This window comes from Nicotiana tabacum, chromosome 18 (assembly GCF_000715075.1).
Source record: "Nicotiana tabacum cultivar K326 chromosome 18, ASM71507v2, whole genome shotgun sequence".
Lineage (NCBI taxonomy): Eukaryota > Viridiplantae > Streptophyta > Magnoliopsida > Solanales > Solanaceae > Nicotiana > Nicotiana tabacum.
In genome coordinates this window covers 1198602-1259549 of record NC_134097.1, presented here as the reverse complement: position 1 = coordinate 1259549, position 60948 = coordinate 1198602, and the positions used below count along the sequence as shown (strand labels likewise).

The 60948-nt window shown below is 36.9% G+C and overlaps 7 protein-coding genes and 1 pseudogene across 7 annotated transcripts; 5 read left to right on the top strand and 3 right to left on the bottom strand.

The window, feature by feature from the left end:
* The first annotated feature begins 6426 nt into the window (after positions 1 to 6426).
* LOC107823155 (kaempferol 3-O-beta-D-galactosyltransferase-like) lies at positions 6427 to 9374 on the top strand. The gene is made up of 2 exons (XM_016649752.2): positions 6427 to 7469; positions 8404 to 9374. Exons 1-2 carry the CDS (start codon positions 6989 to 6991, stop codon positions 9279 to 9281), a joined length of 1359 nt encoding a protein of 452 aa, XP_016505238.2. The 5' UTR covers positions 6427 to 6988; the 3' UTR covers positions 9282 to 9374.
* Positions 9375 to 11595: 2221 nt separating this feature from the next.
* Positions 11596 to 16008, top strand: LOC107823157 (protein DETOXIFICATION 16). The gene is given in 9 exon segments (XM_016649753.2): positions 11596 to 12299; positions 13439 to 13466; positions 13469 to 13979; positions 14195 to 14281; positions 14361 to 14417; positions 14509 to 14747; positions 15202 to 15320; positions 15399 to 15485; positions 15679 to 16008. Coding segments are annotated over 9 exon segments (1428 nt in total). The 5' UTR covers positions 11596 to 12041; the 3' UTR covers positions 15721 to 16008.
* Positions 16009 to 18424: 2416 nt separating this feature from the next.
* LOC107823158 (protein DETOXIFICATION 16-like) lies at positions 18425 to 20116 on the top strand. The gene is made up of 2 exons (XM_075237601.1): positions 18425 to 18538; positions 19709 to 20116. The coding sequence occupies exons 1-2, from the start codon at positions 18425 to 18427 to the stop codon at positions 20114 to 20116; spliced, it is 522 nt and encodes a 173-aa protein (XP_075093702.1).
* Positions 20117 to 20365: 249 nt separating this feature from the next.
* On the top strand, positions 20366 to 22006 carry LOC142173019 (protein DETOXIFICATION 16-like). The gene is made up of 6 exons (XM_075237600.1): positions 20366 to 20427; positions 20512 to 20568; positions 20656 to 20867; positions 21340 to 21488; positions 21566 to 21652; positions 21863 to 22006. Exons 1-6 carry the CDS (start codon positions 20366 to 20368, stop codon positions 21923 to 21925), a joined length of 630 nt encoding a protein of 209 aa, XP_075093701.1. The 3' UTR covers positions 21926 to 22006.
* A 1477-nt stretch (positions 22007 to 23483) lies between these two features.
* On the top strand, positions 23484 to 26723 carry LOC107827024 (protein DETOXIFICATION 16-like). Its single transcript, XM_016654080.2, has 8 exons — positions 23484 to 23887; positions 24581 to 25125; positions 25223 to 25309; positions 25401 to 25457; positions 25549 to 25787; positions 25884 to 26002; positions 26094 to 26180; positions 26463 to 26723. The coding sequence occupies exons 1-8, from the start codon at positions 23618 to 23620 to the stop codon at positions 26502 to 26504; spliced, it is 1446 nt and encodes a 481-aa protein (XP_016509566.1). The 5' UTR covers positions 23484 to 23617; the 3' UTR covers positions 26505 to 26723.
* A 1651-nt stretch (positions 26724 to 28374) lies between these two features.
* LOC107827023 (uncharacterized) lies at positions 28375 to 30616 on the bottom strand. The gene is made up of 4 exons (XM_075237599.1): positions 29640 to 30616; positions 28804 to 29517; positions 28512 to 28611; positions 28375 to 28437 (listed from the first exon to the last, which is right to left on the bottom strand). The coding sequence occupies exons 1-4, from the start codon at positions 30614 to 30616 to the stop codon at positions 28375 to 28377; spliced, it is 1854 nt and encodes a 617-aa protein (XP_075093700.1).
* Positions 30617 to 35449: 4833 nt separating this feature from the next.
* On the bottom strand, positions 35450 to 48889 carry LOC142173018 (protein DETOXIFICATION 16-like; annotated as a pseudogene).
* Positions 48890 to 57554: 8665 nt separating this feature from the next.
* Positions 57555 to 59537, bottom strand: LOC107817098 (protein DETOXIFICATION 15-like). The gene is made up of 4 exons (XM_016642874.2): positions 59279 to 59537; positions 58154 to 58473; positions 57929 to 58047; positions 57555 to 57678 (listed from the first exon to the last, which is right to left on the bottom strand). The coding sequence occupies exons 2-4, from the start codon at positions 58428 to 58430 to the stop codon at positions 57637 to 57639; spliced, it is 438 nt and encodes a 145-aa protein (XP_016498360.1). The 5' UTR covers positions 58431 to 58473; positions 59279 to 59537; the 3' UTR covers positions 57555 to 57636.
* Positions 59538 to 60948: the final 1411 nt, after the last annotated feature.

Below are 60948 nucleotides of genomic sequence, written 5' to 3'. Positions count from 1 at the left end.
CCTTGGCGAGGTCATTTTCTTTCACGGCGGTGACGTAGTGGGTTACACGATCTTTGGGGTCAGTTGTACCATCGTATATTTCAGATATGGCGGCATTTCAAAGATCTTTGGTATGGCATGTGGGGCAGCACTATCAGTGTACGACTGCTCGATGAACCGACCGACATCTCTCTTCGGCAATAGCTTAGGAGCGCCCGGTATTTTATCGACCCTTTCTTGGTGTTATCTTATTTGGTCCCGAAGTGCCTTGTTCTCATTTTCAATTTCTTCCATCCTTTTCAGAATGGTCGTGAAAGCGTTGTCACCTGCATTGTTAACAACATTGTGAGTAATACATGTCGTCGTGGGAGGAGGAGGAAGTTGATTATGTTGCTCGTCTACTGGTGGCATAATACAGGTTCTCACGTTTTATGTGGCCGCAACCCGAACGGGCTTTTGGAGAACACTGATCAGTGTATTAGTTAGCCATGCATCAAGGAACTTCTTTATCGTCGGTGGTGCCTCCTCTCCCACGGATGTGGAGGCTATCTTACCAAGAGATTTTATGATGCTGCAGTGGGGAGAGGGTGATCCACCTTGCCTAGGAGAGGCATTGGGCGTCGTGTACTCGTCCACTATTTTAGAGCTTTCGTGGATAATGTTTATGAGGTTGGTTAGGAGGTCACTCATTATTCTTGTTCTTTCTTCTCTGTTACCTGCCATATTAGATCTATGCATGCAGAGAGAAAAAGGATCTTGTTTTTGTATATTTATTGTTTTTACGTTAGTAACCAGTGTCGATTGTAGATCTAGAAGAAACTAAAAGACTTAACTAGAAAATCCCCACATACGGCGCCAAATTGTTTGACCAAAAAGTTTGACTTTTCGGTTAAACCATTATATTTATGTAATAATGAGTTAAATTTAGTTAAAGATAATAACTCTAGATGCAAATCTTAAAAACGTGCGTGTGATGGGACTGATCTGGTGAAACATTGACAATGATAAGCACAAAACTTTCATAAAGAATGAACAACAATAGTGGTGTAACTAGCAGTAAATAATAATAAATGACATTTATGTAAATAATAGGAATGATTCACCCAATAAATTATGGATTGGACGAATGTTCCTCTTGACAATGATGAATGACAAATAAATCCAAGGTTTGCTTGAATAATCCTCGAATCTGGTGGAAAGATGTGGAATAATATGGGCAAGAATCTTGATAAAAAGGTAATCTTTGTATCTTTACAAGAGAGAGAGAATATTCTTCTAAAAAGTGTTCTCATCAAATGAACATTACATGCCCTTTTTCCTCCATTTCTTTTCCTATTTATTTGAGACATATCTCTAACAAACTCTAATAGTACAAGTATAGAGAATATTCACTAGAATATTCTCTTTGATATCCTATTTCAAAAACTAGCCGTTGTTGTCCCGTCAAGGATGCTCGACCTCGGCCATTACTGCCTTCTTTACCATGAACCTCGCTATCCCCTAGCCGACCTCGACTGATTCTATCCTTAATGATGTATTACCCTAAATATTTTAGGGCGGAATTTGGCCTATACAATAACCAAGTGCAATATTTCATCAAGTTTTTCGCATTTATTTTCACCTTGTCAATTATAGGAGTACTACATTTCTAATATTTTGTTTTGTCCTTTCATTTGCGACATTGATGCTAACTTCCCTTGTTTATGATGCAAAGAAAATGGTATTTTTGCGAGTGAAAAAGGGATCGGGCCGGGTATAGCTAGCTCAACTCCTAAGAGGTGGCCCACCTATCGGATAAAATTAGAGGTGACAGTTTGAGTCCAAACTTATTTGATCCGTCCAAGCTTATTTGTAGTGAAATGCATTCCATTTTCTCTGGTTATAGTAGGGGATGTGCATTGAATTGGGGTTATTCGACGCAAGTCCAATATTCCATCAAGTTTTTCGCATTCTTTTTTACCTTGTCAATTATAGAGTATTTTGTTAGTTTGTCCTTTCATTTGCGGTGCTAACTTCCCTTGTGTATGATGCGAAGAAAATGGTATTTTTGTGAGTGAAAAAAGGGTCAGGTCGGTACAGCTCAGTTCCCATGGGTGGTCACCTAGCGGATAAAATTCACAAATAGCCATTTTGAATTTCAAATTTTCTATAATTGAAAAATAGCTATAGTCATGAAGTTTCAAATTTTGCAGTTAAAACTCTAGAATATTGTCATGAAATTTCACTTGTGAAATTTAGACTTGGAACTCCACTTATAGTTGTTATTTTTCAATTAGACTAAAATATGGCTAGCTCGCGCTATTAGTACACCTAGTCTGCCTCCTTCAGGCGGGCGGGTTATGGGTTGGTCTTTTATGAAAAAAATTGAACCTAACTAGCCTAACCCCTTGCCTCTTGAGGAGGATGAAGTATACAAACAATTCTCAAAGTGGGCGATCTTGAATTTTGTTCTCGCTTGCTCCATGGGCAGAACTTTAAGTTTAAAAAGTGTTGGCCCTTGCTTGGCCCATGGACAACACGTTTAACTTTTAACCTTGAAATTCTGACCATCAAGCAAACGGGGATCAAATGTTAAAGACGCCCCAAAAAGTATCATATTACTGCAATTTTTTGTTGAGGATGTGGGTTGGGGACTGGTCAAAGTGGGCTTGAAAGGGAGTGAAAAGAACAAAAGCTAATAAAGAGACTGAACATAGGCCAGCCCAAATAATACCCATTAACCCGTCAACAAATATAACCCAACCATAGCTGCCCGATCCAATCTGATTAACTCGGCTCGATTTCACGCGGGGTATTATCACTTTTAGTCCGCATAAAAAATTATTTATATTCGATAGCCGAAAAAGTGTTTAAAATTTATATAATTTTTGTATAACATACATAATGTAAATATATATTTTTTCCAACTATTATTTTGAGAGCGGCTATACAATGTCATTTTCGTATTTCACTCCTGCATCAAAGTGAACAACGAAAATAGGAAGGGGGAATAGTTACCTATGATATATGCAAACTTAGTAGATGAGGTAATTGTTTTTTGGTTAAGCTAAATAATGTTCCCCTTTCATTTTATATGAATCAATTTAATTGCACACGGAGTTTAACTAAAAAAAAAGACACTTATAACTTGTTGTCTTAAATATGCCATGACATTTGTGTTGCTACAAAATCATGTCATTAAGTATAAAATAAAAAGTTTAAAAATATATTTTTAAATAAAAAACATGTCATTCTTTTTTATACACACTAAAAGAAGGTTGTTACATAAATTAGGTGTTTGTTCATCATCCGGGAAAAAATAATAATATCCTTTTATTAATTAGCTCACAACAGTCCGTTTTCGATAACAAAAATTATCTTTCATTAATTAGCTCATAAATTAACTTAGATAAATCCATAAACCCCATTAGATTATTCCTTTGTCACCGATGAATATGAATAGAAGATTCTTCATCTGTCTAAACTTGAAAGGGTAAGAATAATGTGATTAAAAAATCGGCAAACGGCTAAATATACTTCTCTACTTTCGAAAATGGTCTAATAATACCCCTCGTTATACTATTGGGTTATCTATACGCCCGCAGTCATACTTTGGGTTCAAATATACTCCTCATTTAAACGGAGGGACACGTGTCACCGTCTTGTTGGTCAATTATAAATATCTCATAATTAATTAAAAAGACCCATTACCCATACCCGAAAAATATATATATTTTTTTGTAAAAACTGAAAAAAACTAAAAAAACTTTTTACTAAAAACTGAAAAAACGAAAATATTATTTTTTCCAGTTTTTTGTGTAAAAACTAAAAAGCAATTTTCTAAAGCAATTAAAAACTGAAATATTTTTAACTAAAAACTGTAAAAAAAGAAAATATTTGTTTTTTCAGTTTTTACAAAAACATTGCTTTAGAAAATTACTTTTTAGTTTTTTTTTTTCAGTTTTTACAAAAATATTATTTTAGAAAATATTTTTCAGTTTTTTTTCAAGAAGTTTTTTTTGTAAAGACTGGAAAAAAAAATATTTTAGTTTTTTTCAGTTTTTAGTAAAAAATATTTCAGTTTTTTCCAGTTTTTACAAAAAATATTACTTTAGAAAATTGATTTTCAGCTTTTGTTTTTCTAGTTTTTTCAAAAACATTGTTTTAGAGAGTAGTTTTCAGTTTTTTCTAAGGCAGTTTTTTTGTAAAAACTGAATTTTTTTTATTTTTTATTTTTTTCAATTTTTAGTAAAAATAATTTCAGTTTTTTTCAGTTTTTACAAAAAAAAAAATTATGTTTCGTGTATGGGTAATGAATCTTTTTAATTAATTAGAAGATATTTATAATTGACCAACAAGACGATGACACATGTCCCTCCATTTAAATGAGAGGTATATTTGAACCCAAATTATGACGGCAGGGGTGTAGATAACCCAATAGTATAACGAATGGTATTCTTAGACCATTTTCGAAAGTAGAGGGGTATATTTGGCCCTTTACCGTTAAAAAATAGCTTAAGATTTTTTTTTATTAAAAATAAGTTCTCAAATCGAGCAATTGAAATCATCAATTAGTTAATATCGGATTGTGACGAACTTGAAAGGCAAAATCATATTTTTGAAGTTTGAATTTCTAGGCTATCAAGATTGTCTAAAATTGCTCGACAAATTAGATTTTGTATACCACTGGTCAAATTTATAGCCTGTTTGACCAAGTTTTCTTTTTGGCCAAAATTACTTTTTTTGTTATTGCCGACAATTTTTTTTATTTTTTTTTTAAAAGTTAATGTGTTTGACCAAGTTTTTAGAAGAAAAAAAAAGTGTTTTTGAGTAGAGGCAAAAATATTTTTTTAAAAGCAGAAAAAATAGTTTATTCCTAAAAGTATTTTTTTAAAAGCATTTTTGATAAAAATATATTTAAACTCACTTTTAAATGTTTGACCAAATACTAATTACTGCTCTAAAATACTTTTCCAATTAAGTTTGTGTTTGACTAATTAAATTAAAAAGCATTTTTAAGTATCAATTAGTGTTTGGCCTTAAAAAGTGTTTTTAAAAAAGTACTTTTGTAAAGAAGCTATTTTTTTCTCCTTAAAAACTGTTTCTGCTTCTACTCAAAAGCACTTTTTTCCTTCTAAAAACTTGGCCAAATATCATATAATTAGTCAAGCACAAACTGCTTTTCAATAAATGTACTTTTTTAAAAAGTACTTTTCAAAATAAGCTGATTTTAAAAGTTTGGTCAAACATGGTAGTAGTTTAATGGGAAAATGTTCATGTATATATGTTGTCCTATTTTTCTGTGTAGTAGTAAATATTTGGTAGGTGTTTGTGAAAAATTATGGTAGTTGGCTGACAAAGATGCATATTGAATGCTGTTATCTTTATTTTATGTTTTGGTTTGTTTTGGGGTATCCTGTGACAAAGAGTTAACTAAAAGTTGGAAGTTTATGGGCGTGAAATTCTAAATTTTCTAAATTATTGAATTTTAAATTAATAATTTATAAATATTAAATAATTTTAAAAAATAAATAAATATAGAATTTGAACAATGTCTTTATTGCCTTAAGAGAAAGAAGCTTGGTGTAGTTGTACCCATATTTTTAATCCACAATGATGAGTTATGGCTCATCTCTCGTTACCATCTAATCCATTAGCTGTTCTATTTAATTTTGTTTGATTGTATATTTTAGTTTATGGAGCTCAGAATTAAGGTAAGTGGTGTGGGGTTGCAGAATTTGTTACGAAAAAGATGATTTACTCAGCCATGATGATTAGTGGAGATGATATACCACATGTAAAAATATTTTTTTCTTAAATATACATAATTTATATATGTCTTTTATATTTTTAGAATATATATAATGTACAAATAAATATATAAGTGGTATAATTTATCCTACATATATAAATAAATATACTTGAAGCAGAAAATAAGTCAATATATAGAGTATTACAAATAACATACCTAATTTATTCTAAAATTATACGTTATTGTTAATTATACATATGATATCCCTAAGATTTTTTATTATACCATAAGTGGTTTATGGTAGATTTTACCATATATAAGTGAATAAGCATGCATGATTTATAATGTACATATACCACATATATAACCTTACATTTCCTGTGTGTATATACATGATGTATAAGGGAAACAAATAAATAAATAGTTTGTATAATATAGACAAAGTTGTAGATTTTATACCGAAAAGTATTATTTTTGCTAGGTTTTAAATTGGAATAAATCATTTGGGCCAAAAGAGGAGAATAATTTTTATTAGCTATAAAATAGGAAAGGATTGGTACAAGCGTGATTCATGGTCTATAATTCCGTTATGGATTGGAATGTAAATCTTTTGCTGCTACTTTTGTTAATTCATTAATGCTATTAAGATTTTGTAATATTTTATTAAATACTGGACAGTTATGAAACTTCCTCATTCTTTTTCTCTCTTAACAAGATAGTTAAGAGAGAAAAAGACTCAGAGAGAGTTCTGAAATATTTTTCCTATATCGTTGTTATTATACGACGTGCCATTTGTTTCCATTTTCATATTATCTTTTTGTTACTATTATTTTCTTATTGTTTCTTTTTCACTTTTTTTGAACCGAGGGTTTATCAGAAATAATTTCTCTATCTTTATAAGATAGAAGTAAGATCTGCGTACATATTATCCTCTTAAGACCTCACTTGTGAGCTTTTACTAAGTTTGTTGTTGTTATTCTTTTTAACGTGTTGAACTCGTGAAAAATAGGGGAGAGAAAGATAGAAAAGGAGAAACTTTTTTCAATAGAATGAAAATATAAATCTAAATATTACTATAGTAAGACAAAATTGCAACCACTAAAATAAACGATAAAGGCTCCGGTTTGAAAGCATCTTTTATATCATCAATTATAGAAGTCACTAGGCTATGATTATTCCACATGTTACCTATATAACTAAACAAATTTCTTTTACAACAAAAAAGAACTTACATTCAAATCTTCACTCGCTCCATATTTTCATTCTTTCTCCAAAAAAATGTCCAATTATCATGTTGCTGTTCTAGCATTCCCTTTTGCAACACATGCTGGCCTTTTACTTGGACTTGTCCAAAGGCTAGCAAATGCATTACCTAATGTGACATTCACATTTTTCAACACTTCTAAATCAAATTCTTCAATTTTCTCCGACCAAACCAATCCACATTGTACCAACCTTAAGCCCTTTGATATTTCCGATGGCGTACCCGAGGGGTACGCGATCGGAGGAGGGGGAATTGAGGAGCTTATAGGGTTGTTTTTTAAATCCGCGAAAAATAATTTTCAGAATGCTATAACAGCTGCTGAGGATGAAACGGGGAAAAAAATTACGTGCGTTATCGCGGATGCGTTTATATGGTTTTCCGGTGAGGTTGCGGAGGAATTAGGCGTTGATTGGATTCCTGTTTGGACTTCTGCGGCAGGATCACTGTCCGTTCATATTTACACTGACTTTATTAGAGAAAATGTTGGGGTTCAAGGTATATTTTCTTTTGTTGTTGTTGTTGTAGTAAATATACGAATATATAAATAAAAAGTAATTAATAATCAATAATGGAGAAAATATAGAAACATGAAGTTATCTTCTTGTGATTTATGGGTTCGAGCCATGGCATCAATTACTGATGTAGGTTGCTTACATCATATCCTTGGAATGCGGCTCTTTCTCGAATCCTGCATAAATGTGAGATGTTTCGTACAGCATTTTTTTGAGTCTTTTCATGTTGACGACTAAACTTGGGGTAAGAGAAAAACAAATTTAGGTGAAGAAAATACTTAACTAGGATAGATTTACTTTCTCCGTTCTTTATAGTATGACTTTTCCTATAGATTTTAATAGTGAGTAGTTTCATTATTTTAAGAATTTTGATATAGTTACACTATATTTGCTTGAAGAATGGTGAACATCTGATCAGAGACGGAATCAAGATTTAAACTTTATGAGTTCCGAATTTTAGAAAGACTATTTCAAGTATATATATTTATTGAATTTTTTTAACACAAACACACTGTTTAAGCAAAAGTTACTGGGTTCGCCGAACCCGTAGCTCAACTTTCTTCTCTGCCTTTGCATTCATAGGCGGAGCCAGGATTTAAAACTTATGGGTTCAGGATTCTAATTATTTTTAAGTTACTGATTTTAAATTAATAATTTATACATGTTTAATAAATTTTATTAAACAAATATAGTGTTGGAACTAAAATTACTGAGTTCGGCCGAACCCGTAACTCGCTCTCTAGCTCCGCCCCTGCTTGCATCTAATGTATGGATTAGATCGGGGCAAAAATTATTACATGATGATTATTGCATGAGAAACTTATTTGAAATTGAAACGTAGTTATTGTTGTTATATTCCGTTTATTTATTATGAAGTATTATATTTACGTATAACCAAAAGATTAATTTCTTCACAGGAATTGCTGGACGTGAAGATGAAATTCTGAAATTCATTCCTGGATTTTCTGAATTAAGGCTTGGTGATTTGCCTAGTGGAGTTATATTTGGAGATTTAGAATCATCATTTTCTCAAATGCTTCACAAAATGGGCAAAACCATAACAAAAGCCAATGCCTTACCAATAAATTCCTTTGAAGAATTAGACCCTCCAATTGTTGAAAATCTCAAGTCCAAATTCAAGAATTTTCTCAATGTTGGTCCTTTTAACTTAACCTCCCCACCACCCTCAGCAAATATTATAGACAAAAATGGTTGTATTAAATGGCTAGATAATCAAGAACCAAATTCTGTGGCTTATATTGGATTTGGCACAGTTGCAACACCACCACCTATTGAGTTAAAATCTATGGCTGAAGCACTTGAAGAAAGCAAAACACCTTTTCTTTGGTCAATTAAAGATGATTTTATAACACATTTTCCAAAAGGGTTTTTGGAAAATACAAGTGAATATGGTAAAATTGTACCATGGGCCCCACAAGTACAAGTTCTTGAACATAGTTCAATTGGGGTTTTTATAAATCATAGTGGTTGGAATTCTGTTTTGGAAAGTATAGCTTCTGGTGTGCCAATAATTTGTAGGCCATTTTTTGGAGATCATCACTTGAATTCTTGGATGGTTGAGAAAGTGTGGAAAATTGGAGTGAAAATTGAAGGTGGGTTTTTTACTAAAAGCGGTACAATGGTTGCACTTGACTTGGTTTTATCAAAAAATAGAGAAGAATTGAAGCAACAAATTGGTATGTATAAAGATCTTGCTCTTAAGGCTGTTGGACCAAGTGGGAGTTCAACTGAAAATTTCAAGAAATTGGTTGAGATTATCACCTCTAGCAATTGAAATTATCCCCTTGAAAGGAAATTCAATGATTTATTACTATGTGTTTGTAATAAATTAATCCCATTTTAATTTATCATTATTTCTCTTGATTCATCAATGCTTATCGATCTTAATTGATCAGGCATTATATTGAAAAGCGTGATACAACAACTCACTCATATGTCCATTTCATTCTGGCACAAAACATGCCCCCCCCCCCCCACAAACGTCCTCCTTGTCCGGGAACTATCAATAGCGATTGTTGCTCACCTACCATTTCTTCTCACAAAAGACTTTTCATCCCGTCTCTGCAATGTTTTGCAGTACACACGACAGAGAAAGCTGTTTGGGTGCACCCAAGTGCCGGCAATCGGAATCAAATGAAAGTTGAAGGACCCATTCGATTCAGGCTTCTAGCCTTGAAAATGAGTTCTTAAAATCCCTTACCTGCATTTGCGGTCTTAGCACTTTACCGCTGTATCAAGACTCTCCTTCATCGCCTTGCCTCATTGCTTCAAATACTTGTGTACAAAGCTATGCTTGATTTCCATGAATTTTCTTACTTTTGTTTGTAAACAACATATATAGACTAACTATTGCCAAGATTTTTTTTCCTTTTTCTTTACAAATGTAGGTCTTGAAAAGGAGTCTTTAATCAATAGGAGGTTGAACTTGCATATGAGTGATGAGGCCTTTAACTCGTTTGGTCAGTGGACTTAGTTGCTAATATAATTAAAAGCTACTTACAAAGAAGAAGATAATACCCTTGGAAAGTAAATTAACAATATTTATGGGATGGGTCGTAAGAGGAATTTGGGGAGAAAATAATGAGATAAAGCGGAGAAGGTGGCCTAGCCACTGCCTAAACCTTTTTGGTTAAAATAAATTAATATAAAGTATACATTTATGATATTTTGGGCCAACCATATTTGATTCCAAAACTTTAAATTATGCTCTTATTTGAGCCACACTCACAAGGTTCAAGTTGATATAAGATATGTCTCCAAATCTTTGCATAGATTATACAAATTTTCCTCTCCAGTTGTGGAATCCATAAGGAATACAATGCACTTAAAAGTTCCCCAAGCTATTTTAATATTTATGTTGAAAAGAAGAATATGTTAGTAATAAGTGACCCGACTTATTTTTGTGTTACTAACCATAGTTATTATAGGCGGTTATATGTATTTATCTTGTAGTGTATCTGATAAGTTTGTAGACGATAAATTTGCGTCGAGAAAATAAAATCAAGATCGAAAAATATTGTAACAATCGTAGTATTTTATTTTAAATATTTGAGTGCTACAATCTCTATGAATCTTCTGATTCTTCTTTCCAATAGTAAATAAATTCAAGGGCCTTTGAGCTTGATCTTGAATCTATATTTGTTGCCACGAACGATGATCTTGGATTCAACTAGCACAGACTTTGATTTGAACTCGTACTCCTTAAATCTTGATTTGTTCTTCGTTCTTGAGCTTGAACTTGATTTTTTGAACTTGAACTTGATTGTTTGAAGCTTGAAACTTGTGGAAAAATTTGTGGCGTTTGATCCGCGAGCTCTCTCTTGCTTCTTGTTATAACTTCTGGTGTCTTTTATGGGTTATGAAGACCCCTATTTATAGTTGTGGAAAGGAAGAGTTACGATAAGAATAAACTCTTTCCGACCAATCAAATTGAAGTGTGACAATGACGCATTTGATTAGTCAGAACATGTCACTTGCACACGTGGCGCAATTTCATTGCCTTTTTTAATTTGGCTTGGCATGCCTTGTCATTTTGACACGTGGCACGATCCTATTAGCTCTTTCGTTTGACTTGGCGTGCCACACTATTTGACACGTGGCACCAAACTGGGACCTCTAGAAAAATGACATTTTGGGCTTCATCACTTTAACCCAATTAAATGAGCTAGCCCAATAAATTTAGACCTATTTATTTAATCCATATGTATTGGACTTATAATTAATCCAATTATATTAGCCCAATAAATTTATTTGAACTAATATATCTTGAATTTAAGATATAGTCCCAATTATTTTACGGATTTAATTTCAATAAAATTTATATGCCTACAAAATTAAACTAGGATATGAACTGCCAATTAAAAAGATTTTAACATTTATATATACTAACGGTGTAGAAGGATGTTTTACTATCAGGTCACCCAAAAACGGCTACACCTATTGTCTATAATACGTGGAAATAGTACGTGAAAAATAAGGCATACAACTTATCACAACAAGTTAAATTACAAGATAATGTAGCACTCCTATACAGCCACACAAATGTCTATGCCTTCTTTACATAAATTTCAGAAGTTTTTAATTTATTTTTTTTGTAATCAATCAAATAAGTTGCGAGAGAGAGTAATTCTTCTCATTGTTAGAGGTCATTTGGTACAATGGGGATCCCATGATATGCCATGTCCCATATGATCCGTTATCCCAACTTTTATGTTATAGCTAATCCCACAATTTTAGCGTAAAAATTATTCCGGGATTAACTAATATACCAAAACAAACAAATCGGATAAAGTTAATCCCTTATTCTTATTCTATGTGCCAAACGACCCCTTAGTGTATAAAGTTAACTGATCCAATAAAAAGTGTGTAAATTAAGGCTAACCCTTGGGTTGTTTCATTTAATATCTTTTTAAAATCTTCATGTTCCAAGACATGCACAGTGGACAAGATGATTCTTTGCTTTTTGATACCCCTTTCCATTTTGTATATTTTTAGCCAATATTTGCTTTGTGGAGGGAAATTTTGAGAGAGGAAAATGGATACACAAAATCTTGAGTGGCCATTGATTGTAGAAACTGAAAAAGAAGAGTGTAAGAAAAGGAGAAGAAGTGATGAGATTTTTGCAGAAGTGAAGAAGCTGTTGGTATTAGCAGGGCCACTTATGTCAGTCAATTTTTCACTATTTGCCTTACAAGTTATATCTGTAATGTTTGTGGGACATCTTGGAGAATTAGCTCTTTCTGGTGCTTCTATGGCTACTTCCTTTGCCTCTGTCACTGGTCTCAGCTTGTTGGTTAGTCTTGATTTTTCAAGTTTATAGTGTTTCTTACTTTCATTTTCCATAAATTTCTTGGATACTATGGCAGTGTAAATGAATTTTTATCTTATTAGTATAATTTAACTTGTTGTAAAAGGTTACTAGCCTAACTTTACATTTAATTACCTTTACCATGACATGATATTGTAAATATCTTTTTCACTGTTAGCGATGGTGGAACCAAGAATTTATATAAGGGAATTAAAAAAAAAATACTAGAATGTCATAGCCGGCAAGGGCGGATGCAGCACAGGGTCCAACTGAAACTGGAACTTTCGACGTAGAGCACAAATTTATGTGTAAATAATTACTAAAATTGCAAGAAATAGTAGATATGAACCCATAACTTTAAATGCTGAACCCATAGAACTAAAATCCTACGTCCGCCTCTGATAGCCGACATTTGAACTTGTGTTCTAAGTAACTTTTGAACCCCCTTTACTTCTATACTAAAAATTTTCCTTATATTAACAAGATTCGGCAGTTTATATATAACCAAAGAATTCTATCTTTTACTCTATTTGCATCGTATCATTTTTGATGAAGGGGATTCAATTGAACCCCCTTCCCTCTTACTAGCTTCGCCCCTATTTGCTAGTGTGTAGAAGTTAAACCCTTTTGTGTACTCAAATAAACTTCTGCAATAGTTCCTGAGTTTTGATTCTATAGCATGAGACAAGTAGATAACTAGGAAAAACACAAAGGTCAAGAAATACCTGTTTCACTAGTTTAAGCTCATGATTAAATGGTTGGTTGATAAATGCTACATGAACTGTTCATTTACCTTAATGCGCTGTGTCGAAGAGCGTTAGTAAGAGCACCATGTAGATCCTTCAAAATACACTAAGAAAATTGAACGTGCTTGTACTAGATGCCTTCTTTTCCTTAATAACAGTTGTGTCTAGGCCAATTTGCACGCACCTCGACTAATAAACAGAGCAGCCTTCTACAGTCCACAAACACGTGTTATGTAATCCTGAGCCATCCCCTTGGAGACATGTAGGGAGGTTTTGGTTTGTTACTGGAGTTCATAAAACTTACCTCTTTAGTTATTTGATACCAACTTAAAGGGTGGTTTTATCATTTGTACATTTTGAACTGTGTCTTGCTGGCAGATGGGAATGGCAAATGCATTGGACACCTTTGTGGTCAATCATATGGAGCTTTGCACCATTACATGCTTGGCATTCATATGCAAAGGGCAATGTTTGTTAGTCTTTTAGTCAGTATACCTACAACAACAACAACAACGACCCAGTATAATCCCACAAGTGGGGTCTGGGGAGGGTAATATGTACGCAGACTTTACCCCTACCCGCGCTTTATGATTCCAACTATCTTCGCGTACGGGCTTCTCCAGTGTCAAATTAGATTTCTACAAGCCCAAAACATTGTGCTACCTATGATGCTCAGTACCGGAATAACTACTTTGCTGCATTTATTCAGTTGTTGGATTCTGGTATTTAAATCTGGCCTAGGCAACAAAGGTGCTGCTTTGGCTAACGCGATATCCTACTGGATTAATTTCTTGTTGTTAGCTGTATATGTCAGAATATCGCCTTCCTGCAAAAGCACTTGGACCGGATTTTCAAACGAGGCATTTCAAGATACTTGGAAATATATAAGACTTGCCATTCCTTCAGCTGCTATGTTCTGGTAGTGTTCTTAGTCTATATATACACATATTCAATAGACGTGGATGTAATATATAACCAACGGGTTCAACTGAAAGCAGTATTTTTGCAAGAATAGATATATATGAAAAAAATCACAAAAATTTCAACATGAAGGTTAAATTCATCAAATTTATATCTTCGATTCGTCTTTACATAATGATCAAATGAATCATACCATTTTACTTTTAATGACAGCTTAGAGATTTGGTCTTACGAAATAATGGTTCTGTTGTCTGGACTTCTTCCAAATCCAAAGCTAGAGACCTCAGTTCTTTCTATCAGGTTGGACTTCTCAAACATGCTAATATCAACCTGAATATGTTATTTCATCAATAAGTTAATAATGTTTGAAATATTTCAGTCTTAATACATGTTGGATGGTGTATATGATACCTCTAGGACTAAGTGGTGCCACGAGGTGAGTCGCTAACATCTTTAAACCTCATTCAGTTACATTTTCCTTTATATATTCTTCTTCACTAGTTTGTATACGCTGTGTTTTTCCTCAGCGTAAGAGTTTCGAATGAACTAGGCGCTGGACGACCTCAAGCAGCTCGTTTAGCAGCTTGCACAGCAGTATTCTTGGTGGCTACAGAAGGCACTATTGCAGCAATAATTTTGATTTCGGTTCGTAAACTGTGGGGCTATTGTTATAGCACTGAGGAAGAAGTAGTGGGATATGTAGCAAAAATGCTAGTCTTGATAGCAGGATCCCATTTTTTAGATGGTATTCAATCTGTACTTTCAGGTTTGTCCAAACTTATAATACACAAAATTCCCATTGCTATGTTTCAAGAATCTGAACTATGTTTCTTGGTTTGTTAAAGCAAGGCTTTAGACTATATCAGAATATTAGCCAAATCGAAATTGAGAAGCAATTTTGCAATTATTCCGCTTAGACATAAGAGGCGGATCCATGATTTAAATTTGATGGATTCAACCTTTAGGTTCTTATGGTCGAACCTATTATACTTTTGAGGTTATGGTTAATTATCTTTTGAAATTTTAGTGATTTTTCACATGTGGATCTATTATGTGTTGAAAATGCTGAGTTCAGTTGAACCCGTCAACTATATGCTATATCCGCCTCTGTTAGACATTTAAACAATATTACTTCAATATATTCCTAAGATGCTAGTATCTCTTTGAAGGACAAAATTCAGTAAAATGACTAGATGAGCTTATCGCGTACCAAAATTCAGGTACTGCAAGAGGATGTGGCTGGCAAAATATAGGGGCAGCAGTTAACTTAGGAGCTTATTACCTTTTCGGAATACCTGCTGGTGTTGTATTAGCTTTTGTCTACCATTTTGGTGGAAAGGTATTCCCTCAAGCTTCTCATTTCTTGGCATTTCTGGCTTTGGAACTAGTCGAAAAACTTATGATATGGTTTTTTCAGGGACTTTGGTCGGGAATCACTCTTGCCGTCTTTGCACAAGCTCTACTTCTTTTAATAGTTACTCTGCTGACAAATTGGGAAAAAGAGGTAAATTTGTGTTTTCATATGACCCTTGGGTAACTCGGTTAAGATTCTTTGAATCCTGTTACCAGCTCAGGTTAAAGATTACGCCGTATATCATATTTGTAATTATATTATGTCTCAAAATAGATCAGAAATTTTTGATTTCCTTGAGTTGTATGAAATATAGTAATAATGCAAGTCTTCTATGAGTTTGTAGGCAAAGAAGGCAGTTGATAGGGTGACTTCAGAGCTAGCATAGAAGAAAATACAGAATGATATTTGACATGCAGAGAAAGAGTTAATATCCAAACAATATGGCAAGATGCTCACAAGTTCATCTAACTTTTCTTGGTAGAATCCATCACACTAGACACAAATCTAAAAGAGTTCTCTTTTCCTTTTGATATTTGAAGCTTATGTAATTTTCTTGAATTCATTGTTCAATAATATAATCAACCATACTTGTGTTCAATGATTTATGTGTTAAGAACATGAACATGGTATTAACTCAATTTCAAAAATAACTTATGATATGAGGATTTGCCAAGAGTACAGAAAATTGTGCAGAAAACAACTTCGACCAGTTTTGAACAAACTATGATTTTCGCTTTGTTCATCATTTGATCATGCTGAATTTTATTGCACGTCCTCCGCCCATAGTTCTTTGATCTAACGACAATGATTTGGTTCTCTCCCTCAAATATAGTTTATATACTATGGCCTAGAGAGTGATACCCAAAATGACTATTATGTTTCCCAATTTATGCTCAATAGTTTCATCTTTCTTTTTTATTATTGAAAATCCAGATTTTCTCCTTCGAAATACTATATAATTAATAAAATATAATAAACTTAAACATCTATTAGGAAAATTTGAGCCTCCCAAAATTTTAGGGCCTAAAGCACCTGCTTCAGTTGCTTCACCCTTTGACCGGTCCTTATATTTGCTCATATTTAAGTTGTTTGGATGCCATTTGTGTTAGAATTTGCTTGCTCGCCGTGGTTTAAATAGAGCGAGAAAGTTTAGATTGAGTATTTGTTATTTTACTATCTTGTAATGCATTTATAGTGCCTTGTTCTTTTGAACCTAATGGTATCAGAGCCTATAGTTTTATTTATTGGTAAATTATCTATTTGAATGATTGAGACAAATATGAACAAAATAACATCTTTAAATAAAGTAATTATCAACCCATATGAAATAGAATATGCATCAATCAAGCAGCAAGTTAAAGAACTGATCGAGCGTGATTACTATTTCTACTCGAATATTTTTATATTTAATTAAACAAGAGACAACAAATTTATGTAAGTGAAAAACATCATATCAATATATTTTAGTATTAAATCTAAGACCATTGAATAGATTATGACAAATGACATTATATAACTCACGAATGAGGGAAAAAAAGAAGAGAAGAGATACAATTCAAATCTAAGCCACCAACAAATTGTAATCAATGGTTAATCCTAATATCCACTTTAATTTTTACTAATTATTACGTTCTCTAAATACTTGATGAATTTAGAGAAAGAGGTTCCACCTCTATACATATAATAAAAAGAAAGTCGTATCTGTCACATATCAATAGTTGCGTTAAGTTGTTAAAGAAGAATTAACCCAAATAGTCGTCCTCCTAATCTCTTAAACTAATAATAGCCGACAGAGGTATAATATATATATATATATATTAAATCTGACTAGCTATTTGTGTAATAATCCCGCCACAATTAGTCCACAGACAATAATTGTCCATGCCTTTAAATTAGGTCTAGCCACTATCTTTTCTGGTTAAAACTTATGTAAAACAAATCAATATAAAGTCTAAATTTATGGCATTTTTGGCCAAGCATATTTGACTCCACTTTAAGCTATGTTTTTATTGATTCATATTAACGTTCAAGTTGAAATAAGAATATGTCTCAAAAGTAAAACAAATTCTTCATTGGTTTACTTTTTCGCTCATACTTTCTATTATGTCGATACCATGTATTAGTAATTGAGTTCTAAATTTAATTTTTTAGAATATATTTAGTAAATTCTTAATTTTATATACTAAAACTACTGAATTATTTCCGAATTCATATATGAGCTTCTAGCTCCGCCCCTGCCGTCTATATGGTGTCATATCGTAGAAGTATAAAAAAGGGCAGTCCAGTGCACTAAACTCTCACTATGCGCGGGGTCCGGGGAAGGGACAGGACCACACGGGTCTATTGTACGCAGTCTTACCCTACATTTCTGCGAGAGGCTATTTTCATGGCTCGAACCCGCGATCTCTTGATCACATGACAACAACTTTACCAATTACGTCATGGCTCCCTTCGTACCGTAGAAGTATAATGACTGAATTTGATATTCCTGACCAAAAAGACGAAAAGAAAATTAAATTATAATACAAGTCAATCTTGGAAAGTGGTAAAATCAGCAAGTTGTTCGGACATGATCTCCTGTCTTATTGTCGTTTTTAAATAAATCCTACCACATTACTAATCCGGATTTAACTTGTCAATATAAGAAAAGTACATTAATAATGTATTTTATTCTGTTATATTAGATTACTTGTCTTATTTTTAGCTTATTAATTATGAGTTACACGTGATTTGAAAGTGTAAAAATTCTCAATTTACAAGATAGTTTAACTTCTATACATGTTTTCAAGATCAGGTCTAATGAAACTAGTAAGCTAAAAAATAAGACTGGATAAGCTTTTTAAGGCTGCAGCTTGGGTTGTTTCAAACTTCATTTTCCGACATTGATATTATACTGGTCTTTTGGTTGGAAAGTTATCCCGGGATTAATTATCTCGATATTACTTATACCGCGATTTTATTCCAACCAGACTTGGGATAAACTTATTTCAAATTTAATCCCGGGATTAATTATCCCTTATCCCTCGTATCAAACGAGACTGAGTACCATTACGCAGTGCATAGGCAAGGTTGAGACTTGAGAGAGGAAAATGGATATACAAGAGAGGGAACAAGATCTTGACTGTCCATTGATTACAGAAACTGCAAAGGAAGAGTCTAAGAACAGAAGAAATGAGATTTTGGTAGAAGTTAAGAAGCTGTTGGTATTAGCAGGGCCTCTTATGTCAGTGAACTTTCTATTATATTGTTTACAGGTTATATCCAGTGGCGGACCCAGAATTTTGTGCAAGCGGGTTCAATCTTAGAAGTACATAACTTTAGTCGTAAAATAGTAGTTGTCAAGTGGGTTTAAATAAAATATTTATAGAAAATTTACGCAGCTTTAATAGTAATTTATACAAATACACAATATTATTTTTTGACGAAGCGGGTTCAATTAACCCGCTTGCCTCCGTGTGCGTCCGTCACTGGTTATATCTGTAATGTTTGTTGGTCATCTTGGAGAATTAGCTCTTTCTGGTGCTTCTATGGCTACTTCCTTTGCTTTTTTCCTTTATGGTGACCTTATAGTGTAAAAACCTTTAGACTATTATTCTTTAGTAATGATTCTACAGCATAAGACAAGTAAAAATACGACAGTCGGCCCGTGCATGAAGCATCCCGCATTTACGCAGGGTCCGGAGAAGGGCCGTACCCATGTAGGAAACTAACCTGATGCAAGCATCAGTGGTTGATTCCACGGCTTGAACCTGTGACCTATAGGTCACACGGATACAACTTCACTGTTGCTCCAAGGCTTCCCTTCCCATAAGACAAGTAAAGAAAGTGCTCCTGGTGCTCGAGGAAACACATGTTGCATTAGTTAAAGCTCATGTTTCTAGATGATCTGTTATTAAATGGTTGTTTCGAAAAATAATATATGGACTGTTCATTCACCTTAACGCCTCATGTCAAAACAAGTTCACAAAGAACTTCATTTAGATCCTTAAAAATATACTAAAAGTTTTGGATGAGGCTTGTACTAGATGCCCCTTTTTACTAACGATTATGCCCGGGTCAACTTGCACGTACCTCGACTACTCACCCGAGCAGCCTGCTATAGTCCACAAGCACATGTGTCAGGTAATCCTGCCCACCAAGGTTTGATGAAATGGACTAACAATGAGTGTCGCAGCTAGGATTCAGACCTGAAATCTCAAGTTGTTACTCATATGCTTCAACCACCAAACTATCCCTTTGGGAACATATAGGATAGCTTTTGATTAATATGGCTTTAATTATAGTGCATAGGTATTTACCTCTTTAATTATTTGATACCAAGTTAAAAGGTGCTATATCATCTCTACATTTCAGTCTTTATCTTGCTTGAGCAGATGGGAATGGGAAGTGCATTGGGCACTTTATGTGGGCAATCATATGGCGCAAAGCAGTATCATATGCTTGGTATCCATATGCAACGGGCAATGCTTGTTCTTCTACTAGCCAGTGTTCCATTTGCCTGTATTTGGGCTAATGCAGGGTATACTCTTGTATTTTTGGGACAAGATCCAGAAATAGCAGCTGAAGCAGGAAGTTACGCGCGCTATATGATTCCATCTATCTTCGCCTATGCGCTTCTCCAGTGTCATATTAGATTTCTACAAGCCCAAAACAATGTGCTACCCATGATGTTCAGTGCCGGAATCACTACTTTACTGCATTTATTCAGTTGTTGGATTCTGATATTTAAATCTGGCCTAGGCAACAAAGGTGCTGCTTTGGCTAACGCTATATCCTACTAGATTAATTTTTTGTTGCTAGCTTTATATGTCAGAATATCGCCTTCTTGTAAAAGCACTTGTACTGGATTTTCAAAAGAAGCATTTCAAGATACTTGGAAATATCTAAGACTTGCGATTCCTTCAGCTGCTATGCTTTGGTAGTGTTCTTAATCTTATGTAAATCATATATTCGTCCTTTCAAAATGATCAAATGAATCAAACCATGTTGCTTCTCTTTGACACAACTTAGAGATTTGGTCGTTTGAAATGATGGTTCTGTTGGCTGGACTTCTTCCAAATCCAAAGCTAGAGACATCAGTTCTTTCTATCAGGTTGGACTACCTAAGCTCAGACATGCTAATATCAAGCTGAACATCTTGTTTCATCAAAAAGTTGCTACTTCTTAAATATTTCAGCCTTAATACATGCGCGATGGTGTATATGATACCTCTAGGACTAAGTGGTGCTACGAGGTGAATTTTTCTAACACTTTTAGATCCCTTCGGTTACATTTTCACTAGTTTGTATACTTAATTGCCTTAATTTCTCCTCATCATAAGAGTTTCAAATGAACTAGGTGCAGGACGACCTCAAGCAGCTCGTTTAGCAGCTTGCACTGCGGTATTCTTGGTGGCTACAGAAGGCGTCGTTGCAGCAATAGTTCTGATTTTGGTTCGTAAACTTTGGGGCTATTGTTATAGCACCGAGGAAGAAGTGGTGGCATATGTAGCAGAAATGCTAGTCTTGCTAGCAGGATCCCACTTCTTAGATGGTATTCAATCTGTCACCAACTAGGTGAAAGTTGAAATAGCTAACCAACTGAGCTACTAAGATTCCCCTTTCTTGATTTGTCAAAACAAGGCTTGAGGGTATAACAGATGATTAGCCAAATTGAAATTGAGAAGAGCTAATGCAGCAGTTCAAGTTGTTTCATTTGCTCTGCTAGGATAATCAATTTTTCTTCATTGTTTATCCAAAATACCAGCATCTTTAATCTTAAAGGAGAGTTAAACATTAGGCTTACCTAGTCGTAAAGACTAGGTACCGTCACGACACCATACAGAGGGTTAATTTGGATCGTGACACACACACACATACACTCTCTCTCTCTCTCTCTCTCTCTCTCTCTACACACACACACACACACACATATATATATATATATATATTTGATTCAACCCTGAAACACTGAGTTATGCCGAACCTATAAACCCATGTTGGATCCGTCACTGGAGTTAAATGACTATATGACCTTATCGCGTACCATAATTCAGGTACTGCAAGAGGATGTGGCTGGCAAAAGATAGGGGCAATTGTCAACTTGGGAGCTTATTACCTTTTCGGGATACCTGCTGGTGTTATATTAGCTTTTGTCTACCATTTTGGTGGAAAGGTATTCCCTTGAGCTTCTCATTTCTTGGCATTTCTGGCTTTGGAACTAGTCGAAAAACTTATGATATGGTTTTTCAGGGACTTTGGTTAGGAATCACTCTTGCTCTTTTTGCACAAGCACTGCTTCTTTTAATAGTTACTCTGCAGACAAATTGGGAAAAACAGGTAAAACTCTTTGGTAACTCAGCTAGATTGTTGAATTGTGTTATCAACTCATGTAAAAGTTTAAACTGTTAGGGAGAACACAGTTTTGTTTACTTAATTATATTATGTCTCAACACAGATCACAAGTCAAGCTAGTGGTTGATTTGTTCTTTTAAAAGTTGAGTTGTATGAAAAATAGTAATAATGCAAGTCTAATTCTATGTTTTGTAGGCAAAGAAGGCAGCTGATAGGGTGACTTCAGAGCTACCTAACATAGAAGAAAATACAGAATGACATAATATGGCAAGATACTTACAAGTTCATGTAATTCTTCTTGGCATCAAGTTGGCTAATTGACTAACTTACATCAATTCTGAAGATCTCTTAGCTTTGAGATGGCACTCTTGAGCTTGTGACATGGAATTTGACTGGTTATGAATTGATACAACAATTTTTCAGGATTTGCCTTTGTATCTTGGGAATAGAATCTTGAAGGTCCTTGCCTCGCACTATTTTTTTAGTTTTTATGGCGTTGGTGTCTAGGCCACTATTCCACCGGGTACCTGTTATCTTCCACCAACACAGGTATCGAGTAACTCTATCATCAAAGTTTAGGCGGCTACCAAGGCTTAAACAAATGGGAAGAAATCGCCAAGCGTTTTTTGCCTTGTACTATGTTAACCACAAGATAATGTTATATATTTAACATTTTGAGGCAACTATAAATCCTGAAAAGCAGTTCTGATTGTTCAAAGAAATTGATCATTGTTTTTTATAACTTATAATTACCATAGCAGTCTCAGGGCAACATTTTCTGTTTTGGAAATTAGCCCTTCTGTATCTAATCCAGGTTTCCATTATTCCTAGTACTGAAAGTTCTCTATTAAGATAGGGCATCATAAGTTAATTTACAACAAATATCTACTATCTTCCGCTACCGAATAACTCTACCCATCAAGACTTAGCAAATGAGGAAAAAACACCTAGAGGTCTTTCCTTTATTATAGTGGCACAGATAGCTCCAATCAACTAGCGTCATTGGGAAAAATATATATGTATATATGTAAGAATATTTTTAAAAGGAGTAATACGTGGATATATAATAGCCTGACACTATTTAAATATAATGCAAGATAAATACCAAATATGCATAAGTAACTAAATCATTAGAACCTACTGTTACCATTCTTGATTTTGCAAGTTAATACCATAGTATAATACTAGCTTTCCTTGTAAAGCTTCAATTTTTGACATCATTTGAACAGCTATGATTCTTTCCTTTTGAGTTTAAAGAGGGCTATATGACAAAATTTGCTATATCTATTGCCATGTCCCCCCGGCCCAAAATATAGCTCAACTAAATATTTTTTGAATAGTAACGCGGTTAAAATTTTTCTATTTCTATAGACGATGTGGCAATGCACGTTTATAGAGACGTGTGATGGATAAGATCTCTCAATAAATAGTGCGAATTCTCCTTCCTTGGTTATCTAATAACCCATAATCATAATATTTCTCTTTGAGTACTTTGTTAGGGGTTACTAGTAATACTGTGACTGTTGAATTGTAGAGTTAAACGGTATGTCTATTATGTCTCTTTCATAAAGTATCAACTAAGTGTATGATTAGATACAATTTTATTATTTATACGAAGATGTTATATTTTATCCATTAGGACAACGTTGTCAGCTTTGTTACAAAGAATTCTATTTCTATCTTATGTCTGCCCCTACATAAGAAAGATTTTTTTTATAAATTTGTCTTTACTTATGATTCCAAACGTTTTATCATAGAGATGACAAAAAGTGCAAAAAGATCTTTACTTAAATATATCCTGTTTCATTTCTTTTTTACTAGTTGCTTATTATAAAACGAAAAATGCCAACATTCTGCCAAAAGGAATCAATCTTGAAAATGTTTGATTTTTCAACCTTTCAGTTTTAGCCATTTTTTGCGTTTTGTGAAGGCAAGGTTTGAGGAAGGAAAATGGATATTCAAGAAAGGGAAATAGACATCGAGTGTGCACTGATATCAAAGTCAAGAAATGAGGAATCAAAAAACAAGAGAAAATGTGATGAGTTTTTTGAAGAAGTGAAGAAGTTGTTGGGATTAGCAGGGCCTTTAATGTCAGTAAATCTTCTGTTATATTGTTTACAGGTTATTTCTGTAATGTTTATTGGTCATCTTGGAGAATTAGCGCTTTCTGGTGCTTCAATGGCTACTTCTTTTGCCACTGTTACTGGTTTCAGCTTGTTGGTAAGTCTTTTTTTAGTCATATATTTCACATCTTTTTATATCCACGGCTTTTGGCTTATCTTACTTTGGTGTTTATTATATGCGCAAATCAGTACCGGAGGCACGATTTCTACTGAGGGGTTCAAAGAAAAAAGTTAAAAAATTAAAAGAGACTGTGGCCAGTGAAAATAGAACAAGCAACTTTACCCCTTGATCCCTGAGCTATGCTTTTGGACTGTGTCAAGGAGATTTAAAATATAATTTATAGAGATACAAAACAGATTTTGCCATGTAAATTTCCGGCTACCTTTCGCCCCCCTAAATCCGTCCCTGGCGCAAATAATCCAAAATTTGCTGCTTATAAGCTAGTTCGACCAACTTATAACCATACCTAAACGCCCTCTATGTATTGTGTATTAACACGAGACTTCAAATATTCCAAAGGGGGTTCATGAATTGTTCTTTATAATTATGTTTTCTACTAAAATTAGCTAAAGCTTTTGTATATATTTGGTAAGAAAAAATATGGTTAAAAAGTGGACACAAGAGGATGAAAGTAATAAGCATGAAGAAATGCCTAACCTTCTCAGTAAGATGATATCAGATTTTCTTTAATGCAGTTTATATAAGTTTATTTCATTAACAGTTGGTCATTCTTTTAAAAAGAATTTATCTTTTGATATCTGCATTTTGGATTCTATTTTGCTTGATCAGATGGGAATGGGAAGTGCATTGGATACAATTTGTGGTCAATCATATGGAGCAAAACAATATCATATGCTTGGTATTTATATGCAAAGGGCAATGATTGTTCTTCTTTTAGTCAGCATTCCTTTAGCCTACATTTGGGCAAATGCAGGACATATTCTTGTAATCTTGGGACAAACTCCGGAAATAGCAGCCGAAGCAGGAAATTATGCACGTTTCATGATACCGAGTCTCTTTGCCTATGGACTACTACAATGTCAGATTAGGTTTCTACAAGCTCAAAACAATGTCCTCCCTATGATGTTAACTGCAGGAGTCACTACTTTGCTGCATTTTTTCAGTTGTTGGATTCTCGTGCTTAAAACCGGCCTTGGCAACAAAGGCGCGGCTCTAGCTAATGCTACATCTTACTGGATAAATGTGTTCTTGTTAGCTGCATATATTATGATATCGCCTTCTTGCAAAAATACTTGGACTGGATTTTCAGCCAAAGCATTTTCTGATATCCCGAGATATCTCAGGCTAGCTATTCCTTCAGCCGTTATGCTTTGGTAATACTCATTTACTTCTATAAAATAATAATGCATGGATATATAATTCCATTGAATAAATGAATTCACCTTTTTTAGTTTTTTGGCATGGATTTAGCTTGGAGAGTTGGTCATTTGAAATGATGGTTCTGTTATCTGGTCTTCTTCCTAATCCAAAACTAGAAACCTCAGTTCTTTCCATCTGGTTAGTTATTTAACACATTATTATCACATGCAACTTCTTGTTTTTATCATATTTCGCCCGGCCTAATGTTATTGTTGTTTGCTATTTACAGCCTTAATACATCTACTATGATATATATGTTGCCTTTTGGACTAAGTGGTGCTACAAGGTAAATTTCATACTTACACATTTTCCTTCTCAATATTCTTTCACAGTTGACACTACCTTACTATTTTTCATACTTTGGTTTTCTTCCTCAGCATAAGAGTATCGAATGAATTAGGTGCTGGACGACCAAAAGCAGCTCGTGTAGCAGCATATACTGCACTACTTTTAGCTACTGCAGAAGGAATTATAATAGCAATATTCATCATTTCGGTTCGTAAATTATGGGGCCATTGTTATAGCAATGAGGAAGAAGTAGTAACGTATGTAGCGGAAATGTTAATGTTTGTAGCAGGATCACACTTCATAGATGCAAATCAATCTGTACTTTCAGGTTTGTTCAAATCCTCAGAATAAAGTTTCTTTTAGCCATTTTTCAACAATATAATCTCATATTGCTAATAATGCAAATTTTATATGCAAAATTCAGGTATTGCTAGAGGGTGTGGTTGGCAAAAGATAGGTGCAATTGTTAATTTGGGAGCTTATTACCTATGGGGAATTCCTGCTGGTATTTTATTAGCTTTTGTATACCATGTTGGAGGAAAGGTACTCATTTTATGTATTTCATTTTATTTGCATTTTTTTAGTCTTTTTAACAAATCTAATGATATTCATATTTTTCTGATGTTGTCTAAAGGGACTCTGGTTGGGACTCACTCTATCCCTTTTGGCTCAAGCACTGATTTATTTAGTAATTACTCTGAGAACAAATTGGGACAAAGAGGTAAATCTATTTTTCTCCTACTTCTAGAGCTCAGTTTAATTTCTGTTGTTCGTTACGATTTCTCTATTTGCTAGTCTTTGCGAGCTCTACAATATAGAATTTGAGTTAAAATTTAATATGATAGTAGGTTAGTTACCATTTTTATTAGGTTTCCAATATATAGTAGTACTTATAAAGATTTACTTGAATAACCTTAAAAGTGATATGATTGTGAAAATATTTTTTACTTCACCAAACTTGAACTCTTTTCAATGATGCAACTTTCTTCTATCCTTTTTGTAGGCAAAGAAAGCAACTGATAGGGTGACTCCAGAGCTAGCATAGAAGAAAATGGTAAAAGAAAATGGCCAAAGAAGAATGTAATTTGCCCGGAGAGTGATGCCGACCCCAACTTGTTTGGAATTGAGGCATAACAATTATTGTTGTAGTGAATATCGGTTTTGCTCAATACCATCCATGGATAAATACATGGATAAACATTCAAACTTGCCAATTATCAAGTAGATATTTTAACTATCCCACCGGAGGTGGAGTAGTGCTTTATTTACAAGTTTATATATAACTCATTAACTTTAGCTCTGATTATTTTGTGTTAAAAAAATTCACTAAACAAGTACAAATAACAGATTATAAACCCAATAAATCAAACGAGTTGTAGTAGAATTCGGAACTCAAAATCCGTAATGTTCAAATCTTGATCAATGCACATCTGTAGACCAGTGACCATATAGATACCTCTCGGAAGTGTGTCTCGTGTAAAAATCTGACTTGGCAATGCCCTTGTAATCAGGGGCGGAGGTAGAGAACTACTTACGGGTTCTGACGAACCCAGTAACTTTTGTTTAGACATTGTATTTGTATTAAAAAATCTATTAAATATGTATAACTATTTAATTGCGAACCCAATAACTAAGGCGTGCTATGGGTTCGATGATAAATAAAACTCATAAACTTCAACTACTGGCTCCGCCTCTGCTCGTGGTACGCCGACTTAACAGTTAATAATTGACGCCCTCTCAATCTCCTAAACTGAAGATAAACTCGGGTGCAGAGGATGTCTGAGCCAGAAACAACTCATTGTCTGAGAAGTTGTTGGAGCAACTCCTCAATTTGTGTCCTTATTTATAAGCTTTGCATAAACCCTTTTACTATATCAGCAGTAGCTCATTATTTGCTTTTGACTTTTTTTGGTTTGATAATTGTTTTGTTTTTGTCTGAGGATAGTTCATTTCTATTTCAACAAGTAAAAAAAAACTTATATTAATATTAGGAACACAAGACATGGAAGGAATTTTGTTTTGGCAAACACAAAATCAGACCTTCCTAAACAAACACAAAGCCCATTGAACTAAAATCTAAATCATCACATTCAACTATTCTAAGCAATGATACATGAGAGATTCTATGTTGATTCTTGAGTCACCCTTTCTGTTGCTTTTTTTTTTTTTTTGCTGGGTGTTCATATATTATCTCCCAAAAAACAGTGTGGCATCTGCCAACACTCCCAAAGTAGGCCAAGGTACATTTCACCTTAACCTATAGTAACTATAACAAAAACCTTAGTTTACAAAAAAATTTGCCTTGTCATACCATAGCCTAATGCTAGGTAGCTGCATTATATCTAGCTGGTAAGATCCTACTACACTTCTAGGCAAACAACACTAGTCAAAATACATACAAGGATCAACTAATCCAGCTGCAAACTTCGCCAAGCTATCAACATTCTGGTTCGCTTCTCTAAAATAATGAGATACTGTGCAATTTAGCTGGAGAATAGTCTGCCTTAATGCATCAATTGAATCCTTCAGTTTCAAGTTAGTTGAGTGACTGTTTTTCAGCATATCTACTATTACTAGTGAGTCCATTTCCAAGTCGCAATTTACATAACCATGTTGCAGACACTTTGGACACCAAAGAGGGCTGTTTGTGCTTCTGTCGGGTTGTTACTAGAGCATACAACTGGGATTGAGTATGCCATAATCATACCACATGTATGGTCTCTAACAACCCCCCTATTCCTGCTTTTCCTTCTGAGAAGCTGCTATCACTGTTGATCTTGACTCTGTTTTCAAGGGGTCTCAACCACTTAACAATCTTCCATTTAGGAGTTGGTTTAAATCTTTCAACTATTCCACATAGTTCCATCCATGAATTCCCAAAGTCACAATTTTTAAAAGTTCTTCCCATCGTCATCTTAATTATCTACCAAATCTGGTGTTCCATGGTTCTCTGCCACATTTTCTTCTGTTCCCCATATCTACAGGTGCATCCGTGTTTCCAAATTTCCCATACAATCACAATTGGAGTGATGTGTAACACCATTTTATGTACCCCATTCTTCGGTTTAATTTTCCACCATTTCCTTAGCATGTTGTTAATAGATATAGCATTAACATCAATGCCCAAAGGTCCACCTAATTTCTTCCACATTCTGTTACCAGCATCACCTTCCAGAAATACATGTTGAAAAGTCTCCCTCTTTGTATCATTGCAACAGACACACTAGGATACAACATTACCTCCAAAAATTCTCATGGTATCATCAAATGGCAGCTTCCTTTGTATCAATCTCCAAGCCAAGAATGATATTTTAAAAGGAAGATTTGGGTGCCAAAACTTATACCTGAATTGATCCTTCTGCCTTGGAGTTCTAGTAAGGTGATGAGTCGACTTGGTTGAAAATTGTCCATCTGCTGCAGGGTCCCAAATAGCATAGTCTTGTGTATTTTTATCTCCAATCATTAATTTGGTAATTTGGCTAATAATGTGTACAGGTATGATCTTTGCTAACTTCATAACATTCCATGTACCTCCTTGAATATAATCTTCCACCTTGTCTTTAGCAAACTTTGCTTGACATGGAATTAGTTCAGCCAATGCTCCTTTTCCTGTCCAGTTATCCCACCTTAAATTGTTGTTGCCCATTTGTATTTTCCAAGTGAGGTTCTGTTCTGCTTTCCTCTTGATCTGCATCAACTTTCCCCATGAATGGGATTGTTTTGAGCTACTGGCTTTAGCTACAGGATGTACTCTTGAGCAGTACTTTGCTCTCAAGAGTGATGCCCATAGAGAATCTTCAGTTCTGAATTTCCACCACCTTTGATAAGCAAATGAGTCACTAATTGCTTCCATTCTCTTTATTCCAATTCCTCCTTCCTCTTTAGAATAGCATAGATTTTCCCAAGCAGACCAATGATATCTTTGCTTATCATTGCTTGTACCCCAAAAGAATCTCGCCAAATGCCTTTGCATTAATTTTAGAGTGCCCTTAGGAGGGTTCATTGCTGCTAAGGTATGTGCTTGAAGTACATGCTTGATCAATATCGCTTTTCCTCCACTGGACAGTAGCTTGCATTTCCAACCAGAGATTCTTTTAATAATCTTGGTAAGGAGCTCGTCAAAGTAACTCAGCTTTTTTCTTCTATATATAAGAGGCAGCCCAAATAATTGAAAGGAAACTGTTTATGCTTATAACCAGTCTTATCTATCATCATGTTATCCCTGGAAATAGATACTTTTGGAGACGTACAAAAGAAGCTCTTGTCTTCGTTCACTTTCTGTCCAGAGCTCTTTTCATAGAGCCTAATCTGCTTCATCACCAGCTTTATCGACTTACTCTTCCCTCCGCAAAATATAACCATGTCATCTGCGTACGCCAGATGGTTGATTTTAGGCCCTCTATTGTTCATAGAAAATGGAATAAACCTCTGATCATCATATAGTCTATTCAATAATCTAGAGAAGACCTCAGCTCCTAAGATAAATAAAGATGGGGATAAACGATCCCCTTGTTTCAAGCCTTGAGATGAGGTGAAGAAACCCCTCCTTGTGCCATTAACAATGATCGAGTACCATACTTCTGAGATCAGCCTACCAATTATCTCAGTCCACCAGCTAGAGAAATCAAAGTTCCTTATGACAGATAATAGGAACTCCCAAGATACTCTGTCATACGCTTTAGCCATATCCAGTTTTATCACCATATTTCCCCCTGTATTAGGATCCGATATCCCATGAATTATTTCTTGAGTAAGCAGCACATTATAAGTGATGAGTCGTCCCTTCACAAATCCACTTTGATTCTCTGAAATCAGCTTAGGCAACAATGGATTCAGTCTTCTGGCCAATATTTTAGAAATGATCTTAGCAGAAAAGTTGCTCAAACCTATTGGCCTGAATTCAGCAAGTGTTGATGGGGATTCCACTTTTGGTATTAAAACCAAACATGTATGAGAATAGAATCTTGTAAGATTGTTGCCATTGAAGAAACTCTTTACAAATTCTATGACATCCGTAGCAATAATTGACCAGCACTTATGATAAAAAGTGCTATTGAATCCATCTGGACCTGCTAAACTTGCTGGACTCATATCAAAAATCGCCTCTCTGACCTCATATCCACTAACCATTTTTGATAGGAGATCATTGTCTTCCATGGTAATGCATTCAATAATACAACTGATAACATCACTATCTACAATAGTAGGATTCAGATTAAACATGGACTAAAAATATCGAGCTGCAGCCTTGGATATCTTTTCATCCCATGTATCCATCTTCCTCTATGATTCTTCACTCTGTGGAGTTGCAATCTTCTCCTTCTATCCTTGATAGCATTGTGGAAGTATCTACTATTGCAGTCTCTTTCCTCAAACCATTTTATTTGGGATTTTTGTTTAAGCATAGATTCTTGCATTGCCATCCATCGTACATACTGTGCTTGAGCTTTATTCAGTTCTGTTCTGGACTGTTCTGAATTGTTTCTTAGATCCAATTCTTCCATTCTTTGTACTACCCTCTCCCATTCATCAACATTTTTATACACATCCCCGATGTCTTCTCTGGACCATTTACTAAGTCTCCTGCCCAATGCTTTTAGTTTCTGCTGAAGTCTCCACATAGGATTCCCATCCACCTGCATATCCCAAACCTCTTGTAGTAATTCATAGAATCCTGGTTGATCAACCCAGAAGTCTAAGAATTTGAAGTATTTGATATGGTCTGCTTGATCCTCTTTATGTTTTACTAGCAAAGGTCTATGATCTGATCCTGATCTACTGAGATGCCTTACTACTGTATTCTGAAATGTGTGGATCCATGAATCATTAGTTAGGATTCGATCGAGCCTTTTCCAGACCCTCGTTTTGGGACACCAATTATTACACAAGGTATAAATTGATCCAACATACCCTACATCTGATACCCCACAAAGATTAAGACATTCTGCAAAATCATAGCTTTTTGAGGCTCTATGTGGTCTGCCTCCCAATTTTTCGCAAGGTTCCACCTATACACCATGCACCATCAATCTGTGATTCTGTATTCACCAAAATTTCCCAAAGATCTTTTCTTTCCCCAGCAGTACACTTAGCATAAATCGCAGTTATGAAGATCCTAGCATCATCATTATTTGATTCAAACTGTAGAGTCATTTGTTGGTCATCCATACTTATCATAGTAGCATTCACATACTCTGACCAAAAATACCATATTTGTCCAATATCATTAGATATACAATGTTCAAAGCCCTAGATTCTTTTGTATCCTTTTATTTTTTGTTTGTGAACAAATGGTTCAAAAATAGCAGCAAACTGAACCTTATTCTTCCTTACTAATTTTTTAAGCCTATGATTGGATTTCTGAGACCTCATTCCCCTTATATTCCAAAATATTTCACTGATCATCAAATCAGTTAGGATTGTTGGCTTTGTGTCCTCCCCTCTAAGTGAGGATTGGGTTTTAGTTTATCTTTTTTTCCACTTTTCTTGCTCCTACTTCTGCTTCTGCCTCTGCTTCTTCCTCTAGGTGACAACCCTTCATTATCCAACACATGTTTTAGATGTTGTTGATAACTATCTTCTTGATCATCAATTAATATGTCGACTTGTTCATCTTCCGAGTTATTAGAAAATTCCACCTCAAGCTGTTTCGAGCAATCCTTGTTTGTTGTTTGGAGAGTCATTTGATATTTTCCAAGATCCACCACCAACTGTATACCCGACTGGTTTTTAATTTCTGATCCTAAGTTTGACGACTCCATTATAGATTCCTCCACTCTCTGAATACTACTGCCTGATTTTTCAATAGAGACCTGCTTTAGTTTTCCTTGGACTTCTGAGCTGATTTGTGATATTTCGTTTATCTTCTTCTCCGCATTAACTATATTATTGGAAGTGTCCATTTTGTGACTTGTCCCTGCTATTTGATCCTCGTCTTGACTGGCTTGTTCCCCTTCCTTGATGAGGTTCTCTATGATCCTTTGCTTTGCCCTTTTTCTGTTCTCCATCATTATGTTTGCCCTTTGGTTTCTTTTTAGCAACTTTCTTTGCACTTCCATTTCTCTTTTTCTTCCTTCTTGTTCTCTTCCTCATAGTATTGTCTTCTTCTGTGCTCTCTATCTTTTCAGCATTGGTTAATGCTTCATTTCCTGCATTCTCTATTTTGGTACTTGCATCTCTTTCTGCATTCTCAGGCTGGCCTTCTTTTTTGTCATATTGTCTTTCCTTGGTTTCATTCACTTTCCCCATTCCCTGCTCTTTCCTCTTTTCTACTTCGACTGCTTCTCTGCTACTTGCCTCATCACTGGGGTTATTTATCTGTTGATTAACCTGCTGTATTTTATCCTTCTCTTTGATTTCATCAGTCATCTTGTCTACCGTTGTATTACCCTCTTGTGTCTTTTCTTCAATTCTTTCTAACTCCCTTTGTTCTGCCTGTTTCTTCTTCTTCTCCAATACCCTACATTCGATCAAAAAATGTCCGAGTTTTTTACAGTACTTGGGAACTCCTTCGTACTCCACCATCTGTGTAAATCCATTCAATGGAGATTCTTCATCTTCTGATCCTACCCAGACACTAGTTGGCAATGGTTTCAATAGATCGACCTCTACTCTAACCTTCGCCATACTAGGACGGGTTTTGCAAGCAGTCACAATATTCATCTCTAATGGAATCCCAACTTCACTGGCTACTTGCTTGACATAGTGCCAAGTGTGCATGTGAAATGGTAGTTGGGGTAATAAAATCCAAACTGGAACAATCGGGATGTCTTCTTCCGGCTTAAAATTTGACGGCCCTCAATCTCGATTACCCTCTTGAACTATATCGTATTGACATCCTCATGGCGGGTAAAATCCTGAAATACACTCTGATTATCATAAACTCCCTTTTGGCTCAAGCGCTGATTTATTTAGTAATTATTCTGAGAAAAAATTGGGACAAAGAGGTAAATCTACTTTTCTCCTACTTCTAGAGCTCAGTTCAATTTATGTTGTTCGTTACGATTTTGCGAGCTCTACAATATAGAATTTGAGTTAAAATTTAATACGATAGTAGGTTAGTTACAATTTTTATTAGGTTTCTAATATATAGTAGAACATATAAAGATTTACTTGAATAACCATAAAAGTGATATGATTGTGAAAATATTTTTACTTTACCAAACTGGAACTCTTTTCAACTATGCAACTTTTTTCTATCCTTTTTGTAGGCAAAGAAAGCAACTGATAGGGTGACTCCAGGGCTAGCATAAAAGAAAATGGTAAAAGAAAATGGCCAAAGAAGAATGTATTTTGCCCTGAGAGTGATGCCGACCCCAACTTGTTTGGAATTGAGACATAACAATTATTGTTGTAATGAATATCGGTTTTGCTCAATACCATCCATGTTCACCCCAGAAGTTTGGAGAAATACATGGATAAAGATTTAAACTTGCCAATTATCAAGTAGATATTTTAACTATCCCACCGGAGGTGGAGTAGTGCTTTAGTTACAAGTTTATATATAACTCATTAACTTTTGCTCGAATTTTTATGTGTTAAAAAAATTTACTAAACAAGTACAAATAACAGATTGTGAACCCAATAAATCAAACGAGTTGTAGTAAAATTCTGAACTCAAAATCCGTAATGTTCAAATCTTGATCAATGCACATCTGTAGACCAGTGACCATATAGACACCTCTCGGAAGTCTATCTCGTGTAAAAATCTGACTTGGCAACACCCTTGTAATCAGAGGCAGAGGTAGAGAACTACTTATATATGCCAGTAACTTTTGTTTAGACTTTATATTTGTATTAAAAAATTTATTAAATATGTATAACTATTTAATTAAGAACCCAGCAACTAAGGTGTGCTATGAGTTTGATGATAAGTAAAACCCATAAACTTCAAAATACTAGCTCCGCCTCTGCTCGTAATACGTTCACTTAACAGTTAATAATTGACGCCCTCTCAATCTCCTAAACTGAAGAATAAACTCGGGTGCAAAGGATGTCTGTGCCAGAAACAACTCATTGTCTGAGAAGTCGTTGGAGCAACTCCTCAATTTGTGTCCTTATTTATAAGCTTTGCATAAACCCTTTTACTATATCAGCAGTAGCCCATTATTTGCTTTTGCCTTTTTTTTGGTTTGATAATTGTTTTGTTTTTGTCGTCTGAGGATAGTTCATTTCTATTTCAACAAGTAAAAAAAATTAAATTAATATTAGGAACCATAAATAATTTACACAAATTAAGGAAAATAACTTCTCAAGAGTATTCATAAATAATTTAGATACAGCAAACATGAAGCCATTAACTTTCGAACCAACAACCTTCCGAACCCACAAACTTCATAAACTTCTGAACTGCTAAACTTTCGAACATGTAAACTCTATAATTTCTAAACCCGCAATCTTCCAAACATATAAACCTCCGAACTCATGACTTTGGAACTCGTAAAATTTCAAACTTGTAAACTGAAAAATGAAAAAGCCAGAACTGAAAATTAAAAAAAAAAAAAAAAGCAGGGCGGGGCGCGGGGTGGGGTGAGGGTGGTTGGTGCAAAAAAGCAAAAAAACAGAAAACAGAAAATTGAAAATACAAAAAAAAAAAAAAAGTAAAAAAAAATAAAATTGTTGGGGTGGAGTAGATGGGTGGTGCAGAAAAACAAAAAACAGTAATTGAAAATACAAAAAAAAACAGTAAAAATATAAAAAATTGTGGGGGAGGGAGGGTGGCGCAAAAAAAATGATAAAAACAGAAAATTGAAGTTGGAAGCGTTTGGGGTTAGATGTGAGGGTAGGTGTAGTTTTTAGAAAATGTTTTCCTAACTTTTTCTAGGGAAGTCATTTTTCTCCGATTTCAGAAAAATGTAATATCTAGAAAAATATTTTCCAAACTATTTTGTGCAACCAAACAGTGAAAAATGGGAAAACATTTTCCGTCATACCAAACACACCCGTAAATCATCACATTCAACTATTCTAAACAATGATACATGAGAGATTCTATGTAGATTCTTGAGTCACCCTTTCTGCTGCTTTCATTGCCTACAAAACACATAGCAGACTTGCATTATTAACAATAATTCCTTGATCTTAAGCTTTCAAAGAAAAACAATGAAATGAGAAAAACTAAAATAGTTAATTTAAGATTAATTCTTGCAAGTTGGTTGTGTCATCTTAGAGGTAGCTCAATGAAAGTAGCTGCATAAATTGGTGATTGAGACAAGCCTCAAAATGAGCAAAACATTTACCTGTTTGTCCCAATATGTTCGCAAAATAACAACTAAATAAATCAGTGCTTGTGCAGAATGGGCCAGAATGATTCCCAACCAAAGTCCCTTTAATACAATTTAAAAAGTATGAGTATCATCAGTTTTGCCATAATTCTAAGTAACGAGTAAAATGCAATGAAAATAAAATGCGCGATAGAATAATACCTTTCCTCCAGATGGTAGACAAAAGCTAACACAACACAAGCAGGTATTCCTCACAGGTAATAGGCTCCCAAATTGACAAATGCACCTTTCTTTTGCCACCCGCACCCTCTAGCAATACCTGAATAAGGTCCGGGAGTTAGTAGGGTTGCCTTTTAAAGCAGTGGCAACGCCAAGACTGCTCAAGATTTACTTGGCCTATACGCTATAATTTTCCAGCGATGGGTGTTCAACTAACCACCCTTCGCTGGCTATAGCTCTGCCCTTGTTTCAGAGTTAAAGATATTAAGATATAAGAGTTGCATTATTGGAAATATAGATCCTTGGAAGTGATTTTGGACAAACCTGAAAATACCGATTTATGTGCATCGAGGAAGTGGGACACTCTTGTAGCCCCACCTAGTCCTTCGGCCAACATATGTAACATCGCAGATGTATTAAGGCTGGAAATTAAGTACAGTAGTAACGTTAAGCCCAACGAAATATGATAGAAACATGATGTTGCATGTGATGGTAATTTGTGACAAAACTAACTTGATTGAAAGAACTGAAGTTTCTAGTTTTGGATTACGAAGAAGACCAGAAAAAAGCACCATCAGTTCAAATGACCATATCTCCAAGTTGTGTTTCAAAAGATGGAAAGAGTCAGATTGGCTTTATTATATGTCACTAATTGGAATATTTACTCAGAGCATTTATTTTTTTGATAAGGTAAATTGTATTAATCAAAAGGGAGAGAACTCCCGTGTACACGAAGTATACCAAAGACGTAGAGAATTTACATCAGAACATGATTCTCTACAAAAGACGCCCAATCTTCTATACAAGTAGGGGCTAAATGAGTGCACCAAAAAGCGATCAAAGATAAAAGACTATTCTTAAGATGTGAAAAAGGAGACTCAATCTCCTCAAAAGCTCTCCTATTTCTCTCCCCCCATACTACCCATATGAGAGCCAATGGGGCAAATTTCCACGCCTTTTGCTTTCTTCTTCTACGAAAACCGCTCCAGCTATATAACATTTCCTTTACAGTGCTTGGTATCACCCATTGAACACCAAAAAGATTCAAGATTGACCTCCACAATGCAGAGGACACAGGGCAATGCAACATAAGGTGATCAACTTCTTCCCCAGAGCTTTTACACATGTAGCACCAACTAACAAGTGTAATTCCCCTCTTTCGTAGATTTTCAGCAGTCAAGATCACTCCCCTTGCTGCTAGCCATGCAAAAAAGCACACATTCGTGGGCGCCCTAGGAATCCAGATCGAGGAGTATGGAAAAGTGGTCTCCTCTCTCACCAACATACTCTGGTAAAAGGACATTACGATGAACAAACCATCGCCACGCAAGCCCCATCTCCAATAGTCGCAGGATGGCTGGAGCATGTCTTGCCCGTATAGCAGTGCCAACAAGACTTGAAGCTCCGCAATCTCCCAATCTTGCATGTTCCTCCTGAATGAGAGGTCCCATACTACCCCTCCCCTTCATGCTCCTTACGAATCTGTTGGACCATCAGTTCTTTCTGGTTTGAAACTCTGAAGACGTGGGGGAAGGAGACCCTCAGAGTATCCTCTCCACACCACCTATGATTCCAAAAGCTGATTCTCCATCCATCTCCTACCCTGTAAGTGATGTTGCCACTGAATGCTTCCCAATTCTTCATGATACTCCTCCACATGCCACACCCAAAAGGTGTTATGATCGCCTTGGTCCTCCAACCCCCTCCCGTTGAATCGTACTTTTCTACTATGACCTCCCTCCATAGAGCATGTTCTTCTACCCCGAATCTCCACAGCCACTTTCCCATTAAAGCTCTGTTAAATACGATAAGATCTTTCACTCCAAGTCTACCCCACTTCTTTGGGGAAGTGACTGTCTGCCAATTCACTAGATGAAACTTTCTAGTTCCATCCGCCGCATCCCACAGAAAGTTCCTTTGAAGTCGCTCCAGTTTTTCTGTGATGCTCACCGGTGCTTGCAACAGGGATAAGTAATAGGTGGGCATATTCGATAAAGTGCTTTTGATAAGCACTTCCTTACCTCCTTTTGACAAATACCGTTTCTGCCACCCTGCTAACCGTTTTTCAACCCGCTCGATCACTGGATTCCAAACCGCAGTATCCTTATATGAAGCGCCCAAAGGGAGGCCCATGTAAATAGTGGGAAGGGAGCCCACCTTGCATCTGAAAACACTAGACAAGGCATCAATATTAGTAACCTCACCTACCGGGAAAATCTCACACTTGCCGATGTTGATTTTGAGTCCTGATATCAACTGATTCATGTCGGCATCACAGAAAACCAGTGTGTCATCCGCAAAAAGCAAATGTGAGACTCTTCGGGCACTGAGCACCCCAATCGGAGCTGAGAATCCTCTCAAGAAACCTCCGCCCGCCGCACGATCCATCATTTTGCTCAGAGCATCCATCACTAGAATGAATAACATGGGGGATAAGGGGTCACCTTGCCTGAGACCCCTGGAGCTGCCAAAGAAACCACACGGGCTACCATTAACCAGGACAGAGAATCTGACTGAGGAAATGCAAAACTTTATCCATCCCCTCCATCTTTCCCCAAACCCCATCCGCATCATAATGAAGTCCAAGAACTTCCAATTGACATGGTCGAAAGCCTTCTCAAGATCTAACTTGCATAGTAAGCCGGGTTCTCTATTTTTCCTTCTGGAGTCTACAAGTTCATTTGCCACCAAGGCAGCATCCAGGATCTGCCTACCTTCCACAAACGTATTCTGGGAGGGCGAAACAGTCATGTCAAGAACCTTCTTAAGTCTGTTGGAAAGCATTTTAGAAATAATCTTGTAAATGCTCCCCACTAGACTAATAGGCATGTAGTCTCTGATACAAGATGCACCTTCTTTCTTAGGCACAATAGTAATAAAGGAAGCATTGATACTTCTCTCGAAAACACCATTCGCATGAAAGTATTCAATGGCTTCCATCAACTCCCCCCTGATGATGTCCCAAAAGAGCTGAAAGAAAGCCAAGGAGAAACCATCAGGCCCGGGGGCCTTATCACCAGCACAACACGACACAGCCTCGTGCACCTCCTCCTCCTCGAAAACCCTTTCTAGCCACTCGCTGTCTCCCTCCCCTATATGGTTGAACTCTATTCCCCCCAAAGTCGGCCTCCAAAAGTTCTCATAAAACCCCGCTATCGCCCCTTTTACCTCCTCTCCCTCAATCCTCACCCCATCCACAACTAATGACTCTATGAAGTTTCTCCTTCGATTTGCGACCGCCACCCTATGGAAATACTTGGTATTCGAATCCCCCTCCTTTAGCCAGAGCACCCTCGATTTTTGCCGCCAACTAGTCTCCTGAGCTATTGCTAACTCGACTATTTCCCTCTTAACCTCCCCCAATCTCTCTTTCTCAGATTCGTCTAACTCCCCCGCCCCTTCCCCTCTTTCTAAATCCCCCAATTCATGTATAAGCTCCCTTATTTTAACCTCTACCCTCCCAAAAACCTCCTTATTCCACCTAATAATATCTCTCTTGAGCAATTTGAGTTTCTTCGAAAGACGGTATGAAGGTGTCCCTGATACCCCATAGCTTGTCCACCATTCTTTCACCTTGTCACAGAATTCTGACACTTTCAACCACATGTTTTCGAATCGGAAGGGAGCACGCACCCCCTCCCTCTGCATCCATCTAGCAAAATAGGCAAATGATCTAAAGTCAACCTAGGTAAAGGAATTTGCAGCACATTCGGCACCAGCTCATCCCATGAGGGAGATGTTAGGAATCTATCAATTCTAGACCTTGAGTTGGAATCCTCCGCCCTAGCCCAAGTAAACCTTTCCCCTGACAGAGGAAGGTCAATGAGAAAGTGATCATTGATGAAGTCAGAAAACTCCTCCATGGCCCTCGAAATCACACTACCCCCTAACCTCTCCTCCGGGAATCTAATAGTGTTAAAGTCTCCCCCTAGAACCCATGGAATGTTCCATTCTCCCATAATATTGGCCAGTTCCTCCCAGAAAGACACCTTGGACCCTTCCCCTACCGGCCCATACACTCCCCCAAATCCCCACTCCACTCTACTCACTCTATCTTTGACGAGAGCTGCCAAAGAGAAAACTCCCTTCCTAATCTCCTTTACCTCCAAGCTTCTAACATCCCACATAAGTAGGATGCCCCCGGCACTTCCCACTGCTGGGACCCAGTCATATTTCACCCAGCTACCTCCCCAGACACTTCTCACGATCGCATCCGACAAAACTTCCATTTTGGTCTCCTGAAAACAAACTAGGTTGGCACCCCACTCCCTAACTCCCACTTTGATGATGGCCCTTTTGTTTGGGTCATTCATCCCCCTCACATTCCATGAAAGGATCTTAACTTCCATAAGCAACAATAGCCCCTATTTCCCCATCCCCCCCTAGCCGAGGTCCCTTTCTATTTGTCACACACTCGCCCCCTTCTCTAATACACCACTACATCCCCTAAGTTATTTTGCTTAACACCTTTACCCAACTCCATCCCTGCACCATCGTAAAGAGATTGTTGCTCAATCTCCCTCAACAGTTCTAACACCCTATCTTCCTTCCCTTCAACAGAAACACCTAGAAACTTCCCAAAGTTTAATAGTTTATCCTCCATCCAAAAAGACATATCCCCTCCTCCGATCCTTGACGAAATTGGGCAGGCTTCTTCTATATGTGCCCTTTCCTTGCTACTACCAGAGGAATACAAGACCATATCATTGCTAGCACTAGGAGTTTTAACCTCCGAAAGGGTCTCACCGTTTCCTTGGGGGTCAGCAACCTCTGAAATTAACACCCCGCTGCTATAGGAATGTCCAGAACCATCAGTAGGGTAGCATGGCGGAAGAGAGCACGGAACCCTTGGCGGCATATTAACTGAAAATACTGGTCCGACACTAACATCAATTGGGGCATGCTCAACAATCTCCCTAGAAGAAGAAGAAGCTTTAAGTGTGGCCTCAGCACAGCTAAGCCCAGGAGCTGGTGAGGGGTTGATGGAACCGGGTCCATCAAAGGCGGGGGGCCGTGGATTAACAGCACCATCCTTAGCCGGTTCTGCCCCTGCAGCAGCGTCCATCGTAGAGGGGCACATGTCACTAGAGCTCGGTGAAGGAGTGCCACTGTGTGAAGCACCTTGGCCAGAGGAAGGAGGAACGACTGTTCCCATATGCTTAGGAGCCTTATCATGCGCAGCTTGAAATAAACTGGGCCCCTTAGGATCAATTCTAATGGAATTGGGGAAAGTTGCTGGGCCCATGTGAGGAGGCCGATGCCTATACTTTATTGAAAGCAACTGAGGAATACCAAATCATAAGAGCTAGAGGAATGGCTAGTCTAAAATATCTTGGGATATCAATAAATGCTTCAGTTGAGAATCCAGTCCAAGTACTTTTGCAGAAAGGCGATATCCAAATATAAGCTTGTGCTAAACATCATGGACCGGACATTGTTTTGAGCTATGTTACTCGGACTCTTCAAAAATGTTGTTGAGTGCGTGTCGGATCCTCCAAATTTAGTGCATTTTTGGAGGATCCGACACGGGTGCGACAACCCTTTTGGAGAGTCCGAGCAACATAGGTTTTGAGCTTGTAAGAACCTAATCTGGCATTCTAATAGTCCATAGGCAAAGATGCTCGGTATCATGAAGCGTGCATAATTTTCTGCTTCGGCTGCTATTTCACGAAATGCATAGAAGTGCGGATCTTGTCTCAAGATAACAAGAATATGTCCTGCATTAGCCCAAATACAGGCAATAGGTATGCTGACTAAAAGACTAACAAACATTGCTCTTTGCATATGAATGCCAAGAATGTGAATTGACCACAAAGTGTCTCCACTGCACTTCCCATTCCCAACTCATCAAGCAAAATAGAATCGAAATGAGTTTCACATAGCTAAAGAATTGTAAAATAGGATACATGAACTAAAAGAAAGACTACATTGATGTAATACTTATAAAGTTAATTTTTTTTTTTGTAAAATAAACTACAAAAAAGAAAAAAAGAATAGAACTATTTTTAATACTTCCATGAGATTTGGGAAAAGAATTCAAGTATTCTAACAAGACTTATGAAACTAGTTTAGCAAATTGTCATTATAATTTATTAACAAAAATAGGCCCCTGAATAAAATTCAACATACGACATCTCAACTTAAAAAAATCTCATACAAAACTCCTTAAAAGTGCATGATACAACTAAAAAAAAATGAAAACACCTATTTAAATTAAATCAATGCTTTGGAATTTATCAAATACTTAGTAGATGAATATTCTTCATACAACACCCTTTGAAAACTCATACTAAGCATAAAACTCAACTCCAAAATTAAGATAAAACTATTAAGTCTCCAATTATTTTTTTCAAGTTCAATTCAAATACCAAATTTAATATATTACAAGACTTGGGCATAAACACTCCCAAAATAATCAAATGATTCACCAAAATTAAGTTACCAAAATAATAGTGCCATGATCCAATAATCATTCAAAAGTGCATATCTAAGTGTATCATATAGATCTTGTACAAGTCCCCAAAAGTCTACAAAAAGAATACATATGCTTATGCAAGTGTAATCTTCATCTAAGCTTTCAAAGAGTCTACTTCAAATGATATCCTCAAGCATCTCCCGGCACATCACTTACGATAGTAACAAACTATCGCTAAGCATAAAGCTTAGTGGCACATAAACTTAACTAACATTTTATAATAAAAGAAAGGTAAACTATGTAATGAATACAAGGAACAAATTCTAGATACGAGCTTATCAAAATCAACATCAAGTACTTAATGAAGGTACAATCATTTTACGAGGGCTAAATATCAAATCATAAAATAGTTCAAGATACCATTATTCAAAATCTCAAATGTCAATAAGATTTCCAACTCTAATCCGAGAAAGTCCACCGAATAGTTAATTCCACCCAACACATATGTCATGCAATTACATCAAAGCATAATCTAACAAGAAGGACCGGAGTCCTAGATCAAGTAGAGTCGTCACCCAATTATCAAGAGAATCAAGAGCCATATTGAAAGTGGCTTTCCCATCCATACTCAAAATGGACAAAGTCCATGATTAAGATGGAATGTGAATCCAAAGTCAAGATGGGTCAAGATCCAAACAAAAGGCACGCTAATATAAATGACAAAGTCACTATCACAAGAGGGACAAAATTCCAACAAAAATGCAATGATGCTCAAGCAATCCGTATATGTGGGCGAGTTAAATTATTTTTCAAAAATATTTTGACATGATACACATATGATTTTAACATATTCATAATTCAATTACAAAATTATACCTCAATGACAACTCATATATCAAAGTGTCTCAAGATATTCTTTATCAAGCAACAAAGCAAGTAAACTAGTAAAGTAGCCACAAAGTCAATATGACAACAATTTAAAGTAAGATGAAATTTCACCAAACCTTAATCACTCATAAAATCTCAAGAAATTAAATTGAAAGGAACACTACCTTGGAGCTTTAGTGTTTCTAAAGCTCAAACGACATCAAGGGATTTAAAATCTTCTAAGCCAAGAAAAGAGCGATTTTTCTAAGGTGTGCTACTTAGCTTGAACGAATGTCTCTTGTACCTTAAACACATAATCAATACTCACTTAAAGTCTGAAATTTAAAGATGGTTAAATCAAATCACGATGATTATCAAAAGGGAACTAAATGGGTCACAACTATTCTAATAAAAAAATCTGGCAGCAACTCTGTCCTGCATTTCAGCCCCCTTTCGGCATAGTAGACCGCAGAACTGGATATTTTGGTATTAATAACAATTGTAGGTCTATGTCTTATCTTTCTACAGAATTTTGAAGCACTACAATTCGAGTTCTAGATAAAAAGTTATGCTCAAAATACTAACTACTGTCCAGTTCAAAAACGAGATTAAATTCTTGATTTCAATGATAGATTCATCATCCAAAAGCTAAAGTAATGTACATGTAGATAGGGTAAGAAGCTTACCACAACAACAACAAGAACAAAATTTTCTCCAACTAAAACTTAGGGTTTCAAGCAAATTCTTAACCCCTTTTTGATTCTTGAAAATAAAATTTCACATCTTTCTTCAAGGTGTAGAAGAATAAGTTTTTTCTTCTTCTTTTTTGTAATAAGACTTAGGTTTAATGAGGGAAGAAAAGTAGTACATATTAGTATGGGTGTTAGCTTCTTAAATCAATAGTTAGAACTTACAAGAAAGAGAAAGCAACAGGTAAGCTTTGGAAAAATGGTAGGACATAACAATATTGTACAATAGTCCTACAGGATATTTTTTAATCTTCCTTTTTGGCTATTAGAAATTCTCTACATGTCACTAAATCAAAGTGTCTAACGAACGAACTACAAATATAGGCTATTAGAAATTCTCTACATGTCACTAAATCAAAGTGTCTAACGAACGAACTACAAATATACATATGAATTAAACAAAGATGAATTATTATTATTTTTTAAAAATCATCAAATAATGTATATAATATTTTATAAAAGTTGAGGTGTTACACTAACCAACAAGTTATAGACAGTCACGAAAGCACAGGAAGTAGCCAAGGAAGCACCAGAAAGAGCTAGCTTTCCGCAATGTCCGACAAACGTAAGAGAGATCACTTGTAAGAAATATAACAGAAGAATTACTAACATTAATAACCCTGCCAATGCCAACAACTTCTTCACTTCTTCAAAAACACTCACCAACTGACTTTGTCTCACAGAACACAAGATGGCTTAAATTGATGTCATGGTAAGAAGATATGATAAAAGTTTTAAGAGGTTTAGTTAGCTTAAAGAATATTCGGTTGTTAATATAATATTCAAGGGTTATTACTACAAAGGGTTTTAATAGTATTCCAATTGAATTTTATTTTGTTCTTATGTAAGAAGAGGAAGAAAAGATGATTGCAAATAATTAGGAACGACAAACCTTATATAATATTAGGTTAAATAAGTTTTAATTATGGGTCAATCAATCATATAAAATTGACGTTCTTTCAACACATGAAATGGTTATACTTTTTTTGACTAAGTGATATCTTAGTATGTCAATTTATATTTACCCTTAATAGGTAACATAATAATAATTTGCTCTTTTATCTAATTATTAGGTACAATAACTTATATAATAATTGGCTATTTTACCTAATTATTAGATAATTGCTATAAATTATATTGGTGGATGTCCATTCAAACTTATATATATAACTTTGCTCTGATACCATAAAATTGACGGGCTTTCAACACATAAAATGGTTATACTTTTTATTTGACTAAATGATATCTCAGTATGTCAATTTATCTTTACCCTTAATAGGTAATATAATTGGCTATTTTGCCTAATTATTAGGTACAATAACTAATATAATAATTGATCATTTTACCTAATTATTAGGTAACTATTATAAATTACATTGGTGGATGTCCATTCAAACTTATATATGTAACTTTGCTCTGATACCATAAAATTGACGGGCTTTCAACCATAAAATGGTTATTATTATTTTTTTGACTAAGTGATATCTCAGTATGTCAACTTTATCTTCAACCTTAATAGGTAAAATAATAATAATTGGCTCTTTAACCTAATTATTAGGTACAATAACTTATATAATAATTGACTCTTTTACCTAATTATTAGGTAACTGTTATACATTACATAGGTAGATGTCCATTCAAACTTATATATATGTAACTTTGCTCTAATACTAAAAACTTTTAGAGTTTCAAACTATATTGTTCATATTTTTAGTCTTACATCTGTACAATTACATACAACTCATATATAATATATGTAATGACTCGATCGGTCGTTTTGCTTTCTAGATCTCCGTTTCCCTAAATAAGACTCCCCGTATGTGCTTTTACTGTTTTATGATTTACGGGGATGGTTAGTTCGGGTTTGGAAGGGTTCTGTTTGAAATTGAAACACTTAGTTCCTTGTTATTGACTTTAAATGGGTCAAGTTTGACTTGGATCAATATTTCTAGTAAACTACCTCAAAATCGAGATTTGACGGTCCCAACAGGTTTGTGATTTTAGACTTGGACGTGTGCTCGGATCTGGTTTTGGGTGACCCGGGAGCGTTTCGGCGCCTAAAATTGAAAGTTGGTTTATTGAAGATTTTAAAGTTCTTTAAATTTGGTTTTGAGTAGTTTTTGGTGTTATCGATATTCATTTAGAATTTCGAGTGCGGAAATAGTTCTGTATGGTAATTTAAGACTTGCACGCAAAATTTGATGTCATTCTGAGTAGTTTAAGTATGATTCGACGCGTTCGGAGCAAATTGAAAGAACTTGAAGTTCATAAGTTGATTCGATTTGATTTGGAGTGTGATTCTTAGTTTTGGTGTTGTTTTTCGTGTTTTGTGAGGTCGGCCAGGTCCGTTTTATGATTTCGAACTTGTTGGTATGTTTAGGCGGGGCCACGGGGGCCCTGTATGCCAATCGGACGAGGCACGAAACTCGTTTGGACTTGGAAAGAATAGCTGAAGCAGGAGAGCTTCTGGTGCAATCGCACCTGTGAGAAACTAGCCGCAGGTGCGAGCTCGCAGAAGCGAGTCAAAGACCGAAAAAGCGAGGCGGTGTGGACTGCCCAGTGATCGCAGAAGCAAGGAAATGGGCCGCATCTGCGAAGGCGTAGATGCGAGGAAGGGATTGCAGAAGCGAACTGGTGCGCAGGTGCGGCGCTCGTGCCGCAGAAGCGGGCTCGCATGAGCGAGACTTTGCCGCAGAAGCGAGAAGGGCAGACCTGGGCATGGTCAGCATCTGCGAGGCTTTTTCCGCAGAAGCGGAGCCGCAGATGCGGCCATTGCTCCACATAAGCAGAAGTCGTTGGGTAGTGAGGTCCATTTATTACGGGACTTAGGCCATTTTTGGTTCATTTATTTCACTTCTTGATCGATTTTGGAGCTTCTTAGAGGGAGATTTTCACCTAGCTATTGAAGGTAAGTAATTCCTACCCAATGTAAGTTAAATACATAGATTATAGGTAGATTTTAACATGTAAGATTGTGAAAATTTTGGGTTTAGATGAAAAACTTAGGTTTTGATAAAAATGGGATTTAACCACGAAAATGGTTATGGAATTGGGTGAAAATTATATATTTGAGTTCGTGAGGTTATAGGTAACAATAATCTTCGAAATTCGGGCACGTGGCCCCGGGGATGAATTTTAGGAATCTTTCAATTGAGGTTGGGTAATCACTCTAATAGTTAGATTATGAACTTTTGAACATATATTGATTAATTTATACAATATTTGACTAGTTTTGAATTGTTCGGCACCGAGTTGAGGCTTTAGATTGAATTCAAGGACGGAAATCGAGCTTTGAGACAAGATAAGTCTCTTGTCTAACTCTGTAAGAGGGAGTTTACCCCATAAATGATTTAAATTACTATTTGCTTCTAATTGTGGGGGCTACGTACGCACAAGGTGACGAGAGTCCGTACGTAGCTACTAATTATGCTTATGTCCGGGGTAGTTTAGGATCCAAATCATGAAATACTTGTAATGTTGGCACCCTATTTATTAATTAAAGTGCCTAAATTATATGAGAACTTAATAGAGGAATTTTAAAAAACCGACTTCCATTTACTTGAGTTTTGACTGGTTACTTGACCGTTAATAGAAATTATGCTTCTTTGTGAGTTAGCCTTGTAATAGCTTTTAAATCGGATGTTTATAAAGTATCCTCTATTATTGGAACGGGTCGAACGCCTCGGCAGTAGAATAGATGCATCTATGGTTCGTGTCGCTCGACCCTCGACAGTGTACACATTATTCTGGATCGGACCGTACGACCTCTGTATAAATCATGCGCGATAATACTCGGAGCCTAATTATACTTGATATTGTCTTATGGCTTGAAAGGTTAAAATTATTAAATGACGGAATTTAACTTGGGATTTACTATTAGTGAAAGAATTATTTGTTCGCTACTTGTTATTGAGTTTTATTATTACTTACATGACCCATACGTATTTAGAATTTCTGTATTTTATCGTCAGCCCATAGTAAGTGTCTAAGTCGACCCCTCGTCACTATTTCTTTGAGGTTAGACTAGATACTTACTGGGTACATGTTGTTTATGTAATTACGCTACACTTCTGCATTAATCGTGCAAGATCTGAGGCAGGTGCATCTGGTAGTCATACCGACGCGCACTCGAGTTGTTTCCTGAGTCGTACTGCAGCACTTAGAGACTTTCTTTTGCACTTATTCTCTGTTTACTTTTTTTTAGACAGTAGTTAGAGTTTTTTATATTCTACTAGTTGCTCATACACTTATGACACCAGGTCTTGGCACACATACTAGTAGACTTTATGGTTTTGGAGTATTTATATCACTATGATTTCCCCCTCAGTTGCCTTCGTTTTATTTTATTAATTTTTCTACTCCCTAATTTCTTAATAAATGGAATTTAATTACTTGGGAACTTATTAAAAAGAGAAATATCATGGTCAGTTCACTGTTGGCTTGCCTAGCAGCGACGTTGGGCGCCATCACGGCCTATAGGAGAAATTTGGGTCGTGACAACATGGTATCAGAGCACTTGGTTCACGTAGGTCTCTCAAGTTATGAGCAGGCCTAATAGAGTCTTGCAGATCGGTGCGAAGATATCCGTACTTATCTTCGAGAGGCTATAGGGTGTTAGGAAACTACTCTTTCTTCATCTCATATCGTGCAGTTGATGTTGTGCTAAGTATCTTTCTCTTATTCTCTCACAGATGATGAAAACACGCGCGACAGATATACCCGATCATGGAGGAGTTGCTCCCCCTGTTGCTAGCCGAAGTAGAGGCCGAGGGAGGGCTCCAGCTCGTAGTAGAGGATGAGGGCGTCCTAGAGTTATTCCAGTCATACTACTGGTGGATCCAGTAGAGGATCCAATCATCGAGGAGCAGGGAGAGGTACCTGCAGCAGAGCCGGACCCAGTGGAATTCATGTCTGCACTGGGATTCCAGGAGGTCATGGGCTGTATTCTGCGGTCCATGGATTCTATGACTTAGGCTGGTTTATTTTCAGCAGACCCGGCCACACCACAGGGGGAGGGGGAGCATAGACCCCCACCATTCAGGCTCCTGGGCATGAGGCTGCCGTATATCAGACCCCGAGCGCACTACCCGTGGGTGGGCCCCAGCCAGTTATAGCAGCTATACCTGAGCCAAGACCAGCTGCAGCTGGTGAGCCGCAGAAGCTATTGGATAAATGGACCAGATTACACCCTCCTGTCTTCGGAGGTGAGCGACATGAGGACCCCCAGGACCTTATTGATCGGTGCAGGGATAGACTGCACAACATGAGGATATTGGAGTCCCACAGTGTGGACTTTACCACCTTTCAGCTGGAGGGCGGGGCTCGTAGATGGTGGAAGTTCTATCTTCTTGAAATACAAGCAGGTTCTCCTCCCATGACTTGGGATCAATTCACACATTTCTTCCTGGACAGATATATTCCACACTCTCAAAGGGAAGAGTTGCGGTTTCAGTTCGAGCAGCTCCAACATGGTCAGATGTCGGTGACCGACTCTGAGGCGAGATTCTCTGAGTTGTCTCGCCATGCACTTATGATACTTCCTACCGATCCAGAGAGAGTGCATAGGTTTGTTGCAGGTTTGCACTCTGGTATTCAGGCCCCTATGGCCCGAGAGGTTGAGATGAGGACTTCTTACGAGCTAGTTGTGGAAATAGCTTAGAGGATCGAGGGTGTACATCAGCATAGCCGAGAGCAGGCGATGAGGGATAAGCGATTTCGATATTTTTGAGAGTTCAGAGGTGCCCCGGCTGGGGGCAGAGGTCAGTTTGTGATGGGTCAGTCTAGCAGGCCCACATATCCAACACCGCTGCCTCCTCGGGGTGCTCCATTGCGACCTTATTTCAGCACTATGCCAGAGAGTTCCAACCACCCACTATCTATTCAGGGTTCCTCTGGTGGGTATTCAGGCCATCAGGGTTAGACTTTAGGTCAGGAGTCCACTGTACCCAGAAGTTGTTTCGAGTGCGGGGATCTTAGTCATGTGCGGAGGTTCTGCCCCAGGCTTCGGGGCAAGGCAGTGCAGCACGGTCATCAGCCTATGATTTCAGCACCAGCTACCGCACCAACTGTCCAGAGGCGGAGGGCAGGTGGGTAGGGGCCGTCCTAGAGGTGGAGGCCAGGTGGGTGGAGGCCAGTCAGGTTGCGCTCTAACTAGTATCTATGCTTTTCCGGCCAGACCAGATGTAGTGGCCTCAGATGCCGTGATCACAAGTATTATTTCTGTCTGCGGTAGGGATCCTTCAATACTATTTGATCCAGGGTCTACATATTTATATATTTCATCTCTGCTTGCTCATTTCTTGGGCGTTCCTCATGAGTCCTTAGGTACTCCTGTTTATGTGTCCACACGAGTGAGCAATTCTGTTGTTGTGGATTGGGTCTATCGGTCCTGTATCGCGACCTTTTATGGTTATGAGACTAGAGCAGATCTTTTGTTGCTTGATATGACCGACTTTGAGGTCATCCTGGGCATGGGCTGGTTGTCACCATATCACGCCATCCTTTATTTCCATGCCAAGACTGTTACCTTTGCAATGCCAGAGTTGCCTAGATTGGAGTGGAAGGGTTCGTCTGTTAGTGCATGTAGTCGGGTTATTTCTTTTCTAAAGGCTCGACACATGGTCGAGAAGGTTTGTTTGGCTTATTTAGCTTATGTTCGAGATACTACTACAGAGACTCCGGCTATTGATTCAGTTCCCGTAGTCCGGGAGTTCTCCAATGTGTTTCCTTCTGATCTTCTAGGCATGCCACCAGATCATGATATCGATTTCTGTATTGATTTGGCTCCAGGTACCCAGCCTATCTCTATTCCACCGTACAACATGGCTCCTATAGAGTTGAATGAATTGAAGGAAAAGCTTGAGGAGTTGCTAGCAAAGGGGTTCATCAGACCGAGTGTGTCGCCTTGGGGTGCACCGGTATTATTTATGAAGAAGAAAGATGGGACTATGCGAATGTGCATTGGTTACCGCCAGTTGAACAAAGTTACCATTAAGAACAAGTACACATTGTCGCGTATTGACGATTTATTTGACCAGTTGCAGGGTGCCAAGGTATTCTCTAAGATCGACTTGAGATCGGGGTACCATCAGTTGAGGATTCGGGATTTGGATGTTCCAAAGACGGCTTTCCGGACTAGATATGGCCATTATGAGTTTCTAGTGATGTCCTTCGGTTTGACTAACGCCCCGACGACATTTATGGATTTGATGAATTGGGTGTTCAGGCAATATATTGATTCGTTTGTCATTATCTTCATTGATGACATTTTGATCTACTCGCATAGCATGGAGGAGCACGAGCAACATTTGAGTGTGGTGCTTCAGACCTTGCGGGAACAGAAGTTATATGCTAAGTTCTCCAAGTGTGAGTTATGATTAGATTCTGTAGCATTCTTGGGACATGTTGTATCAGGCGAGGGTATTAAGGTAGATCCCAAGAAGATCGAGACAGTTCGGAGTTGGCCTCATCCTTCCACGACGACTGAGATCAGGAGGTTCTTGGGGGTTAGCAGGTTATTATCGCCGGTTTGTGGAGGGCTTCTCATTTATTGCAACACTACTCAGAAGGGTTCTCCGTTCTGATGGTCCGATGATTGTGAGGTGAGCTTTCAGAAACTTAAGACCGCATTGACTTCAACACCGGTGTTAGTGTTGCCTTTCGGTTCATGGATGTATACTGTGTATTGTGATGCTTCATACGTTGGTTTGGGTTGTGTATTGATGCAGGAGGGGCAAGTTATTGCATATGCTTCACGTCAGCTGAAGCCCCACGAGAAGAATTACCATGTACACGATTTGTAGTTGGCCGCGACTATTCATGCTCTTAAGATCTGGAGGCATTATCTTTATGGGGTGTCCTGTGAGGTTTACACCGATCATCGCAACTTGCATCATTTGTTCAAGTAGAGGGATTTCAATTTGAGGCAGCGCAGGTCGCTTGAGTTACTAAAGGATTATGACATTACAATCCTTTATCATCCGGGCAAGGCGAATGTAGTTGCGAATGCCTTGAGCAGAAAGGCAGAAAGTATGGGTAGTTTGACATTCATTTCAGTAGAGGAGAGGCCACTAGCATTGGACATTCAGTTCTTGGCTAACAAACTTATGAGGTTGGATATTTCAGAGCCCAGCCGAGTTCTTGCATGCGTTGTCGCCCAGTCTTCACTATTCGAGTAGATTAAGGCTCATCAGTTTGATGATCCACACTTGTTGGTTCTTAGAGAGACGGTACTACATGGTAGTGCCAAGGAGGTTACTGTCGGTGAGGATGGTGTTCTACCACTCCAGGGCCGTCTGTGTGTCCCTAATGTTAATGGATTGAGGGAAAAGATTCTAGAGGAGGCACACAGTTCTCGGTATTCTATTCATCCAGGTGCTACGAAGATGTATCGCGACTTGAGGCAGCATTATGGGCGGCCGCGGATGAAGAAGGACATAGTTGAGTATGTAGCGAGGTGCCTTAATTGCCAACAAGTTAAGTACGAGCATCAGAGGCCAGGTGTCCTACTCCAGCAGATGGTTATACCTGAGTGGAAATGGGAGCACATTACTATGGATTTCCTAGTTGGGTTGCCGCGGACCTTGCGGAAGTTTGATACAGTTTGGGTCATTGTGGACAAGTTGACCAAGTCGGCACACTTCATTCTGGTGGTGACCACGTACTCTTCAGAGAGATTGGCCCAGATTTACATTCAGGAGATTGTTCGGTTGTATGGTGTGCCTGTCTCCATTATATCATATGGAGGCTCTCAGTTTACTTCGCATTTCTAGAGGGCGGTACAGAGTGAGTTGGGGACCGGGTAGAGCTCAGCACAACCTTTCATCCGCAGACCGACGGACAGTTAGAGCGGACGGTTCAGATCCTGGAGGATATGCTCCGAGCATGTGTGATTGACTTCAGAGGGCAGTGGGATAGATTCTTTCCTTTGGCCGAGTTTTCTTACAACAACAGTTATCAGTCCAGTATCGAGATGGCTCCATTTGAGGCTTTATATGGTCGACGATGTCGTTCGCCCATCGGATGGTTTGAGCCCGGCGAGGCTAAGCTATATGGTACTGATTTAGTGAAGGATACCTTGGAACAGGTAAAGTTGATTCAGGAGCGATTTCACACAACACAGTCCAGACAGAAGAGTTACGCGGATCAGAAGGCACGTGATTTATCATTTATGGTGGGCGAGAAGGTTCTCTTGAAAGTATCACCGATGAAGGGAATCATGAGGTTTGGGAAGAAGGGAAAGTTGAGCCCAAGGTTCATAGGTCCATTTGAGGTGTTGAGACGAGTTGGGGAGGTTTCTTATGAGCTTGATTTGCCTCCTAGTCTATCTGGAGTTGATCCGGGTTTCCACTTGTCTATGCTCCAGAGGTATCATGCTGACAGGTCGCATGTGTTATACTTTAGCACGGTTCAGCTAGATGAGAGACTGGATTATGAGGAGGAGCCAGTTGTCATTGTTGATAGATAGGTTCGCCAGTTGAGGTCCAAGAAGATTTCTACGATAAAAGTTTAGTGGAGGGTCCAACCAGTCGAGGAGGCAACTTGGGAGGCCGAGGAGGACATGCAGAGCAGATATCCACAATTATTCGGCACTTCAGGTATGATCCTAGACCTGTTTGAGAACAAATATTTGTTTTAAGAGGTGGAGAATGTAACAAACTGATTGATTATTTTGCTTTCTAGATCCCTTTTCCCTTAAATAAGACTTCCCGTATGTGCTTTTACCGTTTTATGATTTGCGGTAATGGTTAGTTCGGGTTTGGAAGGGTTCGGGTTGAAATTGAAATACTTAGTTCCTTGTTAATGGCTTTAAAAGGTTCAAGTTTGACTTGGGTCAATATTTCTAATAAACGACCTCAAAATCGGGATTTGACGGCCCTACAGGTTTGTATGATGATTTTGGACTTGGGTGTGTGTTCGGATAGGGTTTTGGGTGACCTGGGAGCGTTTCGGCGCCTAAAGTTGAAAGTTGGTTTATTGAAGGTTTTAAAGTTCTTTAAATTTAGTATGGAGTAGGTTTTGGTGTTATCGAGGTCTGTTGGGATTCCTACCCCATGAATAGTTACTTATGGTGATTTAAGACTTGCACGTAAAATTTGGTATCATTTCGAGTAGTTTAAGTATGATTCGACGCGTTCGGAGAAAATTCGAAGAACTTGAGTTCATAAGTTGATTTGATTTGGTTTGGAGTGTGATTCTTAGTTTTGGTGTTATTTTTCGTGTTTCGTGAGGTCAAGCAGGTCCGTTTTATGATTTCGAACTTATCGGTATGTTTGGGCAGGGACACGGGGGCCCTGATGCCAATCAGACGAGGCACTAAACTTGTTTGGACTTGGAAAGAATAGCTAAAGCAGTAGAGCTTCTAGTGCAATCGCACCTGCGAGAAACTAGCCGCAGGTGCGAGCTCGCATAAGCGAGACAACGACCGCAGAAGCGAGCCAGAGTGGACTGCCCAGTGATCGTAGAAGCGAGGAAAGGGGTCGCATCTGTGGAGGCGCAGATGCGAGGAAGGGATTGCAGAAGCGAACTGGTGCGCAGGTGCGACGCTCGTGCCGCAGAAGCGGGCTCGCAGGAGTGAGACTTTTCGGTAGAAGCAGGAAGGGCATACCTGGGCATGATCCGCATCTGCGAGGCTTTGTCCGCATAAGCGGAGCCACATATGCGGCCATTGCTCCGTAGAAGCGAAAGTCGTTGGGCAATGAGGTCCATTTATTACGGGACTTAGGCCATTTTTGGTTCATTTATTTCACTTCTTGGACGATTTTGGATCTTCTAAGAGAGAGATTTCCACCTAGCTATTGAAGAGAAATAATTCCTATCCAATGTAAGTTAAATACATAGATTATGGGTAGATTTTAACATGTAAAATTGTGAGAATTTGGGTTTAGATGAAAAACTTAGTTTTGATAAAAATGGGATTTAACCACGAAAATAGTTATGGAATTGGGTGAAAATTATATAGTTGAGTTCGTGAGGTTATGGGTAACAATTATCTTCAAAATTTTCCGAAATTCGGGCACGTGGGCCCGGGGATGAATTTTAGGAATCTTCCAATTGGGGTTGGGTAATCAATCTAATAGTTAGATTATGAACTTATGAACATGCATTGATTAATTTATACAATATTTGACTAGTTTCGGATTGTTCGACACCGAGTTGAGGCTTTAGAGTGAATTTGAGGACGGAAAGCGAGCTTTGAGACAAGGTAAGTCTCTTGCCTAACCTTGTAAGACGGAATTTACCTCATAGATGATTTAAATTACTATTTGCTTCTAATTGTGGGAGTTATGTACACACGAAGTGACGAGATTCCGTGCGTAACTACTAATTGTGCTTATGTCCGAGTAGTTTAGGACCCAAATCATGAAATACTTGTAATGTTTGCACCCTATTTATTAATTAAAGTGCCTAAATTATATGTGAGCTTGATAGATAAATTGTAAAAGACCTACTTCCACTTACTTGAGTTTTGACGGTTTACTTGACCGTTAATATAATTTGTGCTTCTTTGTGCGTTAGCCTTGTAATAGCTTTTAAAACGGATATGTATAAAGTATCCTCTCTTCTTGTGGAGCAGGCCGAACGCCTCAGCAGTAGCATAGAGGCATCTATGGTTCGTGCCGCTCAACCCTCGGCAGTGTACACATTATTTTGGATCGGGCTGTACGACCTTGACATAAATCGTGCGTGATAATACTCGGAGCCTAATTATACTTGATATTATCTTATGGCATGAAAGGTTAAAATTATTAAATGACGAAAATTAACTTGGAATTTACTATTAGTGAAAAAATTATTTGTTCACTGCTTGTTATTGAGTTTTATTAATACTTACATGACCCATACATATTTAGAATTTCTGTATTTTATCGTTAGCCCATAGTAAGTGTCGAAGTCGACCCTTAGTCACTACATTTTCGAGGTTAGACTAGATACTTACTGGGTACATGTTATTTATGTACTCACGCTATACTTCTGCACTAATCATGCAGGATCTGAGGCAGGTGCATCTGGCAGTCATATCGGTGCGCACCCCCGATACCCTGAAGCCTAGTGATGGGCTGTTTCCTGAGCCGTTCTGCAGCACCCTAGAGTCTCTCTTTTGCACTTATTCTCTGTCTACTTTTATTTCAGACAATAGTTAGAGTTTTGTATATTCTACTAGTTGCTCATACACTTGTGACATCAGGTCTTGGCACAGATATTAGTAGATTTTATGGTTTTGGAGTATTTATATCACTATGATTGCCCACTCAGTTGCCTTTGTTTTATTTTATTAATTTTTCTACTCCCTAATTTCTTAATAAATGGAATTTAATTACTTGAAAACTTATTAAAAAGAAAAATCTTATGTTCAGTTCACCGTTGGCTTGCCTAGCGGCGATGTTGGACGCCATCACGACGTATAGGAGAAATTTGGGTCGTGACAATATATATAAGGAAATCGAGATACAATATACTAAAAGATCCTTTAGATATGATTTACACAATTTCTTGAATTTAAGGGCATAACAGAATCCCCCATTTTAGTTATTTGATTTCCAAAATAATTTGAATTTTCTTTGTCTTTCCAACTTATAATTTTAGGATAAATAACTCTTAGTTATGGGCCAATCAATCATATAAAATTGACGGACATAAAATAGTTTTACCTTTTCTAACTAAATGATATTTCAATTGCCAATTTGTCGTTAACCTTACTAGGTAATATAATTATTGGCTCTTTATTAGGTAAAAGAGCCAATTAGAAGTTACCAGCTAGTTTAAGAGTAGATATTATTCATGTATCTGAATATCTTGTTAGGAGTTTTACGAACCCATCTATAATTTATCTATGCATTGTATCTATGACTTGAAAAATTATTTTCTACCATCTTAATAAGTGGTCTCAAGTAAGTTATAAAATTAGTTTTTTTGTGCGTCGCACGTGCATCCCAAGCATTTCATGCGTTACACGTGCATCTCGTACATTTCGTGCATCACACGTGCATCCCGCGCATCCCGTGCATCACACGTGCATCCCGTGCATTTCATGCGTCACACATGCTATCCTGTGTCAATTAATAAATACTACTTTTTAAAAATTACATATATTGTGAAAACTTGTGTGTGAGGTCTAAAACAAAATAAAAAGGAAAACATTACAAGTTCAAAATGATGAAAGGTGATATATATAATAATTACTTTTGGGGCCTAAAAAATTAGTAAGTGCTTCACTTGCTTGGGGATTGAGCCGGCCCTACGTGCTATATTTAGAAAATCTTTAATTTTTAAATTGTTGCGATATTTTATCATTAATGACATATTTTTATAACTATAGACATGTCACGTTTAAAACCACAATTTTTAAGTGTCCCTTTGGTATGTGACAAAAGTTTTTTTTACTTTCTTGAGCTCCATGCCCAATGAAACACCACCATATATGATGAATCGAAGGAATTTTGTATTGATAAAGAACAAGCCCAAAATCAATCCTTCTTAAACAAACACAAAAACCTTTCAATTAAAATCTCCTTTAATATCATTTTAAATATATATATATATATATATATATATATATATATATATATATATATATATATATATATATATATATATTAAAGCAAGAAAGTTACCATATATAATTGTGAACTTGTTGCACTAGTTTTGATAGAGCATGGAAGTATTGGTTTTGTACTTGATATCAATCTAATCTGTCATTCTATTCTATGTTGACTCTTGAGTCACCCTATCTGCTGCTTTCATTGCCTACAAAACACATAGTAGACTTGCATTATCTACAATAATTCCTTGACCTTGAGCTTTCAAAGAACGAAAATAAAGAAACCTACTTCTGAATAACAACTAAATAAATCATCACTTGTGCTGAAAGGGCCAGAATGATTCCCAACCAAAGTCCCTTTAGCACGTTTGAGAAGCACAAATATCATCAGACACGCCATAATTTAAGTAAAAAAGAATAAATTGCAATGAAAAAGTAAAGTTGAACGAATAATACCGTTCCTCCAAGATGAAAGACAAAAGCTAACACCATACCAGCAGGTATTCCCCACAGGTAATAGGCTCCCAAATAGATAAATTCACCTTTCTTTTGCCACCCACACCCTTTAGAAATACCTGAATTGTGCTTCAGAGAGTTACTAGACTGCATGTCAAGGTTAAAGATATTATGATAGAAAGGTTGCATTATTGGCAATATAACTTTCTGTGAGTGTGTTCAAACCTGAAAATACAGATTGATGTGCATTTAAAAAGTGGGACCCTGCTATAAAGAATAACATCTTCCCTGCATATGTCACTACTTCTTCTTCATTGCTATAGGCAAAGATGCTCGGTATTATGAAGCGTGCATAATTTCCTGCTTCGGCTGCTATTTCTGGATCTTGTCTCAAGATTACAAGAATATGTCCAAATACAGGCAAGAGGTATGCTGACCAAAAGATTAACAAACATTTCCCTTTGCATATGAATACCAAGCATGTGATATTGCTTTCCACCATATGATTGACCACAAGTTGTCTCAAGTGCACTTCCCATTCCCATCTGATCAAGCAAAATAGAATCAAAATGCAGAGAGAAAGAAAGAGATCTTAAAAGAGTATCATATAGCTAAAGAAATAAACTTAGTTAAATTCCTTTGAATCCTTAATTATTAACTAACTAATTACAAAGTAATAGATGTTGTTGATGAAGAAAATTTACAGCGCTACACATATACTTGCTAGAAAATCACATTTTCTTCCTAACAAGTGAATGTCATTGTCGAATATATTATAGCATGTTAACTTAATTTTCATGCTTATATACCTGTATCTGCATGTGTTCCTCATTGTATTGCTAATCAAAAATATTTTCGCTAATTTGGAAGCTCAAATGCACAAGTCCGGCTTAGGATCAAGCCCTTATCAGAGGCGTGCTTACCGACACCTCTCTCTAAGTCTTCGACATCAGTATTTCGGCAGGTCAAGATGGCCAGTACATGTATATCAGTGGCTACATAAGAGTTTTTGTATATATATATATATATATATATATATAGTAGAACAAGTACTTCGATGAGATAATTTATAGTATCATCAACAACAACAACGCCATACCAGTATAATCTTACAAGTAAGGTTTGGGGAGGGTACGTATCTTACTTCATACCTTGTGTGAGGTAGAGAAGTTGTTTCCGATAGAAGATTTACAACATCATTCAAGTAAATACAGATTATTCGAGTAACTCAATTCTTAAGAACAATTTATGAACTTCGGATCATTTGAGCGTTCAACTAAATACCCGAAAACATCCATTAACTAGATGTCATCCTTATAATGAGATAGATGAAGTAAAAGAAAGACTAACCAACAAGCTGAAGCCAGTTACTTAGGCAAAGGAAGTAGCCTACGTAAGACACTCAAGGTCTTCTTTTCTCAATACCGTGTTTGGCCAAGTTTCTGTGAGAATTAATTGAAAAAATATTTTCTCGCATTCCTCATTTCTTGAGTTAGGACACTCAAGGTCTTCTTTCCTTTCCTGAGTATCCATTTTGCCAACTAATTTGAGCGGATAAAACTTTTAAGAGCTTTAGCTAGTTTAAAGCATATTTTGATTGTCAATACTATATTTAAGGGCGATTACCACAAAGAGTGTTACACCCTCGATCATGAAAAATAATTGCTTGTCCAAAGACTTTATAAAAGAAAGACTTTGCATTTTGTCATTTATATATTTTTTAAACTATTGCACTACAATGTGAGCACCTAATTTTTACATTTTATAATTTGTTTTTGTATTTAATATTTTCTAGGCTTATTAGCTATATTTTTTAATAGGATTTATTAGTTAATACGTAATATTTTTAACACAGTCTACTACATAGAAGTCGGAAAAATTTATTTTAAGTACGGCCCAAATCTAATAAAATTACTCCCTACCTTCCCTACACTATTTTTTTGTCTCATCACCCATTCACTACACTATTTTCTTGTCACATCACTCCACCCTATCCTATTCTTTTGTCACATCGCTATATTCCTTTGTCACATCACTATCTTCTTTCACTTTTCCTCCCTTTGGAATACACAAACAAATACAAGAAAGGGATAGATATTGGACACAAGAGGGAGAATTCACTTTTGGACACACAATAGTGCACTATTTTAAGTTCTCCGTTAATCACGTGTGTTTCGGTGGTGGACCATAAGGGCATAATCATTTATTCTTGCACTTCTTTTAACTGGTTTTAGCAATAGAAACAGTAGCTATTTCCGACCTTAGACTAGCCATAAATGTCACGATACTAAATTCACCCTCGTGATGATACTTAGTATTTGAGACTAGGTAAGCCTAATAATTTTTACAGAAATACATAAAATAAAATTAAAGCCAAATTTTCAACATATGAAATAAATATAAAACTGCAGTTCAATAATTTCGACTCCCAAAATTCGGTAGAAATAAGTCACAAGATTCTAAGAATTTATTCTGAGTGTCTCAATACATCAGAGTCAAAAAAGAAATCAGGAAGATAACATAATAAGGATAGAGGGGGACTCCGATATCTGCGGACGCTGGCAGATGTACCTTGAAGTCTCCGTGTACAGCTAGTTCACTGATACCTGATATGATAGGAAGTACCTGGATCTGCACAAAAAAATGTGCAGAAGCGTAGTATGAGTACACCACAGCGGTACCCAGTAAGTGCCAAGCCTAACCTCGGTAGAGTTGTGACGAGGTCAGGTCAAGCCCTACTGAAAATAATAATAAATAAGGCCGAAATTTATAATAGGGTAATGAAGTGACTAAGAAATAAACGAAATTTATAGAAAGATAAACAACACAACAATTAGAGGTAAACAACATGGGCGTTCCCGAGGTACCGCCTTGTAGTCCCAAAAGTAAATCTGCAGTAGAGGGGAATCTCCCGAGGAACCGCCTCGTAGTCCCAAAAGTAAATATGCAGTACAGGGGGATCTTCCGAGGAACCGCCTCGTAGTCCCAAAAGTAAATATGCAGTACATGGGGATCTCCCG

What these genes read in the sequence shown, in the direction of transcription:
- LOC107823155 (XM_016649752.2), top strand. Translation starts at nt 6,989, where the DNA reads ATGTCCAATTATCATGTTGCTGTTCTAGCATTCCCTTTTGCAACACAT. An exon ending in AGAAAATGTTGGGGTTCAAG is followed by an intron (nt 7,470 to 8,403) that starts GTATATTTTCTT and finishes ATTTCTTCACAG; the next exon opens with GAATTGCTGGACGTGAAGAT.
- LOC107827023 (XM_075237599.1), bottom strand. Translation starts at nt 30,616, where the DNA reads ATGGAAGACAATGATCTCCTATCAAAAATGGTTAGTGGATATGAGGTC. An exon ending in ACTGGTTATAAGCATAAACA is followed by an intron (nt 29,518 to 29,639) that starts GTTTCCTTTCAA and finishes GCTACTGTCCAG; the next exon opens with TGGAGGAAAAGCGATATTGA. An exon ending in AAATTAAACCGAAGAATGGG is followed by an intron (nt 28,438 to 28,511) that starts GTACATAAAATG and finishes ATGCACCTGTAG; the next exon opens with ATATGGGGAACAGAAGAAAA.
- LOC142173019 (XM_075237600.1), top strand. Translation starts at nt 20,366, where the DNA reads ATGGTTCTGTTGGCTGGACTTCTTCCAAATCCAAAGCTAGAGACATCA. An exon ending in ACATCAGTTCTTTCTATCAG is followed by an intron (nt 20,428 to 20,511) that starts GTTGGACTACCT and finishes TAAATATTTCAG; the next exon opens with CCTTAATACATGCGCGATGG. An exon ending in TCTACCATTTTGGTGGAAAG is followed by an intron (nt 21,489 to 21,565) that starts GTATTCCCTTGA and finishes ATGGTTTTTCAG; the next exon opens with GGACTTTGGTTAGGAATCAC.
- LOC107817098 (XM_016642874.2), bottom strand. Translation starts at nt 58,430, where the DNA reads ATGGTGGAAAGCAATATCACATGCTTGGTATTCATATGCAAAGGGAAA. An exon ending in ACATCAATCTGTATTTTCAG is followed by an intron (nt 58,048 to 58,153) that starts GTTTGAACACAC and finishes AGCACAATTCAG; the next exon opens with GTATTTCTAAAGGGTGTGGG. An exon ending in TCTTTCATCTTGGAGGAACG is followed by an intron (nt 57,679 to 57,928) that starts GTATTATTCGTT and finishes TGTGTTTTGTAG; the next exon opens with GCAATGAAAGCAGCAGATAG.
- LOC107827024 (XM_016654080.2), top strand. Translation starts at nt 23,618, where the DNA reads ATGGATATTCAAGAAAGGGAAATAGACATCGAGTGTGCACTGATATCA. An exon ending in GGACTAAGTGGTGCTACAAG is followed by an intron (nt 25,458 to 25,548) that starts GTAAATTTCATA and finishes TTTCTTCCTCAG; the next exon opens with CATAAGAGTATCGAATGAAT. An exon ending in AAATCAATCTGTACTTTCAG is followed by an intron (nt 25,788 to 25,883) that starts GTTTGTTCAAAT and finishes TGCAAAATTCAG; the next exon opens with GTATTGCTAGAGGGTGTGGT.
- LOC107823158 (XM_075237601.1), top strand. Translation starts at nt 18,425, where the DNA reads ATGGATATACAAGAGAGGGAACAAGATCTTGACTGTCCATTGATTACA. An exon ending in TAGAAGTTAAGAAGCTGTTG is followed by an intron (nt 18,539 to 19,708) that starts GTATTAGCAGGG and finishes TTGCTTGAGCAG; the next exon opens with ATGGGAATGGGAAGTGCATT.